At 32.5% G+C, this 57,764-nt stretch overlaps 5 protein-coding genes and 1 long non-coding RNA gene across 6 annotated transcripts; 3 read left to right on the top strand and 3 right to left on the bottom strand.

The window, feature by feature from the left end:
• Positions 1–1,292: 1,292 nt before the first annotated feature.
• LOC132731295 (uncharacterized) lies at positions 1,293–3,987 on the bottom strand. The gene is made up of 4 exons (XM_060717450.1): positions 3,850–3,987; positions 3,442–3,549; positions 2,897–2,932; positions 1,293–1,829 (listed from the first exon to the last, which is right to left on the bottom strand). The coding sequence occupies exons 2-4, from the start codon at positions 3,470–3,472 to the stop codon at positions 1,579–1,581; spliced, it is 318 nt and encodes a 105-aa protein (XP_060573433.1). The 5' UTR covers positions 3,473–3,549; positions 3,850–3,987; the 3' UTR covers positions 1,293–1,578.
• LOC132731297 (hepatocyte growth factor-like) lies at positions 3,484–11,369 on the bottom strand. Its single transcript, XM_060717451.1, has 5 exons — positions 11,128–11,369; positions 10,502–10,726; positions 5,183–5,215; positions 4,552–4,781; positions 3,484–3,549 (listed from the first exon to the last, which is right to left on the bottom strand). Exons 1-5 carry the CDS (start codon positions 11,270–11,272, stop codon positions 3,484–3,486), a joined length of 699 nt encoding a protein of 232 aa, XP_060573434.1. The 5' UTR covers positions 11,273–11,369.
• Positions 11,370–12,567: 1,198 nt separating this feature from the next.
• LOC132731299 (uncharacterized) lies at positions 12,568–34,146 on the top strand. Its single transcript, XM_060717453.1, has 5 exons — positions 12,568–12,877; positions 13,188–13,269; positions 32,297–32,419; positions 33,616–33,791; positions 34,012–34,146. The coding sequence occupies exons 1-5, from the start codon at positions 12,581–12,583 to the stop codon at positions 34,096–34,098; spliced, it is 765 nt and encodes a 254-aa protein (XP_060573436.1). The 5' UTR covers positions 12,568–12,580; the 3' UTR covers positions 34,099–34,146.
• On the top strand, positions 16,173–27,669 carry LOC132731296 (uncharacterized). Its single transcript, XR_009625862.1, has 2 exons — positions 16,173–16,330; positions 23,888–27,669. It is a non-coding gene; the product is annotated as an uncharacterized LOC132731296 (long non-coding RNA).
• A 4,983-nt stretch (positions 34,147–39,129) lies between the features above and the next one.
• LOC132731294 (uncharacterized) lies at positions 39,130–44,717 on the top strand. Its single transcript, XM_060717449.1, has 3 exons — positions 39,130–39,860; positions 42,575–42,730; positions 43,724–44,717. The coding sequence occupies exons 1-3, from the start codon at positions 39,593–39,595 to the stop codon at positions 43,951–43,953; spliced, it is 654 nt and encodes a 217-aa protein (XP_060573432.1). The 5' UTR covers positions 39,130–39,592; the 3' UTR covers positions 43,954–44,717.
• A 5,458-nt stretch (positions 44,718–50,175) lies between these two features.
• Positions 50,176–57,535, bottom strand: LOC132731293 (nuclear valosin-containing protein-like; the record flags this gene model as incomplete). The annotated part of the gene is made up of 11 exons (XM_060717448.1): positions 50,176–51,503; positions 52,080–52,236; positions 52,671–52,747; positions 53,512–53,618; positions 54,272–54,371; positions 54,545–54,667; positions 55,133–55,195; positions 55,715–55,819; positions 56,151–56,273; positions 56,524–56,603; positions 56,844–57,535. Coding segments are annotated over 11 exons (1,678 nt in total), but the record flags the coding sequence as incomplete, so codon positions are not given.
• Positions 57,536–57,764: the final 229 nt, after the last annotated feature.

Raw genomic sequence — 57,764 nt, 5'->3', positions numbered from 1 at the left:
GCTGTACCGATAAATTCTCAATTACGCAAATTTTCTGTTTGATACTTTGAACCCTTAACCTGTCTGATGAAAAATCGTGATCAGCCTTTATCACCAGTATAGGGCCAGACTAGCCTGTAAATCCGTGCAGTTTTACCAGTTGACGGACTATTTCCAATTCAGATTAGGACAAACACATAAAATACGTAGATTTAGCAGGTTTAGAGTTATTACTGACGGCATGTGGGATAATCTACTGACAGGCATTGCTGCAGATATATTTTTAGAATTACAATTATCTTTCAGATAATTAATTATATTTAAAGCTGATTCTTCATTAAGCGTTTCTTGATGTTCCGTTCAGGGGCCCTTGAAATCATGTTTGAATTAATTATGCAGGTAGTCACACCGCTAGGTCCTTTTGCATAAAAAACATGGAGTCATCATAACCTCACTGTGTCTTAAAACCAAACTTCCTAAAATAAATGAGTATGAATAATTCAATAATCATCGCTGTTGAGTATGTATGTACATGTATATAGTACTCTTAAATTATCTATAATACCATGTGTATTTGTGTTGTTTTAGTTTTTAAGATTTAAGTCCCTCCAACATAACATATAATCTAATTAGTAGATAAGTACACTAATTCTCCTCTCTGTATCCATCCAGCCAAGAGTGTGAACCCCAGCCAGATATACCGTATCATTATATGAGCCGCGTCACGACAAAACCAGCATAGTGCGTTTGCGACCAGCATGGATCCAGACAAGCCTGCGCATCCGCGCAAGTCTGATCAGGATCCATGCTGTTCGCAAACCCATTATGTTGGTTTTGTCGTGACGCGGATCATATTACTTGAAGTCAACGTTATTACTTATACGGCCACGGATTACATCTTATCTGTTTCATAAAGAATCTTAGGGTGTAGGCGTCATTTTCTAATTCCATGTCCCCAGAAAAAAAAAATTATTAATTTGATGGTGTTGAAAATTGGTTATATTTCTTTGTCTATGTAATTCTTTGTATTTTATAATTATGTAGATAATGAACAAAATTGCTGTTTAAACACGCCAAACTGAGATTCCGTGGCTTTGTATCTATCTGTGACTTTTCAAAAAGAGGTTGATTTTTTCTGATTATCATCTGCTACAAAAATAGTGATGACTAAGTGAGAGAAATGTAAACACATCACTGAAACTCAAGCATTTTTAAGAGATAAAAACTAGCGTTATTTTGATACAATTTTCGCTAGTATATGAATTCATTAGTCATGAAAGAAAAATGCACGGTTCCCTTTTCTATTGAAAAACAACATTTAAAAAGTTTTTTTTTATACAGCAAGCGATATTTATTTTATAAGTATTATTGTTATTGATACGAGTTTACAATCAAGTATAACACATTTTAATATCTAGATGAACTTGTAATAATTTAGTAGATATATAGGAGATTGCAATTATAAGAGTTTGTGGCTTTCTGCCCAGTCCTTACTTGTACTCATGCAATGTATTTTTTAAGGAAGTATGTTTAAACTAAGCATTACATAACTTGAATTACGGAAAAAAGGAGCACCAACGGCTCAAATGTGTTGATATTTTATAACCATGTCAAGTGTTCTTTCAGATAGCATTTAACTGTACTACAGTCAACGTTCTCTAAAACTGTACGATTTTCCTTGTACAAGTTACAGATGCCGCTTGAGTTGCTATAGATCACCATTACACATGATGGACGCTGGTCACACAGGTGGCAGCATGAAGTTGCCGTTCTTATGGACCGGATCGAGTCGAGGAAGTCTAAGCCACTTGTACTTTTATTCAGCAGTTTGTATCGCACACCTCTTATCTCTAGAACGTAAAATAACGTAATGGTTTATAATACAGTGGTAACACCAGCGATATTACACGAGAAAATTCAATAAAGATATGCAATATTTGAGCTAGATGCCCCAACGATATTCAAATGAATTGCTATTTTCCTAATAAATAGTTTTATATATCCGAGTGTTATAGCATTGCTTGTTCTGAAAATGATATGTTATAAACATTTTTACACATATACAAACAAGTCATTTGATACAGAATCGCAGATGAACCCAAATTTAAGTGACTTTTTAAGAATAATAGGTTTACTGTATGCAGGTTTTTTCTACAAGTAAAGTCCGTAACCCCTCATGAGATAGATTAATCATTTTTATCTAAATTACAGTCTCAATAGAAGAAATAGAATATTTTCCATAATCTTCATTGTAGACCGCAATACATCGGAGTGTCACTTTGTTCACAATTTACAGTTTACTTAAAGGCCCATTATGCCCCAGAAATGCTTCTATTTTTATTTCTCAAAAACATTTTATTTCTGGTGTCCTGTTATGTACAGTTTCCTAAAAGTTACTCTCTGGCAAATTACCTTAACCATCTTTACTTGTGCTGCGATTGGCAATAAGTACATTTATACAGAATTAGTGTTTTGAATGAAAGTCAAAATACTACTTTATTTACTGTTTACTACTTTTATGACAAACAAAATTACATTCAGCTCTACTTTCGTCAGTTGGTCAGCATCTAGCATGCCCAAAAGTCATTATTGAAACATTATCAAACTATTGTTTGGCCTTGGTAAAGAATGAAGTTTATTTATTTCTAAGGCATAATGTGCCAGTTTGAAAATATAGGGGATTAGAGCTACTGCATAAAATGTCTGTTTAATTTCACTTAAGTGTGGTATACAACCTTAATTACAACATACAGGACCTTTAAAATCACTGTGAAGAATTCATTATAAGGCACTATTTATTATCGTTCAATTTTGAATGTCGAGTTGATAATTTTACCAGCCCATGCACACATCAACAATATCTGATTAATGCAACACGAGACTTTTCAAAATTTGAATCAAGTCCGTTTATACTTACTTGGAGGTTCGCACTTTCCAAAATTTAGTGGCAGTGCTATAGAAGAAAAAGAAAATTTGATAATTTGAGTAACAAATCTATACTCATTAAATCATGATTACAGTCTAACCTGTTTCTAGTGTTCAGATAAGGGACTTCATTAAAATGACCGTTTTATACAGATGCCCACTATATCCAAATCACAATAGATATCATACACATACTTTAAAAATGATCATGCTTATTCATGAAAAATATCAATTAGTCAACATCACACATGCATTCTTGCCGTGTGTTCATGGTCAGCACATTCGCTATTAGATCATTACATATATTTCAAAGTTGTTGCTCACGTGTTAAATAGTTTTGTAGAGATTGAGAAATAGACAGTCTATTTAATTAAGATATTAAGCGGGTTTAGGGTTGAGCCCCATTTTTTGAGTAGGAAGACCTCAGATAAGCCTTCGTGATTTATTTCATACGTTATACATAGATTGCTGTAGTTTTATATAAAAGATATATAAATACATAAATATTTTATAAATAGTTTGAAAAAGATTCGTTACTTGAACATTCCGGGATTTCACAATACTCCATGGTCGTTTCGTTTATAAAACACCACGGCTGACCTTCTGTACCATTCGGGTCTCTACAGTATGTGCCAGCCTCGTGAACTGAAATATTCAAAATACAAACGCAGCATTTTAATACATATAAATGTATATATTATGTTTACAATGGCAAACAGTAAAATATACGCAGTTATTCTTTGCTTATAATTATGATTAGATTAAGAATTTTTGCATGAAAGATGACTACTCAGTACTCATGTTTTAAATCGAATAAATGATCAACAAGCTGTGTACATGTATTAGTATGTTGTGACTAGTAAATTTTTAAAAAAAGCTATAAAGTTTTCATGATGATAGACAACCAAACTATTTCAATTCATCATATAGAATACAAAAGCATACTATCAGTGTCCGGGAAGTCAGATGAGGTGAAGTTGTGCGCTTGTGTAGAAAGGGTGTTCCAAGGTAGACAGGCTTGTCCACTGGCACTGCATGTCCTTTTACCAGTTTAATACATAGAGTGTCCCGCATCATAGCATTCATTCACTAGTTTATAAAGTAATTTCACACAACAATATTACAGCCACGATTTTGAAGTATAACATACTGTTATATAAACACGTTTTGAGGCCTTAATTGGTTCGATAACATAACTTAATAAATAAACAACATTTAACTATTGACGAAAAACATTAAAAAGAAATACTTTAGATTTGATTTAGAATAAAAATAATTTCTTAAAAAATATTCATTACGACGAATATATTACATTGCCTTTTGCAAAATAATATATATGGGTCGTCCGTTGCCGAGTGGTTAAGGCCCTTCACGTTGTGGGTTCAAATCCCGCCAGGGACTTTAGATTCTTCCATGTAAAAAAAGCAATTTATGCTAGCTTATGAATCTTTGGTGGTTCTACTCAGGTGCATGTTCGTGCCTGTAATAATGTACGGGGGTTGGGGCATCTGAGGTCTTCCTCCACCAATGAAGCTAGAAAGTAATCATATGACCTTTACATTGTTAGTGTAACGCAAAACCTCTTACATCTGCTTTCACTGTGTTTAAGTTTTGGTTATTTTAAACTTGAGAAAATAAAGAAACTACATGTTCATGTATATACGTACTTCCGCAGGAAAGTGACACAGAATTCCAGAATAAGCTCTCTTGGCAAGTCCTTACCGGACAATAACTGCCCGATGAGTAGAAGCCATTTAACAGCACCTTGCAGACGTACTTTATGATAGAATCGATGTTTCTAAGGTAATCACCGGCGACCTTGGTTTGGCTACACACATTGTCTGTGGTAAGAACTGGTGATGGATCTCCACAGTAATCTATTTTAGTGTCAAACAATATTGTTTTATATTCTTGTGTATCATATGTATCATTAATAACTTCGTAAAACCTCGGACATATTATTGTTATGTACCAGTTGGTCATGTATATAATTGTTCCTGGGACCTAATGGATATCGATAAATACACAATGCACGTTTTAACGTGTTCACTTTTAGATATATATATATATATATATATATATTTCGTGTGTTTATTAACATTGAAGTTTATTGTTAATTAAGTATTCGAATAACTAAACTCGTTGAATAAATCATTTACTAAAATAACATTTATAAAAGTTTGACTGTATATTGAGATAATTCCGTGTTATCAAAATTTTGCTTAAAATGAAGATTTTATTAAGGTTTTCAATAAATACCATATAAGGGAATACTCACCGTCTGGACAAATGCCTTGGTTAACAGTTACATCTGTAATAAACATTTTTTAAACCTTTGAAACACTTACATTTCAATTTTTTAGATTTATTGTTGTATTTATATATTTTGTAATTACTATGAAATCTGGTTCATAAAGTTTAACTGAATGGATATAACGTTTTGTAAAAACAAGTCACTTTTTTAAAATGGTCGAACGTAATGAGCATTTAAACAATGAAATTCAAAACGGCTAACAATCGCAACCTTCCGGTCCTTTCCGTAGATAACACATTGTCGACTATTCCTTCCTGAATTATAGTCAATGTACTAAGTTCGCTTCATTACTGATTATAATTCCATATTGAACAGAACAGAACATACATTTTATTAGACTTACACATAAGTATATCAACTTTATACATAAACACCAATGTTAAACATGTCACATATCTAGAACATATTACAAAAGTTGAATCATATGCACTTTAACATATATTTACATATAATGCATACATGTATAACAAAGACAGTAAGGTAATAAGTATAACAATAAAAACGCATCAGGTATAACAAATGCCTCTTTCATATACATTTGCATAATTTAACAATATCATTTTTATTTGAAGAAGTCAGCAAATCATGAAATTTAAAAACAGATGGATTGACAAAATAAAAAGGTTTTATATATTTCTTTCTTATTTGAGAATAGCAATTACATAAACAAATAAAGTGGACCACCATCATCATCAGTCACCATCATCATCATCATCGTCATCACCATCTGGATAAATTATTACCACTCTTATCTTCACTTTGAAACGAGAATATACTGTATTTATATTTTCTCAAACTCTTCCAGTTTTTGCTTAGTGATACAGTGTAGCGTATCTTAAATAATAAGAGCACGTTATATATTATCAATCCTTTATTTATTATCTTTGTCTTTTCTAAAATATCTGTGAAATAAAAGTCATATCACACTGTTTTAAACTGAGTGAGATATAGATTTTGACCACGACGGAGACGATGATGACAACAAAGTCGCTGGTTATAGTCATAATGTTGATAATGGGTTAATTGTGAATATGATGATGAAAGCGATGTCGCCTACAAGATGTATGTTGTAAACACTATAGTAAGTGTTTAAAGTTAGAAAGAAGAAAAAACACCTTTAGATTCCCTTTCCGATCACAATGACAAAGAGTCAGAAAGTGATTATTGAGTGTCCAAAATTATCAAAATTGACTAAGATATTAATAAAAACCGTAAATTTAATAGAAGCGGAGAATCAGTTTCTGTGACAAAAGAAAGGTGATGATGTTATTCTTTAGTGACCAGTATTGAGTTTGTAAAAGAAGTGGCAACACTAACCTCAAATAATGTTAGTTGCCGTCGGCAACCAATATTGTTATAAACATTTTTATTTACACATCTTTATTCGTCGAGGCAAAACCGATGCATGTTGTTAACCAATAAATTTAAGCTTCCAGTTGTGTCTAATTTGTTTGTACTAAGTGGAGAGCTCCCCGGAGAGCTTTATGTGCGGCCAGACAATGTTTATAAAACGCATATTCCGAATAAAAAAAGTCGTCTGAATGATGAAAGGAGTATATATAGAATGAAAGATCAAAGTACTAATTCAGATGAACTTGCTATCTATCACTTTAAGGTTAACATAAAAAAACAACATTTTTTGTCTTTAAAATTTTATTGTAAATCTGATGAATATAGTAAATTCCTTAATATTTGAAAAAATATTTTGAAGTTTGCATAAATATGGTCATTTAAATGAGTAGTTGATAATTACAGTTAAGTATTCTATTTACAAATTCACGGGAAATTAACGGAACTTGGATGCGCTCACTTCTATTTGTAGTAGACTCTATGACATCATTTGAAATATTTGATCTTAATTGCAATAACATATTTATGCCGGTAAGAACGGCAATTTGTTTACTTCTGATCTAAAATGCTTTAACAGTTAAGGAGAAAAAAACATACATATTGTATATTGTATTGTATATTAGTGCGATTCCATTAAACCACGTAATAACGGACATGGGGGTCAGTGCAACAATATTGTGTTGTTTTTATCTGTAAAAACAATTAAACGTCGACAATAAGTTGAGGTCAACAGCGCGAACATGATCAAATTCACGAAAATCATTCCTTTACCGTTATACATATTGCAAGCGGACAAATTCACAGAATCTTAGTTAAATTATAAAATACTGGTCTAAAATTGTTCGTACATGTAACTCGACTGGTTTACAGATAAATTTGCGCAGTAAGTGTCATAATAAAGGAGACTTTGATCAGTACAGAATTTTAGGCGTTGGTTAGAAAGGCTAAGAAAAAATTCTGTAATAATGCCATTGAAGAGAATAAGGACTCAAAGACAAAGTATGCATGGAAAAAACTTGAAAGAAGCTTCTAACATCAATCATACTAAAGGAATAATAATAGAAAAAATAATGATGGAATAATTGAAAATGAATTATATAATGAACTAAATAAACATTTTATTAATATTTTAACTGTTATTACCAAAACTACTTTTTCTGAAAACAATTTTTTCACTTTAAAAGAAAAAATGGATTCATTGCTAGGCTCTCGCGTATTTGATATTCCTTTTAAAAAAATGGTATTTCAAAAGTTAACACATGCCTTTATGGTATTGGACCCGCATTTTAAAAAGTTCTGGGGAAACTAAAATATTATTCCGTGCATAACATCTATTATAAATAATAGCATTCATATGGGTATTTTCCTGATAAACTTAAGGAAGCTCGTGTCTTGCCTGTGTTTAATCTTTTCTGAAAATGATCGCCCAATTTCAATTCTACCTACCATCTCAAAAATATTTGAACGACTATAGCGTCACATCTTCGGGCATTTTTGTTTTCAAAATACAAAAGTTATACATGACAGACAATCAGGGTCTGGCAAAAAATCACTCTTGTAATACAGCATTACTTACATAAATTGATGCCTGGATCAAAGATATTGATAATGGTAAAATGATAGGTGCTATTTTCCTTGATTCAAGAAAAGCGTTTGATCTTGTCGATCATGAAATTTTGATGCACAAATTAAAATTATATCATTTTTCTGAAAGAGCATTTTTTTCGCTCCTATTTATCAAACTGAAAACAGACATATCAAGTAGGTAATTTAAAATCTGACATTTTAGTGGTTGAATCAGGAGTTCCTCAAGGATCCATTCTTGGGCCCTTACTATTTTTGATTTATATCAATGGTACATCTATACTCCGTAATGATCTTAATATAGACTTGTATGCAGATAACTTTACACTTAACCAATCCGGTGACTGTTTACTAGAAATACAAGATAATTTACAAAAAAAGATTTAACTTATATACAATGTAAATGGTGGTGGTGTTGGTAGTTTTCACTCCGGATCACGACAGTAAGCCACATTGAATTCACCAGAGCACAGTTCAACCACCGCATCGTTCCTGGACAGGCTGTCAAGCAGTTTACCAGTACTAGTTGCCTTCACTTTCGCAAGGAACTGAAACTTCTGTGCATGCCAGAGCAGAGGTACAGTGCGAATGACCGTAGAAACGATTTCATGATCAATCACAACGAAAGTGATCTGCGCCGTGCGGGAATCGAATACAATGTAAATGATTGGTGTATCCTTAATAATATGTCATTGCACCCAATAAAAACATAATGCATGACAATTGGTTCTTCAAAAAGGGGAAGAAATGTAATCCTCTCCTACTGAAAATAAATTAAACAACTCTAGGAAATGTTACAGTTCAAAAGTTATTGGGCATTTATGCAGATAAAACATTAAACTTGCATTATCAAATAGACTCTGTTTGAAAAAAAAAAAACAAAAAAAAAAACAAGTAAATACAAAAATTTCCCTCTTCAAACATATGATTTCTTTTACCTTACTGACGAAGTAAAATGATATATTACAATGCGTACATCCTTTCTGTGCTTGATTATTGTTGTACGGTATGGGGAAAGGACACAAACTCATACATCAATAAAGTAAATTCAATCCAAAAAAGAGCTGCCAAAATTATACTTAACAGACCGATACGTTCACCAACATTAGATCTTTTTAACACAGCACACAGTAATTATGGTGTGGAAATCTTTAAACAATCTGTCACCGTTGTATATGAGGGAAATACAATGAATTACATAATTAACGCTCAATCGTTCATAAGGATCTTGTTCTGAAAAGTAAACCTCAAGGATTCTTTTTCTTATTTCAGTATTGACGTTTGGAACAAATTACTCATTACTATCAAACAATGTTCGACTTTACAATCGTTCAAAAACAACTGTATCATTTATTTTCTAAGTTTACAGTTAGATACATGATGAAAATTGACTACTTAATTTTGTAACTGTTGTGAATGCTGATATTATCATTTTTTAATCATTACGAGTTTATCTATAATTACTATAATTACTGAGTGTCAGTTGGATGAATGATGAAATATCTAACCTTTAAATTCAAGAGTATATTTCCGTCTTTTTTTGTACATTTTTTTTTTAAATTTTGTATAGATCTACATTTTTTCTTTGATATTGTTAAATCAGAAGGCCGTCCTGAAAATAAGTATACTTCTTACTGTGTAAACTTTGTATAAAGAGTTGATTATCATTTTTATTGCAGATCTTATTAAACACATTAAAACCTTTGTAGTTATTGGAAAGAACTTGTCGCAAAAGAAAATGTGCGGGATTTTTCTGTAGGTTAAACATACAAAATGATTTATATTAAACGTTTACATTCTGCTAAAAGAAAGTATTCTAACACATTGGTTACAATTCATGTTAGATTGTTTCTAAGTAAAAATATTATATGGATTCTGTTTAAATGACAACAATTTCTAGGTAATTCATGTAAATAATGTAACTCAAATGTAAGTTTTCAGTATGGAATATAACAAATTATAAAGAAGACAAACTTATTGTATTTTATTTTGTCATTGAAGCAAATGAAAAGTGGTGATTGTAGCTCTTGTGCACAAAATCTATTCACATCATATATAATTCCATTACAAGAAGTGTGACTCCTCATTTATTTGCCATATTACCCGTGTGGCATTAAACGGCTATACTACAGAATTCCTGAAAGATGGACCACAAAAATCACAAAAATCGCTTGAAATTGGACAAGAAGCTTCAAATTGGTAAGTTAAAATGCGGAAAGGTAGTATGAATATTGTAAATTGTTGTAAACGAAGGGAAGAACACGATTTGGAAAATATGGTTATAACTATAATCAGGCTATCTGATGATCGCCAACACAAAAAAATTGTAAGAAAAGTGTTAAATGATACCTGTGCAATCCGGTATGCCACAAAATTCCCATTCTGTGCTGTTGTTTTCTGTGTAGCACCAAGGAGTGCCCCTAGATCCCTTTGGATCTCGGCAGTAATTATGCGCCTTATTCATATCATATTCTTGGAACAAGGAGTTATCCCATCGTTGACATATTTTGCCGGAAAAAGTGCATATTCTTTTTCCTATATAATCCTCTGATGAATCTTTGATGCATTCAGAAACTGTAAAGCAAAATGGTCGTGGACCAAGTCGTAAGAATATGTGCAAAATTATGTAAATTCGAAAGATTCATAAACACGTTCCTATACAAGTTACAATATTTGTAAGAATGATCGTTACCTACAATAAACCACAGTCTACTTTTCATGAATTTACTGTTTTATACTGTCTCAGAGACAAGATCAGGGTGTCGTACGAGATAAATATTCTAGTTGGACTTATTTAAAACTACCAAAAGTAAATAAGGTGTTTTCACAATATTTATAAGTTCATTAGAAGAATCTAATTAAAATGCAGTTGTTTGTAAAGAGATAAAGTTGAACCAATTATAAACGTAAAGCTGCACATTAGACATCTAAAATTTGGCAGGAAAAAGGGAAGAAAATGATTAGAAATGACTTACCCCCACATGACAATGTTGCTTCTCTCCATATACCACTTGCTTGACAAAGTTGTACAGGACAATATTCAGTATGAGTTGTTGTATGTATCAACAAGCTTTTGCAGGGATATGTTATGGTGGTTCCTTCTACTGTTATGTTCGGCATCACGATGGCGTCATAATCAACGTCAGTACAGGCATTATCTGTCGTCACGTTTACTGATGTGACGTCACATTCTGTAGGATGAACACGATCAATTTATACAATTAAAATCACCAATTAACGACTTGATTGACACGTGACTGAATCCTAGCAACAATTTAAACTAAATATTATTTACATGTATGTATTTGAGACCTAGTTTTACAAATAAGATAAAAGTCATACACCAATTTGTTCTTATTTTAAATCTCTACTTATATTAACCAGAGATCTGAAGTATTTTGATAAACCCTTCTTTAAAAAAGCTAATTAATATTCTTCAATATTTGAATCCAACAGTATCGCATTAAAATTGTGAGGAAGAACACTTTTTAAAATCAAAATTAGAGAGAAAAAAATGTCGAAAACAAACATTACCTGCAGAGAAAACGTCCTGTAAATTAACAAGAGTGAAAATTGCAAATATTATCACTAAATTTAATTTTGTCATAGTATGATGTTTTTTCACTCCAAAGTTTATACTGCGAGTGTTATTTGTAAGAATTGTTCACAAACAATGTTGAAGATTTTAAGTTTCTTTTCGATTTTATGATTTCTGAATTATTCATAACATTTTCAATGCCACATCAAATGTTGTACTAATTAACATGTTTAATCATAGACAGAATTATAATTGTTATTGATAGATCTTATATTAAAGACTGGTTATGATGTTATAACTGAGAAATGAAAGAGATCATTGCGTCACTCCAATATGACGTTGAAAACCACACTTGCATAGTATTGTCTAATGTTTTAAATTAATTAATACTTGGGATGGTGTTTCAAACTTCCACTCAATGTATATGATAGATATACGTATAATGTAATTTTCTTAGTGTTTTGTTTTCAAATATCTGCCGAAAGACATGTACCTATTTCAGATTTGTTTATCATCGTTCGATACATTTATTTCAATTCGTTCCTTCGTTCGTTCCTTTCTTCCTTTGGTTATTTCTTCCTTATTTCATTACATCCTTCGTTCGCTCGTACGTTCGTTTGTCCGTTCGATTTATACATTTTTTCAGATATGTATGAACCTTGAATGTTATATATGTCACATTACCTAAAAAATGACCCGACTTGTTATCAATTATTATCAATATGGATATAGGGTTAAAGTATCATTCACCCCTTATAATAAAGTATGACACGCATTAAACGTCATAAGTAGATCGATAGTATTATTTATATTACGTATAAAATATCTAATATCAATCAGTAAATCGTTGGGGTTTTTTTTCAAGAAAAAAAAAACGAACCAGTAGAAGAATGAGAATATACATTATATTGATATGTCTAAAAGTGATCACATGCTTTAGTGTAAAACCGAACCCGATATGTTGCTTCCCGAACCAGTTTGAGACGTTTATGTTCATGTCACAGGGTATTGTTGACATCGGAACTGGTGACGTGGGGTACGGATATGGATACGCTAACGGAACAATTAAAACAGCGTTTGATGGCGTTAATCAGCTGACGTACGTGCACGAACATTCTCAGAGCTTTATGTCAGTGTGGCCAATTCCTGTTATACTGGATTCCATTGATATTTTAGACTACATAAACGTGAGTATGTTTTAATTGATAAGAATCTATACTTAGCAGGTACACACCCTTTATGCTATATTATTTATATACGGTGGTATCATTTCTACATCTGGTGATATGATTGATTTAAAATAATTAAATTTATACATTGTATTAATGATGAAGAATATGTTATTCAAAACACAAGTGCAATGGTATCCAACAACATAGATTTCTTGTCTTACATATATAAAAGAAGATGTGAGCGTTGTAACAAATTTATTTATTATTACTTTTGTGATTGTATATTTTCTCTAAAATCATTCTTTCATTTTTCTGCAATTTTTAGAATAAACAATGGCGTGTGTATGCAGATGGGTCGTGTGATAAACTTGACGTAGGATTGCCGTTATATCAGGAATGTATACCCGGTTAGCTAAATATATATTTATATCTGACAATGCCATATCATTTTATTTCATAATTTCACAATTCTTATATCTCACTAATTTACTATTTAAATATTCAATAATTAAATGAACAAAGGTTTTCTAAGTGTAATGAAAGCGTTCAGAGTATTCACAGTGGTACTAAATTACTATTGGTAACTTAAAGTATCATATGGGCCGCGTCATGACAAATACCAACGTAATGTGTTTGCGACCAGCATATATCCAGACCAGCCTGTGCATCGGCGCAGTCTGATCAGGATCCATGCTGTTCGCTATCAGTTTCTCTACTTGTAATAGAGTTGGTAAGCGAACAGCATGATCCTGATCAGACTGCGCGGATGCGCAGGCTGATCTGAATCCATGCTGGTCGCAAACGCACAATGTTGGTTTTGTCGTGACGCGGCTCATATATTGGTACCACTGGTTGAAAATTTACTCCGGACGGATTTTTAATTGTAATTGACAATATAATAAACATTGCTGCCAAAGGTGAACCTATTGCAACAATGCCACCTGACCTTGATAATAATTTGGTCCTAAGTACGGTCCAGTTTTTATTGTAATCTGTAAATGTGTAATATTATTTCAGCCTTATATGATCAATTAATTTTCATACATGAATGACGTCATAAGTAAGACTTGCAGAATTAGCCCGTCTGCAAATCAATCTACAAAAGGCAAATTTTGTCCGTAAACAATTGTACCATTGATGTGCTTATGGTAAATAAACCTACCAATGGTAGCCAATGGATTTACTATGAACGCACCCATTATGACAATGACTAGGCGCTGTATCTTCCATCTGTAATGCTTTTTGAAGTCAGTATTCAATCGATCGTTAGATGTTTTGCACCTTTTAACGTCACAAGCTCATTAGCTAGGTGTTTATATTAGACAATTTATCTCATCTTTGTAGCAAATATTTCAACAGTTTTTTTGTTAATCATAGCATAACATAGTTTTATTGGCAAGTGCACCTCCGTGCAATGTATCAGGCACGCGCGGGCACCTGTGTAAAACCACTGATGTTCTGTAAGCTGGCTGGATAGCTTCCTTACAAGAAAAGGAACAAAGTCCCTGGTTGAGGTGAGGAGAAGCGGTTCGAAGTCGCATATTGATTAAACAATAATAGTTTACATTTGCATGCATACAAAGTATGTGATGAAAGCATCATGTAAAAAGTATGTAATGAGAGCATACACATAGTATGTCATGAGAGCATAAAAGTATATAATGACAGGATATACAAAGTATGGAAAAAGAGCATTGTAACACCGCACTTTGGGGTCAAACGCACTTTGGGGTCCGACCCCAGAGTGCGTTACGCAATGTGGGGTCCAATTTCGACCCCAAAGTGCGTTAAACAGGTACATATGCATTTTTTAACATCAGGCAAACGACCGCACTTTGGGGTCAGAGAAAATTAATGTTCAATATGTTTTAAATAATATATTGTAGTCAACGCCAATGGTAAACAAAATTCAAGGTATTAAATAGACGCAAAACATGTGCCCCGAATTATAGTAGAATCAGTAGGGATTTAAATGGTCATGATTAGTAAGTGAAGAACTTTCACCAAATAAATCACCAAATAAAGATTTTGTATCAATTATTCAGCTTTAAATATTTTTTTCTCAAATTTTCCTTTTATTTTAAAAGAATGTACACCTTTCATTAACTCCATTGTTTTTAGCTAAATGCATCATTTTCCCTTTTTTTATTTACACATTTTATAGAAATATGAAAGTCTTGGCATAGACAAGGGTATAAATTCTGGGTAATCTTAGTAAGACATTTCAGTAAAAATGTGCCCGATAATATGTTGAAATAGCCATTTATTTAGCTAAATACATAAGAAACTTGACAAGGTGTAGATGCGGCTTTAAGTAGTAGTCCGTACAGGCAGTACTTAAAATATCAACTAATGAAGTAGTCGCACATTTAGAGCGGAGCTTCAGAATAATGTAAAATTCTCACTGGGGGTATAGAGGAGATTGTGGGGTATCGATCCCCAAGGGTTAAAAATAACGTTTTAAAGGCCTATTATGCTTTTATTTGTTTTTCTTAAAAGCTTTTTTTATTTTAGTGTTCTTCTATATTATCCAAAAAATACACATTGGCCAATTACCTGAACCATCTTTTTCATCTGTTGCTTTTTGGCAATGCTGAGTACAGTTATAGTGAATTAGTATTTTATATGGAAATCAAATACTACATTGTTTTGACTACTTTTTTGACAAATAATTTCACATTTAACGCTATTTTATTCAGGTAACAAGCATCTTACATTTCTCTGATACCATTATTTTAACATTTTAAAATTCATGTTTGCTCAGTCTAAAGGAGTATGTAAGATTTCCCATTAAAAAGCCTCTAGCGAACGGTTGTTACGGAGCTTACAAAAACCTTAAGCTTGTGTTGATAAGCTTAATAATGTATTTGTAAAAATCACTATTTATAGTCCGATCGAAAAACTTGATGTTTCACCAGAACATTGAAATAGAGTATATTTATAGTTCTTCGGGAAAAAATATTAACTGCATTTTATTTCATTCCCAACACATTTAAAATGGGGCTCAATATGGCACCAAAAGTTATCAAGTAAATGACTAACAGTACGGGATATTTTTCGCAGCATCTTTTAATTTTAGGAATACACAATTTCTGTACTAGAGTATTTCGAACGATGGCATAAAAGTGACATTTGCAATCAATTTTTTTGATACTTTTTTTTTCGTACATATTTTTTGTTTTGTTTTTTGTTTGTCGTACATATTTTTGAATACATACTTATTTTTTTAGTTTTGCATACATATTTTTTTAGTTTTGCATGCATATTTATTTTAGTTTTTTTTTGTACATATTTGTACATGATCATTTGTATGGAAGCCTTGGAGGGTCACTTTTGAGTTTCGACTTACGGATATTTTACTTTTGACTTTCGACTTTTGACTTTTGATTTGTGACTTACGTCTTATGACTTTTGGCTAACCCATTTTACACGTTTTTTAGAAGCTGAAAGCAGCAACTTTGGTTTCAGGTATGTTTTTTAAACGTTTTAAATAATTTCATTGAGATTTGTCATGGAGGAGATGATGTGTTAAGGAGTGAATTAATGTTATTTGATATAATCCCATAGTGGTTATATATCAGACTTTAATTCTACAAGTGTGACTGTGTGTTTTGTACAATCTGATTTGTTCTAAATATGTTCATTATATTAGTGCTTACACATTTTTTGTCCTCATCACAAAATCTGTCCATGAGTAACAAACAAAGAACTGTTTTACAAGTAGACAGGGAATACAAGTTTTACGTCTTAAAATGGCATGGTGCACAGTATCGCAATTCAACATTTTATTTAGCTAACACAGAATCAGTATTTCTTTGAAGTACTTAGATAGTGTTAACCAATTTCATAATGAACAGCAAGTGCTATGTTCATACACACAAGTACAAAGTTATAATTGTGATCGAGGCACATTTGCATTTAGCATCAATGTCTAATTTTGTTGTATATTTTAACAATTGAGAAAAAAACACTTAATAGACAGGACTGATTTTGAAAATTTGGCTCTCTATAAGATGCTAGAGGCATTTTGTAGTACAAGCGGTATCTTGATGTATTTGACCTATTTAAGGTATGCTTAATCCGATAAAGTTGGATACCTAATTGAAAAACTTGATCTTGACCATTGAAATGTCCATTTAAAATGACCACTAAAATGGCCGCCAAATTTCTTTATCATAAATGGATGATATATCAAATAAATTTTTAAGGAAAGGAAAAATCTGAAATTTGTCACAAAGTATGTTTAGGTAAAAACAAATTAGACACCAAAACATAATTTAAAAAAAAAAATCCAAGTAGCAGGCGCAGGCTGATCTGAATCCATGCTGGTCGCAAACGCACTATGTTGGTTTTGTCGTGACGCGGCTCATATATTGGTACCACTGGTTGAAAATTTACTCCGGACGGATTTTTAATTGTAATTGACAATATAATAAACATTGCTGCCAAAGGTGAACCTATTGCAACAATGACACCTGACCTTGATAATAATTTGGTCCTATTTAAGTACGGTCCAGTTTTTATTGTAATCTGAATTGTTATAAATGAATTTTATCCAAAAAAAAAGATAAATAACTTGTTAATTTGCAAATCTGCACTTTTTTACATTTTGTAAATGTGTAATATTATTTCAGCCTTATATGATCAATTAATTTTCATACATGAATGACGTCATAAGTAAGACTTGCAGAATTAGTCCGTCTGCAAATCAATCTACAAAAGGCAAATTTTGTCCGTAAACATTTGTACCATTGATGTGCTAATGGTAAATAAACCTACCAATGGTAGCCAATGGATTTACTATGAACGCACTCATTATGACAATGACTAGGCGCTGTATCTTCCATCTGTAATGCTTTTTGAAGTCAGTAATCAATCGATCGTTAGATGTTTTGCACCTTTTAACGTCACAAGCTCATTAGCTAGGTGTTTATATTAGACGATTTATCTCATCTTTGTAGCAAATATTTCAACAGTTTTTTGTTAATCATAGCATAACATAGTTTTATTGGCAAGTGCACCTCCGTGCAATGTATCAGGCACGCGCGGGCACTTGTGTAAAACCACTGATGTTCTGTAAGCTGGCTGGATAGCTTCCTCACAAGAAAAGGAACAAAGTCCCTGGTTGGAGTGAGGAGAAGCGGTTCAAAGTCGCATATTGATTAAACAATAATAGTTTACATTTGCATGCATACAAAGTATGTGATGAAAGCATCATGTAAAAAGTATGTAATGAGAGCATATACATAGTATGTCATGAGAGCATAAAAGTATATAATGACAGGATATATAAAGTATGGAAAAAGAGCATTGTAACACCGCACTTTGGGGTCAAACGCACTTTGGGGTCCGACCCCAGAGTGCGTTACGCAATGTGGGGTCCAATTTCGACCCCAAAGTGCGTTAAACAGGTACATATGCATTTTTTAACATCAGGCAAACGACCGCACTTTGGGGTCAGAGAAAATTAATGTTCATTATGTTTTAAATAATATATTGTAGTCAACGCCAATGGTAAACAAAATTCAAGGTATTAAATAGACGCAAAACATGTGCCCCGAATTATAGTAGAATCAGTAGGATTTAAAATGGTCATGTTTAGTAAGTGAAGAACTTTCACCAAATAAATCACCAAATAAAGATTTTGTATCAATTATTCAGACTTTAAATATTTTTTTCTCAAATTTTCCTTTTATTTTAAAAGAATGTACACCTTTCATTAACTCCATTGTTTTTTAGTTAAATGCATCATTTCCCTTTTTTATTTACACATTTTATAGAAATATGAAAGTCTTAGCATATACAAGGGTATAAATTCTGGGTAATCTTAGTAAGACATTTCAGTAAAAATGTGCCCGATAATATGTTTGAAATAGCCATTTATTTAGCTAAATACATAAGAAACTTGACTAGGTGTAGATGCGGCTTTAAGTAGTTAGTCCGTACAGGCAGTACTTAAAATATCAACTAATGAAGTAGTCGCACATTTAGAGCGGAGCTTCAGAATAATGTAAAATTCTCACTGGGGTATAGAGGAGATTGTGGGTATCGATCCCCAAGGGTTAAAAATAACGTTTTAAAGGCCTATTATGCTTTTATTTGTTTTTCTTAAAAGCTTTTTTTATTTTAGTGTTCTTCTATATTATCCAAAAAATACACATTGGCCAATTACCTGAACCATCTTTTTCATCTGTTGCTTTTTGGCAATGCTGAGTACAGTTATAGTGAATTAGTATTTTATATGGAAATCAAATACTACATTGTTTTGACTACTTTTTTGACAAATAATTTCACATTTAACGCTATTTTATTCAGGTAACAAGCATCTTACATTTCTCTGATACCATTATTTTAACATTTTAAAATTCATGTTTGCTCAGTCTAAAGGAGTATGTAAGATTTCCCATTAAAAGCCTCTAGCGAACGGTTGTTACGGAGCTTACAAAAACCTTAAGCTTGTGTTGATAAGCTTAATAATGTATTTGTAAAAATCACTATTTAAAGTCCGATCGAAAAACTTGATGTTTCACCAGAACATTGAAATAGAGTATATTTATAGTTCTTCGGGAAAAAATATTAACTGCATTTTATTTCATTCCCAACATATTTAAAATGGGGCTCAATATGGCACCAAAAGTTATCAAGTAAATGACTAACAGTACGGGATATTTTTCGCAGCATCTTTTAATTTTAGGAATACACAATTTCTGTACTAGAGTATTTCGAACGATGGCATAAAAGTGACATTTGCAATCAATTTTTTTGATACTTTTTTTTTCGTACATATTTTTGTTTTGTTTTTTGTTTGTCGTACATATTTTTGAATACATACTTATTTTTTTAGTTTTGCATACATATTTTTTTAGTTTTGCATGCATATTTATTTTAGTTTTTTTGTACATATTTGTACATGATCATTTGTATGGAAGCCTTGGAGGGTCACTTTTGAGTTTCGACTTACGGATATTTTACTTTTGACTTTCGACTTTTGACTCTTGATTTGTGACTTACGTCTTATGACTTTTGGCTAACCCATTTTACACGTTTTTTAGAAGATGAAAGCAGCAACTTTGGTTTCAGGTATGTTTTTTAAACGTTTTAAATAATTTCATTGAGAGTTGTCATGGAGGAGATGATGTGTTAAGGAGGGAATTAATGTTATTTGATATAATACCATAGTGGTAATATATCAGACTTTAATTCTACAAGTGTGACTGTGTGTTTTGTACAAGCTTCTATGTTCTAAATATGTTCATTATATTAGTGCTTACACATTTTTGTCCTCATCACAAAATCTGTCCATGAGTAACAAACAAATAACTGTTTTACAAGTAGATAGGGAATACAAGTTTTACGTCTTAAAATGGCATGGTTCACAGTATTAAACATGTATCGCAATTCAGAATTTTATTTAGCTAACACAGAATCAGTATTTCTTTGAAGTACTAAGATAGTGCTAACCAATTTCATAATGAACAGCAAGTGCTATGTTCATACACACAAGTACAAAGTTATAATTGTGATCGAGGCACATTTGCATTTAGCATCAATGACTAATTTTGTTGTATATTTTAACAATTGAGAAAAAAACACTTAATAGACAGGACTGATTTTGAAAATTTGGCTCTCTATAAGATGCTAGAGGCATTTTGTAGTACAAGCGGTATCTTGATGTATTTGACCTATTTAAGGTATGCTTAATCCGATAAAGTTGGATACCTAATTGAAAAACTTGATCTTGACCATTGAAATGTCCATTTAAAATGACCACTAAAATGGCCGCCAAATTTCTTTATCATAAATGGATAATTTTTCAAATAAATTTTTAAGGAAAGGAAAAGTCTGAAATTTGTCACAAAGTATGTTTAGGTAAAAACAAATTAGACACCAAAACATAATTTAAAAAAAAATCCAATATGGGCGAAAAATCCAAGATGGCAGACATTTTTCTATAGGCTAATATAATAGTAATATAGAAGTAATATTAAAGATAGTACTGAAAATTTAATTTAAACATATTTACGCAGCGAACACTACACTCTTTCCTGTCCTATCTGCTAGATTTTATCTGACACTCTATGCAAGCATTAGAGTGGCTACTCAGATGCCTACTTATTTTGCACAGCGTAATTATGTATGAGGAGGTTAAAACGTGTGCATGCAAAATATACATTATAAACCCACTCTTGGGTTTTGGTGTTCGTTTTTCTGATCGGTCGTCGTCTTCGTTCTTCTGTTATCGGTTCTCGTCGCAGTTCTCTTATTGTCAGATCTTCTGTTATTGGTCGTGACTTTCGTTTTTCTGTTATTAGTCCTCGTCGCATTTCTCTGCTGTCAGATCTTCTGTTATTGGTCGTGACTTTTATTCTTGTGTCGCATTTCTCTGCTGTCAGTTCTTCTGTTATTGGTCGTGACTTTCGTTTTTCTGTTATTAGTCCTCGTCGCAGTTCTTCTGTTATCGGTCGTCTACGCAGTTCTCTTGTTGTCAGTTCTTCTGTTATCGGTCGTCGTCTTCGTTCTTCTGTTATCGGTCCTCTTCGCAGTTCTCCTGTTGTCAGTTCTTCTGTTATTGGTCGTGATCTTCGTTCTTCATAAGTCTCAGTTCTCAGTTCTCGTCTGTATTGATTTGTTATCAATCCTCGTCTGTGTTATCACTCCCTGTCCTGTTTTGTAATCGGTTTCCGTCTCTGTTATCGATCCCTGTCCCTGCTCTTCTGTCATCAGTCCTCGTCTCTGTTCGCTTGTTGTCAGTTCTTCTGTTATCGGTCCCTGTCTCTGTTCTTCTGTTATCAATCCTCGTCTCTGTTCGCTTGTTGTCAGTTCTTCTGTTATTGGTCTCTGTCTCTCTTCTTCTGTTAGCGGTCCTTGTCTCTGTTCTTCCTTCTGTTATCGGTCGTCGTCTTCGGTCTTGTATTTTCGGTACTTGTTTCCTGTTCCGTTAAGGTCTTCTCTTTTTTCTATCGTTGCCGTCATTCTGTTTCTATGTTCTGGTTTTGTCAGTCTTGCAGTCATTTATTCGTTCAGTGGAGTAGCGGGGGATCGAACTCACGACCCCTTGATTTGTAGGCAGACAGTGTTACCACTGCACCATAGCGCCCGCTCTGAATAATAACCATTTTTGAAAATCCTTTATACATAAAATACTATTTCAATGGCTAACAAAGGGTGTATTTCAATTATATTTTAACACCTCTACTATGTAGCCAACCCACGTGACTATTATATGGTCAAAGAAAATATTACTCGATTTATAACAAATAATATTTTATAGATAACTATGCTGTTACTTTAAGAAATCCTGGATTTATTGGAGGGTACTCGGAATGCTAATGTATATCAAATGATGAGATAATCTTCTTGTAGAATTTTTTCAAAACCGTGACTGAATTCCAAAATTTTCGAGAGCTGCTATGGTATACCAAGTACACGTAGCAATCTCCCACTTTCAGACATTTTATGACTCCATTAAAATATGGTGTTGTTATTGTTGTTGTTGTTTTTTACTCTAACTTTAAATAGTCACTTATTTTTAAACAAGATGGTAAACTTAAATATGCCCAAATGTCATCAAGAGCAGTTCTGCATGTGGAAGGAATGTATTTTTCAGATTGTAAAAATGAAACAAAAAAAATTAAGAGACGATATTTATGGTGATTGGTAATTTAGATGAATAGAAGTAAGTTTTCTTCTTTTTATTACTTTTGGCATTTAAGTTATTTATCAATTTCAGCTTTGCTTCTCTCGAAACAGCCTGACATTGTCAGAATTGTCAGCAAAAATAAAATTGAGGTACCACATGGGGAAAATCTTAAGAAAGTAGTTTCGTCATTGAAAAGTGTGAAATTATATTTTGATAATTTTCACTGTGAAATTATCAAATATAATTTTCACGAATAAATCAGTAATCCACTGAAAAGCATAAAATAAAAAAAACTATGAAACTAATGTTAGTAAAAGTCATACCTGTTAAAATTGTAAACGTCATCGTAACTTCCGCAGTAGCACAGCCAGTTAAGTGATTGACTGATGTGTGAGAGGTCTATGGTTCGATTCCTACTGTTGCCATTTTTTAAGACCTGTTGTTTTTTGTTTTGTTTTGTTTTTTGTGGGGGCGCAGTATATTTTTAAAACACTTTTTGTCTCGGTTTGTGTTGTGTTTATGGCATTGAAATGACACTTTTTAACATTTCAAAATAATTTTAAATACTCATTTTAAACCATAAATACCATAATTAGTGCAAAATATATGAAAACAAAATAAACAACTTAAAAAAATCATAGCTACAAATAATGTTGAAAATTACGGAACACATGAAGTGACATTTTCCACACTTTCTCCCGGAATTGATTCGTTATTACGAAATATTAATTTGTTATTACGAAATATTAATTTGTTATTACGAGATATTTATTCTTTGGTAATATTTATAAACTAAGTTTATTGTTCGATAAACATGTCAAGTTAACAAAAAATTTAAAGTGATTTTTTTCAATCTTAGTCTTATACCTTAACGTGCTAGTAAAACAGTACTGTATATACTGTTAATTGAGCCATTAGGCTTATAATCGCTATATATGGTTGCCAATCTCATTAAAATCTGATCATATTGAATAACCATTTGATTTTGACAAGAATAATTAATTGCATCATATTGTATCATAGTTTTAATGACCTATTTTAGTATTTTTAAGCGGCCATTTTGAATTGCCCTTAAGAAGGTCAAGGTCAATTTTATTTTCTTGGTATCCACCCTCATCGTCTTCAGCATACCCATATTAGGTTAAAACACTCAATATATTACTTGTACTAAAAATGCATCTAGCATTAATATTTTCTTAAAATCACTCCTGTCTATAAGAACAAACATAGATACAGGACAAGTTAGAACAAAATATCCTACTAGCATTTTAAATGTTATATTTTTTCGTACCTTTCAATCTTTAAAAGACGGAGCTAGAAGATTTACCCATTTTATATACTATGAATGTATAAAGATTTAAATAAAAGATATACTCTTATTTCAGACACAACTACTAGACAAAAGGTAACGAGGATGAAAACCTTGATGTTGATCTGTGTCTTCATCATTATACTGTTCGGCATTACCAAAGCTACCGTGCCAAGATACCTACCCTCAACATTTATAAGAAACAAAACTCTGCTGATAATAGAGTACTTTCTGGTACGGCATGGCATTACGACGTCATTAAGTACAGTGAATAGAATTTTTAAACGCTTAAATTTAAAACGGCGTAATGGAATATATACTCCATTTGAGACTGTGTCTGATGTTATAAACAGAGAAATACAAACAAGTGGACAATGCATAGGATACCGCACAATGTGGCGTAGGTTAATGCTGGATTACCACATGTACCTCAAGGGGGACGGCGTCATGGAAATAATGAGAGCGCTTGATCCAGTTGATATTGAGGTGCGGAAAGCTTATCGCTTATGCCGACGCGTATACTACGCCAAAGGACCAGTTTTATATGACATATGGACAGCCATAATATTGCTGTGAATAGGTATAGTAGAAAAAATAATATGGTTAGAGGTTTCGGATTCAAATAACGACCCACGCCTTATTTCAAGATACTTTTCGACACCTTTAATGAACAATACCAAGTCCCCCCACCCAATACTACGTTGTGATGTTGGTAGGGAAAACTGCATTGCTTTACTATTGCAGGAATACTTCAGACACGATTCTACAGATCCGATTGCTGGTACTCAAAGCGTTGTAGTTGGAAAAAGCACATCTAACCAACGCATTGAGAAGTGGTGGTGTACATTACGACAAAATGAAATCCATTGGTGGATTAATTTTTTTCAAAGACTTACGCGATACATGTGCATTTAATGATCTAGACCCGATACAATGTGAGAACTTAAAATTTTGCTTTATGGACCTCATACAAACCGAGTTAGACCGGATTGCACATGAAATAAGGCAACAAACCTTCTGTTATTTATGGTAAACCTGATACACTGTTTTTTGTACCAGGTCTGTATGAAACTCACGACTTCGGCAATGCAGTTAACTTGAGAGACGTATATATTTGCAAAGAACATGTATTCACGCCCAAAAAGACAATGTGAGGAATTCGTAGAATTAGCACCCCTTCTGAAGCCAGATCTACAGATGCCATTGGACGCCTAACAGCACTACAACTGTGTACCGAGTTGAACGATTTAATTTTGAGAGTAGATTTAATATAAATACGCTTTGAAACGGCTAATTTTTATTGTGTGTTATTTATATATTCTAGATTACTATAGGTTAAGTTTCAAAAAAAGATGTTTTAAAATCATAAAGACGATAGTCTACGATTTCACTTCATTTTATGGTTGTTTTAAGATATTGGTTTGTAAATATTTAGCAAATTACAATATATTTGTAAATTATCATTTAAGTTATAACCACTCTAATTTGCACTATAAGGGATTGTATATAAAATTGACAACATTGTTAAGTGGTATACCTAAAGGACACCTGTATGCAAAATTTACCGTACGGATTACGAGTTGTAGGCATTATTATGAGTCAGAACATATACATCAAAAAGGCTTTTAAAAAGAAATACATGTATTGAAAGTCTTAAAAATATCTTCTTGTTTAACATGTTTTGCAAGTGTTGTTTGTTTAGATGCAAAAAATAACATTCTAGTAATGAACTATGTATGTTAAATGCATCACTTTTCTCGACACGATAGAAATATGCATGGAAATGTTTCTCTACCCCACCCATTTGAACAATTTCTATCATATCATTCTAAATTTAGAAAATCACTAAAATTACATTTGTCAAAGGGCTTGTTTCAAAGTTTGCTAAAATCTTTCTAGAAGTATATTGATTCATTCTGAGAAATATGGAAGGCTTTTACCGGCTTGTTTGTAATATGTAAAGCATTTGAAATGTTATATGTCGTATTTGCTCTTATATTTAGCATTGATTAGGCAATGAATATCTGTAAAAAATGATAATAATAGAAAACGAGCATATTTTTCCATCTAAATATAGTTAGAAAAATACAAAAATACTGTTAAAAGAAAAAACGAAGAAAAAAAAAGTTTTCTCCTATGGGTTTCAAACCCACAACCTGTATCTGTTCTATATCAAGCCCTGGTTACAAAAAGGCTGCCCGGCTAGGAATAGAACCTCGGTCTCCCGCGTGACTGGCAGGGACACTTTCCACTATACCAAATGCCACAGGGGGAGAAAGATATGCAGCTATACCGGGATTCGAACCCGCAACCCCCTTACAGGGCTAGTTCTGTCCCGACCGAGAGTGCACTTCATCTACTGAATAGATTCGTACCGTGACATATAAGTGATACGTGTAATTTCAAGTATGTGTAATTAGATTTAAACGTCTTATTCATTCGCAACAAATAGCAACCATACTTTATAGAATGTATTATGGTAACTATATGTAAAAGGAATATATATGATTGTTATTTCAAAAATAATAGTTGATCTTTGTAATAAATTTTCTCGTTTTTTATTAAATTTTGCCTTGTGACTATTCACTTATAATTTATCACTTTTTACCTATGACTTTTATCTTTTGACTTTTGACTTATAACTTTTGTCATTTGCTGTTACTCTTTACCTTGGTATAAACATTAGTTTTACTTGATTTTAGATTAGTGCAAAATAAGCAAATTTGTGACACAGTCACCAAATGCAAGGGAGCACATAAGCCGAGAGTGGTGTTGAAGTCATATAATGTTTACAAGTACATTTAGCCACTAGCCTCATTTTTGCATTATAATTATTGCATTCATATGATTTTATCATATGATAGTTGATCTTTTTTACGTGAAGAATCAACATCAATTGTTTTTGTAAAATCATATGTATAGAAGGTTTAATTCGGGACATTCATTCATAAATACCGTCTGCAGCATTAAGTATTAAAGTAAATAAACTGTTATTGATAAATAAGAATTTTTTATTCAGATTAAACAGTTCTGAGCTATTTTCTAGATGTGTAGTCTTATTACAATTTTTCATTACCATTTTACAGCTTGAAATAGATTATTTAATTTTTTGTTGAATTTAGTCACGGTTGACTGGTGCGCTATTTTTCCGTGTTCACTATTAAAGAGGGAACAAGCATTAGGCATTATAATACATGTACATTAAATTAAAGGAGATATAAACGGAATATTATGTAGTAGTAGCTTTTTAAGGCTTTGTATATTGCTACGAGCAGCGGTGGAAAAATGATATCTCGCGAGACCGAAGGTCGAGTGAGATATCAATTTTCCAATGTTGTAAGTAGAAAAATGCATATTTAATCTGGTCCTGAATGATAAAAATACATTGTCCTCATTTGTTGACAATTTATTATTGTGTTATTGTAACTTTGTTATAACCAAAATAAACTTGCAATTTACTATCGGAATAAACAGTATTTAAATGTTACAGAGAATTTATTTATCTATGTAGAGATAATGTTCCATTAAAATTATATGTAAGATGTTACAATGAGCAAAGTAGAAATAGAATATCAATCACTATAGAAGTAAACTGCCAACTCCCTCAACAGACTACCTAAATATACATCTACCGAGAGACCACGCTACCAAAGGTTTTTACCTCACGGTCTAGACCGTGACAGGTTGGCAGAGCTATCAATAAATTTTTGGAATAAATGCGTTTAAACAGATAACAACAAACATTTCTAATTCTACAACCGTGCTTTATTTTGTTTAACAAAATTGTTGTCTTATAAGAAAACAAATGTATTAGATATGCAAAACAAACTGCATTTGAGCTTCATTATATTTAATTTTTTTTTTTAAAAGAGATAAGAAATACAGAGGCTAGCATTATTTTCTAAAATAGCACATATGCCTTACTTAAAAGCTAACACTAAGGAACAGCTAAAATTGAACACTGCCATCAACAAAAATTTCAAGTATTTACATATATGTAAATATATATATATATATATGTACGTCACAGAAGACATATATCTTGCAATGTTTCTACAAAACAACACATTGTGATACGTTTCTGATGAAAAACTAAGAAAATCATGAGTGTTTTTACAAAGCTTTTGAAAACATAAGATAAATTAGGTGAATTAGCAACGCTAGAGTGTTTGTATTATTATTATTATTGAAGTCAAGATTTTTAAAATCATTGTCAGAGCGTTATTTCCTCATTTCTAAATGTTCAAAAGAAAGAAAAAACAAACACAGTATCTTGCCAAAGATTTCCTAGTTAACCTAGTTAACGTCCACACGTTTTTTTGTTTTGTTTTTTAAGTATGACCAATTTTATATGTAATGGAAATTTCATGGTCTTTCGTAATGAGCATACCCCCAACCCACGGCATGTCCATGTCGAAAAAGGGAATTTTTAACTTAGGAGAACGATTTAATGTTATAATCAAAAGTTTTGTTAACAACACAATGCACTCTGTCTGGCCGAGATATATCTGCCAGTAAATTCTAGTTGATGCCTTCAACAGTTTTTGAGATAAAAAAACAATAAAAAACAAGACTTTCTAAAATTTATGATAGCTAAGAAGTATGTTTCTTACTGCCTCGCCGAGCTATATGAACAAACAAAGTTTGATTTCGATACCTTTCATATAAGTTTTTTTTAATTTACAATGGGCAAATACTGAAAATTATGAAAGCCAGAATTGTGAATTCATGATTTTTCACACCTTTCTTTGTCTCACGATGACCTGTCTATCGATACAAGTTTTATACCATATTGGAGATATGGACAGTATAAAATAAACGTGGCGATACGTGACATTGTGTGTTTCCAATAAGCGTCCACAATAAATGGTGGGGTTGTCGAGCGTCTGAAACAAGTGTGAAAAGGATAACCCTCGTATTCCGAAAATGTCTGAATATTTCCATAGACAATAACGAAGAAAACCAAATCACCAGTGTTTGGACATTTTGCATTTTCTAAACTGTACTACTTTCCACTCGGAACGAACGCTGTTTTGCAATGAAACCTCTTAGTCTTCTAAACTGGCTCCGAAAACTTGACAAATATGTATTGCTGATGCTCTTGCAACTGCTTTGTGGTTGAAAGCATTCGACATCACGTCATTAATCCCTACATGTAGCTTTACTAGAATTTAAATTGAAAGCATTAAAAGTATGTGTTATATCAATTGAAATGAAATAAATATATATACAAAATGAAATACAAAAAATCCCTTAATACATAATTGTATTCAAAAGTTTATAATTATACAAATAACATGTACTTTGTACTTGGTAGGTGTCCTAAGTTATTGATATTGAACAAGTGAATAATAAAGTTTCAATATTATATCATAACTTGTTTATGGGACCATATTTCATAAACCTTCTGACAAAACATTTAAGCTTTAAAAATGGGCATAAGTATGTCAAATTGTGAGCCACTCATACGAAACTTGATCATTGACCTTAGATGTCACAATTAATATGTGTTTTAAGTTTCAAAGGAATCGCTAAAATAGTTTTTTCGAAACCATTTTTCATGAAAATTCTAAACAACAAATTCAAAGTCGAAAAAGAGGCATACTTTGATAACAATGCAATTCAGACTGACAGAGGTTTCTTACTTAAGTGTCTGAAGTGTGTGAAGTTTCAAAGCTGTTTTTGAAATACCATGTTTCATGAAACTTCTTAATTACAAATTTCTTTGTCAAAATAGGGCCTATAATTTGGTCCATAATCAATATAAGATGGACGAAGAATGAACTACGGGTGGAAACCGATTGAAACTGCAGCAAACAACAATGCGATACTGATTTGGATTTAAAACTGGAACCTATATAAAAAAATAAAGCGTTTGATTCATACGCTGTATGTCAATTTGAGATTATATATCCCTGTTCCGGAAATCAAAATAAAGAATGGATACCAAATGCAATGCAATGCAAGCAAAATATTTTCTTTAAAATTTCTTAATCAATTAAAAAGGCTTATATAAGAATAACATCTGTCCTTGCATATGTACCCACATATTTTGTTTTTAAATAAGTCTCCAAGAAACTTAGGTAAATGAACTTACCTCGTCTGAATCGTTGTCATATTCTGCCATATTTTCCTTGGAAATAATGAGACAAGCACGTGGGACAGTAACAAAACCCATAAGTCAAAAATCAAAAGTCATAAATCAAAAGTCATAAATCAAAAGTCATAAGAAAATAGTAAAATAAATATATAAGTCGAAACTCAAAAGTGACCCTCCAAGGCTTCCATACATTTGCTAAGTAGAGGTTTGGATAATTACGCCATTTGTAAAACACCATTTTCAAACACTTTGCCATCTGTAAATTACAGTACCCCATTTGCCATTTGCAAATACCAACATTTTCATTTTTGGAGTAATCAAAAAAATAACAACACTTTCTAGTGTATATATACAGGGAGGTCACTCTCAGCAGGTGACAAAACTATGCAAACGCGGTGTTGTGATACGTTATTGCTCTGACAAAATATGTCACAATAAATATTACGATCGGAAAATCCGATTTTGAAACGATTGCAATTGTTATTCATTTCGTTTTTAAACGACAATTATTTGTGACCAATGACCATGAAAATTATTTGTTTGTTTGCTTGTACACATCTAACCTACTCGCTAATTACACAGGTGAGAATGCCCGCAGGGACGATTGTTTGTCACGGCCGTTTAATAGATACTTTAACAGTTAATTTTGTACATTTGGGCCGACATTCAGTGGCCGCTGGCCGCGATATAAAATAGTCGTTTAATGGAATTAAATTAAATAGTAAAAATCATCGGGAGGGATTTTATGCGGCCGCTTAATAAAAAAGTCGCTTAATAAAGGTGGCCGCAAGTACGATGCCGACTGTATATATATATAGTCCGCGGTAACCCAAAGAAAGGTTCTGCATATGATCTTGATGTGGTTAACATTTGACACAAGGTGCATGAAAATCCTTCATTGGGTTTAGGAGATAAGGAGCGGACATGAAACTCAAAGTCTTAATCCTTTGACCTATAGGTGTGACCCCGACCTTGAGCCGGCACACCTGGCATATAAGTTCTGCCAATTATCTGGATGTGCTAATCCTTCAAACCTTTAAGCATTTTTTCTAAATCAATGGAATATAAGGACCTAGTTAGATCTTTTATTGTGCATTATTGTAATACACCAGTCATTTGTAACCACCTTTCTCGCCCCCAGGGGAGTGGGGGTTAAAAAAATAACCGTGTTTTGATGTTTGCGCTGTTCCGGGGCATAAGGCAGGAATGTTATTATCTGAGTATCCTCCGTAGGGCTAAGATTTTACCAGTGGTCGGCTTGGTTTAAAGTCAATGCCCCTCTCCCCGTTATTCTCAGGGGGTGGGGTTGAGTGGTGCATATTCATGGAATAATAACTGATCACCAATCAACAGCCCTTTCCAAATAGACACTAATATAATAGTATATAATAATAAAAAAACAATAATTATATAAAATACATATAATTTAAAAAATGGGCCGAAAAGGGTCGGCCGAAACCAGACTTGCCCGGCCGAAAACGACTGGGCCGATTCCAAAAATGGGCCGAAATGTGACCAAACCACTGTGCTAGTTTTATACTCAACTATGGGCTGTTATGAGATGTGAAGGCTGTTTTGATTGGCTAAAATATGTACGAAAAACAAAAATAAAATATGTACGAAAAACTAAAATAAAATATGAATGCAAAACTAAAAATGCAAAACTCAAAAAAAATATGTATGCAAAACTAAAAAAAAAATGCAAATGTCACTTTTATGCCACCGTAATTTTGTTATATGAACACAATTTTTAGATATTTCAAGTGGTAAAATTAATGAAACTTTTATCACTTAAGCATCATCAAAGTATTGACCGCCATCTTGAACTCCACCTCAAATATTTCAATGTCGCAGATCGAAAATAAGTCAGTACTCAGTATTTAAGCAGAACTCAGATGACACCTTTAGACCTCTGGAACCCAAAGTGCGTTGATATGTAGCATATTAACGCACTTTGGGGTCAATTTCTCGATTTTGACCCCAAAGTGCGTTGGACCCCAAAGTGCGGTGCGAAGTTTAACGCACTTTGGGGTTTGACCCCAAAGTGCGGTGTTACAGAGCATAAACAAAGTATATAATGAGAGCATATACAAATGTACAAGAATAATGTAATGATGATAATTTATTATTGATAACATACATAATTATACAGTAAAATTGACAGATTCTAATTACAATGTTACATTATGATTATGAAAATGTGACACATCAGAATGATCCGACAAGTGTACATTTATTTACACATTTTGAGCAGAAAAAGTCCAGTTTGGCGCACTCGAATCATGGCAAAATTTGTTACCCTTTAAAATTTCTATACAGTGTACAGTATTTATTGTAAGCTACCTGTAGAATCGTTCTATGATTGTTTTGATGAACTCATTTCAGGTAATGCTACATTAATCAGTGAAGGAATGTTTGCACAAACCGGACAGGCCATGAAGACATTCATGTTCCATGACCGTATTTACCTGGACCCATATGAAATAACTGTGACAGTCATCATGTCAGGTACAAAATTTTATTGTAAATAGGTAAATTTAATACAACCACTGCTTTGAGAAACAAACGCTTTGATTGTCACGGCGAGGTGCTGCTTTAGGTAAACTTTATTGTGAAGTCTTAAGTTGAGAAAAAATTATCAAGATGTGATGAATATTGCTCTACAGAATGTCGCTTTTCAAAATTTGCACTTTAGGCACATGTGTTTTTATCTTGAATTTTACACTTTTAACATTACTTTTCTCGACGACACTCACATAATAATGATGACGTCATTTTAAGTCCATTTTATACCCCTGAAAGATACTTAGTACATGTACCATGATATGGCGCTTGTCTGTCCGTCTGTCTGTTGGTAGTTACAACGATATCCGTTGAACACCTTAAAACCTTTTTGGTGTGTTGTCTTCATACTTAGGAGAGAGACTGGTCATTGCCTTGCCAGTAGATGACCCTTATTGATTTTAGTTCGTTAGGTCAAAGTTCTTGGTCACAGTAAAACCTGGCCCATAGCATCAAAGGTCAATGTCACAGGGATACTTAATGTAATGTAAAATCATTGTCCGCACAATAGCACTTTGTCTTTGGAAAGAATTGACCTAAATTTGTTAATTAAGATAAAGTTCAAGGTCACAGTGGCACTGAGTAAAATCCTTGACGACCAATACCTTGAGACGGAATATAAAGTTTGTGAAACATTCTAAGATATATTATCTTTGGCCAGCAGATTAACTTGATATCAATATTGAAGTCAAAAGATCAAAGGTCACACTGACACAATCCTTACCATATCAACAACTTGAGATGAAATAAGCCTAGGTTGTTTAACTTGGTAGGACAACAGCCATAGCAATTGATAACCCCTATGGTTTTGAGGTCACAATGTTAAGGGCACACTGACACTAAGTGTAAAATCTTTTTTATTTTACATTTTTCCCATCGTGTCCTCTCTCATTTTAATACTGCTCATCTTACGACACCACATACTTCGGGCATTAAATGCTCCGACATGCGAATCTCTAGTTTAGTATTAACATGAAATAAATTTTTGTCTTAAATTTCAATATATCAGTTTAAACAAAATTATAGTTGCAATATAATATATAATATAAGGTATATTTCGTGTTTGTTACGGCTCCATTGAAGATGTTTGCCGAGTTATCACACTTGTTTAAATATCAAAATGTCAACATCTCCTTCTCTAGATAATGATAACGGTGAATGTACCCCAGTTAGAATGTCAGTGTCCGACTCGTACGTGTTTGACAGCAACAAGAATGTCGACATAACTGTGGCAGATATATATGACTTTACCACTGGAATAAAAGATAGATCAGTGTTCACACCGCCATCTTCTTGCGATAAAGGGGAAAAGATTGAGGTATATATATACAAATTGTCTCAGTTGACGAGATCAAATTCATTTTATTATTTCTTTGTATCCTTGCAAGGAAACTATTGTCTTTGTAGAAAATATAACTTTCACAAAATATTATAATAATATTTAAGGTACGCATTTCTACTACATATATTAATTAGGAGAAAAACAATTATGCATGCATAACACAAATAAAAGGAGCAAAAATAACATAATTTTTCAGGAGGCAAAATCTACAAAGCACTCTGGGAGAATCAGAGATATTCTCAGGAATTTTGCAAACAAACAGAAAACCGCAGTTACGAACTAAAACAACACCATCAACAACAACAACAAAAAGAGTGTATACGTTAACGTGTAACTATATATGTGCATGTAGTTTGATAAAATTAAAGTCGGTTTCAAGTTTTGACCCCGATAAAAATTACCCTCATTTGTCATTTTATTAAGATTGAGAAATAACGAAACCACGATGATGGAAAGTCGAAAGTACGATGGTGAAAAAACGAAATAACGAAACCACGATGGTGAAAACTTGATATAATTTCGTGTTTTCACCATCGTACTTTCGAGTTTTCACCATTTAAACTTTTTATCATCGTTATTTCATGTGTTCGTTGTTTCGAGTCATATGTTTGTTACGATGGACGGCCCTAACGGGGAACCGTACAGATATATATAAGTCACATATCATAAACATACTTTATTTCCTAATTCGCTACGCGCAAACGTAAATAAATCATTAATATTAATAATAACGGCAATCGAAGGAAGAAAGAACAACAAATGTACACATAAATTCACCTTTTAGATTTGTTATCTGCATTGCCGTATATCTACATTACTAATATAATTATATATCTTAGAAACAGCATACATGACAATAATATCTCAACGTTTCATAAATCGGTGTAAATCTAAAATGTCTTTCTTGACAATAATCTCATATCTTTATAACGTACATCAACATGGAATACACAGTTATATGAACGTACTTTCCCTGTCAGTATGCTGCGAGACGGCTGGCAACCCTACTCCATCGTTGGAGGGGGACGCAGTAGGATCCGTAAGTGTTCTGACATAATTTAGTGAGAAGACCCATAAAAATAAGCCACTTAAATATGTATAATGTAATTAAAAGCCGAATGTGTACGCTCAATAACTGCACGCCTTCCACGAACAAGTTCAGAACATTTTACAAAAACGTGTAAAATTATAAGTCTCTTCTTATATATGTACAGAATATAAAAAAGCACAGAAGGCGCTGAATTTGTTTGGGTCTCAGATTGTCAGAAAGGTGAAGGTTGTGTGATTATAAACCAATTTGTTTTTGTATAGTGCCACCAATGCTTTCCAGTGTTTTAACTGTAGTAAATTGGCTATAAGACTACTTGCAACATTGATATTCAATTCAATGTTTATTTGACTTAAACAATTTAAAAAAGAAATGAATTATCCTTAACTGAACTCCAGACCTCTCGATTCCTAAGCGAGCGTGCAAACCCCTCGGCCACGGTGAAGTTATATGTAAACGGCCTGAAGAAAACTATGGGTTTGTAACTACAAAAAATTCTGGAAAAAATGTCCAACATGGACGTAATGGATCTTGAAACTGTTTTGTCAATAAATATCAGAAAGTTATTTTTTTCATTTGCATCCATTTAGATTATTGGAGCGTATTTTTTCAACATTTTTATAAAAATGAAGTTGAAAAACAATCCAACCGAATAAAAAAGATGTCATTTATAAATTTTGACTTTTATATAATGCTGACTGTCTTAAAAGACCGTTTCATTAAGCGACCGTTTTGGGTGCTTCCCTTGCCCGGTCGCTTAATACACGTTTGACTGTATTTCGACGCTAAACCTCTTGTTTAACACAGATGTAAATAAGCATGGAGCTTACTATAAGCATGTATATCTGTAAAGAATGAAACAATATTAGAAATCTTCGACCATTCGGGAACTATTTTGCTTGAAAATTAATGCGCCTGTCATTTGACAATCTTTACGCAGTGATCTCCCCTGAATTTTTCGGCGTTAGTGAACATATAAAGGGAAGTAACCGCTTCAAAAAAGCGGACTACTTTCGGCATTTGCAATTAACAGCATCAGAGTCTGAAATTTCGCTACCATTATTTGTTTAGTCGGACGACCCAAACAAATAATCAAAGCACAGAAGGCGCTGAATTTGTTTGGGTCTCAGAATGTAAGAAAGGTACAGGTTGTGAGATTATATGTATAGTGCCACCAATGCTTTCAAGCGTTTTAATAGCAGTAAATTGGCTATAAGACTAATTGCAACACTGATATTCAATCCAATGTTTATTTGACTTAAACAACCATTGGCCCCTCACCGCTGTGGGTTCGAATCCCGACAGGGACTTTGGATTCTTTCATGTGAGGAAGCTATCCAGCTAGCTTACGGAACGTCGGTGGTTCTACTCAGGTGCCCGTTCGTGCCTGAAATAATGCACGGAAGGGCACCTGAGGTCTTCCTCCACCAGTAAAGCTGGAACGTCGATGTGTCGATGTGACGTAAAACCCAATATACAAAAAACAAACAAATTTGATTTAAACAATTTGAAAAAAATGAGTTGCCTTTACTGGGATTTGAACTCCAGATCTCTCGCTTCCTAAGCGAGCGCAAAAACCCCTCAGCCACGGTGAATTTATATGTGAACGGCCTGAAGAAAACCATATTATTCTAAATTAGGACTTGTAACGACTTTAACTGTTGTTTAACACAGATGTAAATAATCCTGGAGCTTACTATAAGCATGTATATTTATAAAGAATCAAAGGGTTGCAAGCTCTGTGGTATTTTCTGATCTTTGCAATCTAAATCGGTGCTGTATATCTGTATGTATCTTCCTGTATAAGTTTATTTTTATGTACTATAATTCATCTTGCAAGGCACCAGAGTTTGATACATACGGAATTTTGCATAACTAGAGTTGCATCAAAAAATCATTTATGTTCATTTTTTATGACAGCCACACTTTATCCTTGCATATCATGGCTACTTCCTTAACAAAGACACTTAAAAGAGAATTAAAAAAAAAAAGTTTCCTCGACTGGGATTCGAACTCCAGACCTCTCACTCTCTCAGCGAGCGCGTTACCCCTGCGCATACAAACAATGCCTGAATAAAATCAAGTCATTCTAAATTTAGAACTTCCATTGCATTTCGGGTTTGTACTCCTTATTAATTTCGAGGTATTTTGTTCACGATAAACCTGTTGTTTAAAATTAAAGTAGATAATTTAGCGAAAATCTTCTCGCCCAAACAGTAAAAAATAAAAATGGTCATTATATGTAGAACCAAGTAAAATCATTGTTACTATACAGATTAAATCTACTTTGTACTGTGTGCACATTTCGGGAGGATGGTGGGATAACGCAGTAAAGTACACGTGTGTAGCATTGATGATATACACGTGTGTTCGTGTGTGTGTGTGTGTGTGTGCGTGCGTGCGTGCGTGCGTGTGTGTGTGTGTGTGCGTGTTTATACTCGCCACCGGCTGCCTATATGCATAGTCCTCCAGAAGAGTATTAGTCATTTTATTTTTTGGAGGATAGTGCAATAATATACACATCTAACCGACTTTATTTCCTAATTCGCTTTCGCTCAAACGGAAATAAATCATTTATCCTTTAGTCTACAGAAACTAAGAAAATAAAACACAAACACATATGTAGAATCAGTCATTCACATTGCATTTATTCTATTTAACATTTTATATTTAAACATAAATATAATATATAGAAACATAACACATAATCGTTTGACTCTGTAAATATCCAGTACATACATCACTATAATAATTAATAAATCTGAAAAGGCTCAAAATATGAAATTCTGTAACAAATATATCTAATAACTTAATTAATTAATTTAATTCAAATTAAATATCAATCTAACTTTTTCAAAAATGTTTCTTATAAAAGCTGAAATCAATATGATCGCCTTTCGGGTGGGGGAGGGGGGATCAAACTTGTAAACGTGATTGACTTTGCAATGCAGTGTGAAGAGCTCGAATGATTAACTATAGCGATCCGCTAACTTATATATCAACACAGCACGTAAATTTCGTGCAAATAACAACGTGTAGAAACAAGGATAAATACATTTATTATATACTCGTATTACTGACGCACGTGCGTAACATATTCAATGATTTTTAATACAGTAAAACTTCGATTACGTTAACTTAGGATAAATATATGTATAGTTAAATATTAGCAAAGTAATGGTACAATGTATGTTGAATTTATAATTTTGCAAACCCAAATCATACTGAAATATTAACAAAGAAATATTTATTCGTTATTTTTCTTAACTCAACAAATTATGCAATAATAGTATTTGTCTACGTTTTAATTATATATTGATTTATATTATGTTTATTTAGTGAAGAAATATAAAGAAATATAACGTTTGTGTGCAAGTTTACATTGTCAAATGGATTGCCTCCCCTATTTCAAATGAATATATGCATATTTGGTTAATTCATTCAAATGTCTAGGAGAGTGGTTAAAGCGTAAATATATGTTCTCATGAACACCTTGATATCAAATTGAAACCAGTGACACCATGTGACAATTGTGGAAAAAATACTTTGTATTATGTGTGACACATATATTTGAAAAAACTTAATTTGAATGCCTTATTTAAAAATGACATTTACATGAAATTTAAGGGGCTCAACAGAGATTTTTGACATAACAACTTCTTTTTTCTTTTTTCGAGATTTGTGTCTGTACAAATAACGTGTGTCATTTGCTTATTTCGTTTTTTTCCCCAAAATAATCAATTTTATTTTGCAAAATGACCAAAAATGAAAAACATTTAAACGCTAAATATTAATTTTAATCAGTCAAAATATCGCTTAAAATCGATTTTAGATTTAATTCTGAGTGTAACAGTATTTCTTATTATCATTTGCATATTTTTCAATGTTAAGTAAGAATTTCAAATTTTATGTTTTTAGGCTTTTAGACCTTAGTTGAGTGGAGACGCATATATAATCATATAATATAATACAATAATGTTAAGTTTAATAAGACACGCAAGCAAATGATTCGAAATTATACCATTTCATAGAAATAAATTTATTGAAAACACATAAATGTTTTAAAATATGCAAAGTATTAGCACATTAATGTTTTAAGATATGACAAGTATTAAAGTGAACAACACAAATGACATCACAGCGAGCACGTGTCTCTGTAAAATCAAATTGAATATTCTGTGCACATCGGCATGAAAGCATCTATTCTGAACAGGGTGCGACTTGTTAGCAATACATTTTACATTTTATCGTACGATACTAAAGAATTAATAAAAAGTTAAATAAGGAAGTTTACATACTGAATCGTGTAGTAAACAACTATGTTAAACAGTTTTGTAAAAGGATAAATCAATACCCCGTAACAATAGTGGACTTGGGTTTTCCAATGTTCTCTTGTGTGTATTATATCGGTGATCAATGGATCAACGTTCATACATAAACTGTATGGTACGACTGGTTACATGACGCTACAAACAAACATCCAGTATATAGGAATTATACTGGAGCTTGAAACGTTAACGGATGGACGATAAAAAGCGGTCAAATATGCGGGTAGAAAAAATAACATACAATTGAATGGTTGAGATGTTCCAGTGTCGTTTAAAATATACATATACAGTTTACAACATGGATACAAAATTGTGAAAAAGCGAAATGCCGGAGAAACTATTTAAGAAGTAAATAGGGTAAATAATTAATGCATACATTGGTTGACTGAATTATTCTAAATATGCCTCTAACACGACAACGTTCTAGAGTAGACGGACATTTCTGGTACAGAACTATTCTGATTACTTCAGTTTCAACTAGTGGCCTAGCATTATTATTGCAATTTATCGGATTTGTGACTCCAGGGTGGATTGTTCTGTCGCAACCGTCGGGGTTTACAGTGAGTGCCGGGGTCTGGTATATCCAGGTGTGCAATAACTCTCCACAATGCCGCACGGCATCTATGACGAGGGTCGTGAATCCATTCAACGTTGCCGGTGATACGAAAAGTAAGTTTTATTTTGTTAAATATATAAAACATACCAACTTTAATTACATGACGAAGAGTGACCCTGCAGTGAACTTGAAATTTTATCCATTTGGAGGGTCATCGAATGATAAAGCATACTTAAATACTGTTGTTTAAATTACAACCATTGACGATATACATTGAGATATTTGGGTCGACTTTGGGTTTTGTTTTCATTGTATTACTTCAAACGCATTGAATTACAAAATATTATGGAAGGCCTTGACTGTCTTATGATTATAAAAAAAGAACGTTGTTATGTCACTATGTGCACTCATGAATATATTATGTGGAAAGATCCATATTTGAATTCAACTGAACAATATAATTATGATGTCAATGTGTCTTTATATGATGTCGACCTATTATTTATACGATGTGGATTTATGAATACTTTATGAATATATATTATGTGGTAGCCTCAATAGTGTCAACTTAATCAATATCTTATGTCAATCTTTCAATCTATTCTTAAATACGATGTGCATTTATGAATATATGTGATGGTGGTGGTGGTAGTTTTCACTCCGGATCACAACAGTAAGCCACATTGAATTCGCCAGAGCACAGATCAAACATCGCATCGTTCCTGGGCAGGCTGACAAGCAGTTTATGAGTACTAGTTGCCTTGTACATGCCAGAGCAGAGGTACGGTGCGAATGACCGTAGAAAGGATTTCAATTACAACGAAAGTGACCTGCGCCGTCCGGGAATCGAACCCGGGTTCATAATTCACAGTCCAACGCTCTACCTATTGAGCTAACCGGACGGCTTGTTTATGAATATATCACGTGGGAGCATTATTATATAGTGTCAACTTATCAATATATTATGTCAATCTTTCATTATACCATGCGGACTTATAAATGTTTTTTTGGAAACATCTTTATATGTATTTAATTTAACAATATAATCGGCCAATATATATGATGTCAATCTATCATGATATGATTTTGCATTTTTAACGACAGATTGACATAATATATAATAATTATTACTATTCTGACTCCATTTAAGGAAGGATCCATATAATATATTCATAAATGCACATCGTATAATGAAAGATTGACATCATACAAGGACACATTGACATCATATATTGTTAAGTAAATAAAGACAATTCTACATAATTAATGTTATTCTAACTCTATATATAAGAATGGTCCCACATTATATATTCGTAAATGCACATCATATAATGAAAAACTCTCATCATATAAGGACATACTGACATAATATACTGTTATTATGACTCTATATAATCAACACTATGATCAACATTATATATTCATAAATGCACATCATATAATGAAGGATTGACATCATATAAGGTCACATTGACATCATATATTGTTATGTTGACCCTATATAAGAATGTCCGACATAGTATATTTATAAATGCACATCATACAATGAAAGATTTACATCATAATTATAAGGACACATTTACATCATAATTATATTGTTAAGTTGACTCTTCATAAGAATGGTTCGACATGGTATGTTTATAAATGCACATGTATAATGAAAGATTGGCATCATATAGTAACATATTGACATCATACATTGTTATGTTGACTCTATTTAAGGATGATTCGGCACAATATACTGGTACATTGTATTTTAACTCTATATAAGGATGGTTTAACATAATATACTGAAAAAAGCACATCGTATAATGATAGATTGATATAATATAAGGAGACATTGACATCATATATTATTGACTCTATACGAGTATAAGAATTATTTCATATAATATATTCATAACTTCACATCATATAATAACAGACTGACATCATATAAGGACAGATTGACATAATATATTGTTATATTGATCTTATATAAGGATGGTTCCACATAATATATTCAAAAATGCACATCGTATCATGATAGATTGACATCATATAAAGACACATTGACATCATATTTAGTTGAATTCATGAACGGATGCTTCCACATAATATATTCATGAGTGCACATTGTATAAAGAAATGTTGACTCAATATTCTGCTATTTGAACATAACAACGTTCGGTTTTATAATTATAAGACAGCCTAGGCTTTCATGAGATACGATGAGTCGATAGGCAAATAAAAATTTAAAATAGTAACTAATGTGAGCTGGAGAGAAAAGAGAGATAAAACGTGACGTATGTAGATTTGACTTATTTGCCTTATATATCAGATAAAGATTATCCCTCTAAGCCTTTGTCGATGTAAAATCACTAAAATCGATTAATATATTCAATCATTTCATATGAACGCAGCCTTATTCATTATAGTAATTCAATGCTTTCATAACGTATTTGAAGATATCTTCAATACGGGTGTTTATATGCACATCACTCATTGCATACAAATTTGCCAAGTGTCTTACTTATTAAGTCTGTATTATGCAAGTATTTACATATAATTATGTAAACGACTTTTTTTAGTTTATTTTAATGCTTAATGACTATGTTATGGTTACATTGAGACTTCCCCAGCTATACTGGTCGAGGAAAACCTCAGGTGACTCTCCGTGCATTATTTCAGTCACAAGCGGACCACCGATATACCGTAAGCTAGCTGGATAGTTTCTTTTCCTGAAATATTCAAAGGTCCTTGGCGGGACTCGAACGCACAGCGTTGAGGGGCGAGTCAGGCACTGACACGGTTATGCAAACATTTCATTTGTTCTGTTCATTTTCAGTTGATTTTACAAACTGGGTAGAGTTACAAGTTGAGGTAACGCTGGCATTTGTTTTGTGTATTGCTGGTGTTTTACTGACGGTGAATGGGTTCATACACATGTCACACAGTCCGAAATCTTACCTTGGCTGGGCAGCTCTCGCATCAGTCATTTCCGGTAAGTTAATGATTAGAAAATAGGTTTATTTGACGATCATTATGTATGGTTTATAAACAACGTAGTTTTAAAAACGCATGGTGTTTATGCTAAATATTTACACTTTTATTTAATACAACGTTTTTTCTGATGTTATATACATCGTTATTATTATCATTTATGTTACTGTTATCTGCTGAAAATTTGGAGGCGTGTACCTTTAACTTTTGTAAATAAAATTAAGGGTTATGTGTTATGTTCTAGGTCACACTTTAAATAAGATCCTATCAGATCATTGTCACAAAGATAATTGTTTGACTTTACTTTTAGTATGATGTTATGTAGGTAATTTACAAGTATTAACGTTGTAAGTTTGTTGAACTATTGAGATAATCTGAAACTAATCAGCTTAAAGTCAACGATCTCTTTAAAAAATGTAAATGTTACAAATTAAGTGATCATGCACTGAACAAGATTTAGTATTTTATGTCGAGTCAGCAGGGGGTTTATTTACATTGGAGATATCATGATGACCAGTTTTTCCCCATCTGACTCTGCTGAGTTTACATAATGGATTTGCGCAACTCTATATTTGGAGTAAATCGGTCAAAATTGGAGGCATGCCATATAAAAATTGAGCTTCCAACAGTATAGAGGCTGGTCAGACTGCATGTATTGGTGCAGACCGCTGGTGGATTTTTTTAAAATAAGGTTTTATAGCTGGTAAAATACTAACATTACTCCAGTAGTTATTTATAAAGCGATATATGATCCAAATGATTAAATTCCTGATAATTTATAGGTGTTTTTCAACGTCCTTTCAAAAATTCATGTTTTTATGAAAATATATTGAGTTGATATTCATATATCATTCTAAGGTCCGAGTTATTGTTGTATGAAAGCGTTGTCGTTTTACCAAAAACACGAACTGTTTACTATTTTTACAAATGGGTGGCTGAAACATATTGATTGATCGAATGATTGATTGATTGATCAGTTATTTTCTATTTACAGCTGCACTGTTAATGATTCCAATAGGACGTTTATTGGACATACTACGGCAATGGGATAGTTATATAGTGTATTCGACGCCATATTCGCTGGTGGCCAGCTGCCTTGGTTGTGTATGTGCACTTATATCAGCTCTTTTCAGCCTAAGTGCAATGTGTATGATTCTGTATGACAGGAAAAAAGAACGATTGAACTCTGACGAACGTGATGATTTAACTTTAAATCCAACTTGAACAAAATACAAATACATTGTTGTCAGTGTTGTTGCAAAGTGTTATATTAATGTTCATTATGATCTGTAGAACGTAATCAGTGTGGCATCAGTGATGCACAGTTCTTCACGGTGCGCTGAATCAAGTGTGACATCATAGTATGACGTCATATTACGTTAAGATTGGATACATACAACGTTATGGAAGTCATCTTTATTATTCATGCGCGGCTGCAACTGACCATTCAACACGAATTTGGTTAAAATGATGCGCTTATAAAGACTATGTATTGTTAGATTGAACTTTTTACCTCAAAGTTTACATTTTTTAAGTTTTGACACAGCGTGGCGATTTAAATATCTATAAAATAGATACAAAGGCCTAATGTTTATCATCTTCACAGGGTAAATGGTCATCTTCCGCGGTACCAGTTCGTACAACTGTCGAGTGAAATTTAAGAATTTAACAAATCCAAAATAAACATGTCAGATTTTCGTCTGCGTGTTATAATAGTGACTAAATAAATGCAAAGATGTTCAACTGTCGAATTCAAACAGTTTAAGATCAAGTGAAATCTGTCAAGATATATGACCATGTATGTAAATACTTATATGTAACCACATCATGTATTTTCGATCGTTTTGAGATATAAATTTAGTATGTTTTATACAATACATTCTTTACAAAATGTACAATCAAAACTGTTTATCATATTAAACATTTAGTGATATTGTTGTTAAAGTTTAAACAGTTCTGTATGCAATAAAAGAATTATTTTGAAAAAATCTTTGTCATTATTAAGTCAGGGACGCTCAATATTTGTATTTTAAATAATAGTCAATTACTTACACTCATTCTTGTCGTCTTTCCTAACAAAACATTGAAAATGCATTCACTCTTAAGATGGAAAAAAAGTAGAAATCATTGGAACAAGAGGACTGTATTGATTTTTTATGGTTCACCTGGTTAAAGTTTATAACTATACCTACATGTCAATGGCATAGTCCATTTTCACCCAAAAAGTCATGCCGTGAAAAGAATGACCCACAAAGCCATGCTACACGCATTAATGTCTACATGTACATGCTGTAATGTGTCTCAGGGGCTTTTGTGGGGTTGTTGTTTGATGTTTTACAAACAGGAGATTATTTCTCCTTTGTTAGGTCTGTATGAAATTACATGGTTTCATAGTTTCACCTTTATCAGTTTATAAGCTATTGTAAAATGACAGTGCATTTTTCTTCCAAACATATGGCACCCTGGAAGGAATCAATTATGACACCCTTGGAGGAAAGACCTCAGTGTCATGATATACAGGTTTACAGTGAATGACATGATAAATTGTTAAGCTCTAAGACTATTCAGGAAAGAAGATATTTGCAAACAAGAATCCTTAGTCCCCAAAGTCTTAAGTTGAACACGCTAAGTACAAGTGAGAGAGGCTCGGAAGGAAATGTTACAGCATACTATATCTGAACTATATACATGTACCTAACTGTCTTTCAGGAGATTATCATGCACTTCTGCATGATGCTTAATTATTTGAACAAGCATAAAAGTGTTTGATGCCATGAATTCATATAATTGGCCAAGTGGCACATTAGAACATTAGTTATCACCTACTCAGTTTTACCGCTCACACTTTGTTCTAGGTGAGCTAAAATACAGAACACGCTATAAATACATGTATAGCACCAGAATTAATAATAATAATACATGGATAATAATAATTCGGAAATCTGCCATTAAATGATTTCATTGTCGTCTGCTCAAGAGATTATTAATAAAGTTACCATCCACACACTCTTAAGAGCTGCCACAACATTCAAAAGAAAATATTGGCTAAAATAGCAGATAGTATATCCTGAATGGTTTCACTTTAAAAGCACATTATGCCTCAAAAAATCATACCTTTCAATTCTTTAGAAATATCAAACATGTGTTTAATAATGTTTAGATAATAAATTTAAAGCATGTTAGCCTTGAGCATCTAGTAATGTATTTTAAAGGTAGCAAAATGTAAACAAAGTAGTATTTTGACTTCCATACAAAATACTTACTATAATTAAACCACTTGCCAACAGAGAAACAGCTGATAAGGTTTTTTAAGTGTAGAATCTATAACAAGATACCAAACATAAAGAGGTTTTGAGAAATAAAATTGGTAGCATTTCTGAGGCATAATGGGCCTTTAAGTTTGTCGTCAGACATAATAGACCACAACGATAATTTACAAAAATACTAGTGCATGAAAACAATATATACAATTTGGGGGTTTATTTCCGTACTTCTTTTAAAAATACACACATTACGACGTATACGACGAATATATATATATATATATATATATATCAGATTACTAATTACATATGTACAGTGCAGCGTAATTAGGCACTAGTTTAACTAGTCACAGAGTAACTTATTCAATAATAAGCAATCTTGAGACAAACCATGAAATCAATATACTATAACCCTCCAATAACGAACAATCTTATTGTTTTTGGTTAATAGACTGGTATAACATGGGGTCTTGATTTCAATTTTACTAGGTTACCAGGTCGTGACAACTCCTGTTATTTGGTCGACTTTTTTGTCAAAATATTAAATCACTTCGTATTAGAAGAATTTGCCCTTGTATTTTAAAGTTCGTCACGTGACTAAGATATCTTGACACATCTCTCGGACTCATGCTTTTAACTTTATTTAGAAATCGGAATTCTAGAATTTTTTTTATAAGTTTTTACATCTATTGCTCGACAAACTCATTTTAAATAATGCATTAAAACTACTTTTGTGAAAGCTTCTACAATGAATATTTTAACATGTAAAACACTAAAATAACATTCTGTAAAAGTATGCATTCATGTGTATGACCATGCAAGCACTCCGCTACATACGTAACTAATAGATCGATTGCTACTCCGTAAGGATTAACTTAAATAAATAACAAATGAGCCGCGCCATGACAAAACCAACATAATGGGTTTGCGACCAGCATGGATCCAGACCAGCCTGCGCGTCCGCGCAGACTGATCAGGATCCATGCGGTTCGCTTACAAACCCTATATAACAAGTAGAGAAACTGATAGCGAACAGCATGGATCCTGATCAGACTGCCCGGATGCGCAGGCTGGTCTGGATCCATGCTGGTCGCAAACCCATTATGTTGGTTTTGTCATGGCGCGGCTCAAATATTTGTATCAATTATTTATACATACAACAGTGTCTGGTCTCGAATAAACTGACATAAATCTTGAAAACAATTAATATTACACCAAAGATTATCGGAAATTTCATGTTACGACTGAAATATCTAAAGCTCGATTTAAAAATGTAACTACATGTATTTGCATTTTTGCGTAAGAATTAGTATAGTTTATTCACTCGAAATATCTAACACGGAAAATTTAACAGAAAAAAAAAACGTTTTAATTTTTTATTTAAAAAATCAAAAATTGTGCAAACCGGCACACGTCAAAATTTTGACGATTATTGTCGACATCGCATTCTGTTTTCAACGAACAATCCATATTGACAAATCTCGTACATTTTGTAGGCCAGCCAATCAAATGTCGCGGACAGATTCGTGATAACTTGCCTCTACATCGGACAGGATCATGGTAACATGTCAAGTACAAATGTCTGTTACAAAATGCCATAAAGAGCAATAAAAAGAAAACTCGATATATAGGAAAATATTCTGGGAATAAAGGCATTGTAATGTAAGGGTAGACAATTAGGGTGTGTAACTTTCTTTCTGTTTGATGATTATTATCGCCAAGTTGATGGCTAGACATCGCATTAAGTTTTGATTCCTTAACTAAGACACAAATAACCCGATCATATCATAAAGCTTACATGTCCTGAAATATTTTCTGAACTTTGTATTTGACATTAACTCAAGATCATGTCGGACGTCATTTTATGTCGCAGGTCATTCAGAAGGCAAAGAAGTTTGCCGTTATGTTATTATGGCAGGCAAGTATACGTTTACTACCTAATTAGATTTCAACATATTGTCATATTTCAGAAAAGAATCCTTAAAAAAAGCTAAAATAAAGCCCGACAAAAGGCCGTTTCATCGTAACGACAGTAAAGCTCAAAACAACAGAATATACTAACATCATGCTCCCATTCTAGTAGATGATTGGTGTTACAGTCAGACAGTGTGGTTTTACTGGCAGTTCCGATCAATGTGATGACTTTTAAGAAATTGTGTTTCTTAAAGAAACTATCACTGAAGATAATGTATACCCCCACCCTAACTACTTGAAAATTACGCGGTTTGAAGTCAAATTTGAACTGGGCCTATATTGTATGATAATTCAAATGTGTACCAATAATAATTACAATTAGCTGCCTTGCTAAAAAGAGTATAATCATCTGCTAACCTTTTTTTCGTTGAAAAAGATGGGAGATAATTAATGAAAAGAAAAATTAGTCTTTTGAAGCCTATTTGAATAAAGGACTAAATTATGTCAAAGTACCTATTAGAGTAATCAAACTTAAAACATATAGTGCATTCTGATATTGCATAATTTTATTATTTATTGTATTTCAAGTGAATTTATCTGCCGGTTCCTGAGATCGATTTGGAAGGTATAATAATAAAGTTGTAGTCAGTTACATCAAAAATTTTGAAACAAGAATGTCGAACGACACATATACCCCCCTTTCTAGCCATTGACTCACATAATTGGTAATTTTATTACAGAAACTTGCCAAAAATGGGTACATGGAAGTGTTCAATTATGGAAAAATCAACAGAAACCATTTTGACATTTAAGGCCCATGTGACATTGACCTAATGACCCCTAAATCAATAGGAGTCATCTACTACTTATCACCAATAACTAAGTGAAATATGAAGACTTTGTGATGAATACTTTTCAAGATAATCAGCGGAAACCCTTTTGACATTTAAGGCCCCTGTGACCTTGACCTTTGACCTAGTGACCCCAAAATCAATAGGGGTCATCTACTAGTTATGGCAAATCACTATGTGAAATATGAAGACTTTGTGATGAATACTTTTCAAGATAATCAGCGGAAACCATTTTGACATTCAAGGCCCCTGTGACCTTGACCTTTGACCTAGTGACCCCAAAATCAATAGGGGTCATCTACTAGTTATGACCAATCACTATGCGAAATATCAAGACTTTGTGATACATACTTTTCAAGATAATCAGCGGAAACCATTTTGACATTTTAAGGTCCCTGTGACCTTGACCTTTGACCTAGTGACCCCAAAATCAATAGGGGACATCTAGTAGTTATGACCAATCAATGTGTGAAATATGAAGACTTTGTGATACACACTTTTCAAGATAATCAGCGGAAACCATTTTGACATTTAAGGCTCCTATGACCTTGACCTTTGACCTAGTGACCCCAAAATCAATAGGGGTCATCTACTAGTTATGACCAATCACTATGTGAAATATGAAGACTTTGTGATAAATACTTTTCAAGATAATCAGCGGAAACCATTTTGACATTTTAAGGTCCCTGTGATCTTGACCTTTGACCTAGTGACCCCAAAATCAATAGGGGTCATCTACTAGTGATGATCAATCACTATGTGAAATATGAAGACTTTGAGATACATACTTTTCAAGATAATCAGCGGAAACCATTTTGACATTTAAGGCCCCTGTGACCTTGACCTTTGACCTAGTGACCCCAAAATCAATAGGGGTCATCTACTAGTTATGACAAATCACTGTGTGAAATATGAAGACTTTTTGATACATACTTTTCAAGATAATCAGCGGAAACCATTTTGATATTTAAGGTCCCTGTGACCTTGACCTTTGACCTAGTGACCCCAAAATCAATAGGGGTCATCTACTAGTTATGACCAATCACTATGTGAAATATGAAGACTTTGTGAAAAACACTTTTCAAGATAATCAGCGGAAACCATGTGGTCTACCGACGGACAGACCGACAGACAGACAGACCGACATTAGCAAAACAATATACCCCCTCTTCTTCGAAGGGGGGCATAAAAAATATCAATAACTGGACCTGGCAAGTAAAGGTCATTTATGAATAAAGATCAATGTTAGTCTCATCAACTTGAAGGTGTATCCCCATGGATTGTGTTCATGTATGAGGACAATTCTTTCATAAATAACAAAGCTATAGCCACTTTGTAAACTTCACTAACAGGATTTAAATATACTCTATACCATCATCCAAGGGGCTCTACTCTCTGAAGCAACAAACAACAAAACATCTCCTAATATCTTTTATTGTTTCATAAAATAATAAATTAAACAATGACTTGGTCAATAATTGTACAAGCTAGTTTGTTGAAAGTTTGTTTTTGTTTTAAAATCTTTAAAGTCTTGAATTAGAGTATCTAAGTTGGCATTTTACAAAAAACATGATGTGGTTTCTAAAAAATAATTAAGATGTCTTTATCACGAGTTTCAAGTAATTCCCTTGTAGACTATTATTAGACAATGCACCTTCCCTCTTAACTATATATTTACATACATTAAGTTTCAAGTCAATGCCTTGTAGACTATTATTAGACAATGCACCTTCCCTCTTAACTATATATTTACATACATTAAGTTTCAAGTCAATGCCTTGTAGACTATTATTAGACAATGCACCTTCCCTCTTAACTATATATTTACATACATTTAGTTTCAAGTCAATGCCTTGGACATTTTTTTTAAAGTACAGTTAAAATTCTTTGACACTGCACTTCTCCTATTTACTTCCTATTAACAAGTAAATCTCTCATATTTTAACTGACCTATACTCTACAAAAAAATGAAAAGATATTTAAAAAAAAAGGTCCAGCTAGAGTTACAGATCTTGAGCTGTATAGTTGTTGTCTATCTAAAGTATTTTAAAGTCAATTTATTGATCTACTGGACTATTCTCTGTTCATTATAGCAGTATAATATAATATTTCTGAATAGTTGTCAGTCAAAATAGGGGCATAACTATAACAAAAATATGAGTTATATACTCTTGCCTAGTAACTGTGTAAGAATATTCCATGTTTTAAGTAAATTAGTCCATTAACTAAGATGTGTAATATCATAAATAATTATGTTGATAGTATTTAGAACCAAACATGAAAAAATGTTCATACTTAATCACTCAGAACCTTATCAACATGTATACTGTAGAGAATTATTTTATAAGAAGATCCAATGATACATTTCTATCAATATTTGAAATACTTATGGAAAAAGTTCCTATTGTAGATCAATCCCCTTTAAAAGCAGTATCTGTACGTGACCAGTGACAATGTGGGTAGGTATAAAGAACTTCACTTTTGTATATACAATATAGTAAATGATACAGTCTCTTGTCAATGAAAGTCCTTGTTTGCCTCTCTCTTGGTTTGAAACAAACTACATAGTGATCATTAATGCACATTTACAGTTGTTGGTGGTTATCACAATTATCACAGTTGGTATTCTGTCACACTTAACTTGCTAGAGTTTATATTTCAAGCCAAATTCATTATGATTGCAAGCTTGATGCCTTCAACTTCCTATAGCAAGTTTATTCCTCATAGAGTCATACTTCTCTTGATCCTGAAGTTAAACATAAAAATACAATAGATCTAGGTTATTTCTATAGTATATAAGAAAAATAGGGATTCTGCTATATGAGTGTTCGCTGAACTGTTCTATATTTCATTTTCTTCAAAATTTAATGTACACTATTGCCTGCTGGAACTGAAAATAATTAGCCTTTAATATCACCAGTACAGAGCCAAGGTCATCTGTACAGTCTGCCCTGGCACTATATAGTTGGTTACTCAATTTTTGTATTCCTTAAAGTTTGATTGGACTGTTCCAAACCGATTCAAATTCAAAACTTGAAAATCCATGCCACAAATACAACAGTTTAAAGGTATAACAAACTGTCTTCAAAGAGAAAACATGTATTACAGTTCAAGCTCAAAACTGACATGGCAAATCCAATGTTTATAGACATTATGTTCCTTATATAAAGCTAACCTTGACCTTCATACTGCTAAAATGATAACTATTATTTGTAAGGGTAACTTTTTTATTTATTTAATTTATTTTATTTTGTGTTTTGTTAAAAGGCATTTCCACAAATTCAGCAACAAAATGCTACTTTTTTGTACAAAGATTTATTACCTTTAATGTAACTGATGGTTTGACTTTCATGAAAGCACAATCAAAGTGCCCTCTATTAACTACAATAACATCATTAGGTTGTCTCTCTTTGTCTAAAATGGCTTCTTTTAGTGCTGAAATTGAAGCCTCCCTTACAAGAGCTGCTAAATCTGCTCCACTGTGAAAATACGAATAAAAAACATGTAATATTATTTACTTTAATAGTAAAACATTTACAACATGGCATACAAATGTGTACAAAAGTTCCCAAATGATATATTTTTTTGTTGGTTTTAAGTCACACTCACTCTTTTAAAGGTTATAATTATGTGAACTTTGTAACTTTAATGGGGATACAGGAAGACATTTTGTGTCCCTTAAATATCAGAGGAGCTCCTACATACATTATTTAAGACTAAAGAATGAATCTCTACAGTAGACCTAACATTAAAATACCTTATTATCTTCCTAATAAAAACTTCCAAATAGACAATTAGTGACTTTAGCATTTCCAAGTCATTAAGCTATTTAGCCGTCAAGGTCACTTCCTGTGTACTTAATCAGATATCTGACATTCTTTTAACATATAAAAATTGGGAAAACACTACTTACGTGTAACAATCACATCTTATATCCTCGGCAATACTGGTTAAATTTACATCATCTGATAAACATGGTTTTGTGCTATTCTGAAATTTTAAAAATTAATTAATATAAATAGCCAGCATCTTCAATACAACAGTAATTTTGAATACCACTGTTATTACTGTATAAATAACAAATGGATTCAGATGCCATTTGATATACAGTACATCATAATTAATACATTTATTACAATCTAACAAACCAGTCTGATGAAATAGGTCTGGACAGAAATACAAACAACCAACATTTGTTTATTGGTAGAGTTAGAAAAATGATATTTCATGACCGATTTCAACTTACAGATGAAATTTAAGTATAAATTTTACTTTTTATCATAAAACAGTTGTTAATAGCACATTTCTTGTGCAAAATATAAGGAAATCAACCGAGGTCAAAAAGCCTATAAAAATAAAATTTGAAATTCTGACATATGAAGTGAAGTGAAGCACTTAAAATGGAAAAATCTGTCTTAAATAAATAATTAAATAATATGCTCAGAATTAAACTAAAAACCTTTTTTTTCTGCAATTCTGAGCCCAATTTTTCATTTTGGGTCATTTTGCACATTGAAAATGAAGATTTGTGCAAAAACTGGATGAGGGAATTATCTGAAATTTTGCACACAAGTTCGGACCTTCACCAAATGGTACACAATTCTCGGAAAAATATTTTCAGTCTTGTCATGTGAAAAACCTCAGTAGTCTCTTTAAAATTCCCCTTTTAAATTTTTTTACTGTTACAAAATAAACAAATTCATGTATATAGAAAATTGTGTTAAACATCAGCACTATATTATATATAAACAGACCTTTGTGATACACTTCAGTATATCTAGCCTATCTGAAGCTGTAGGTAGTCCAACATACAGGGTCTTGTCGAGTCTTCCTGGTCTCAAAACAGCTGGGTCAATTATATCTACAAGTCACAAACAACATAAAGTTAGATTACTTATTACAGTGTCATTTAAAGCAATTTATGACTAACAAGGCTATCAATACATGACTTAAGCATGTAATCTGATTAGATTCATTATGTAACAAGTTTATACAACTCATCTGTATCAATGTCCAATAATGATTGCTGGAAGGAATTAGAGTATTGGTGTAAATATGAAGAAACATTTTATACATTATAAAGTTCAATATACGCTTGAACACTTAGCCAACTACTATACAATCTAGGCAAATTAAATATAAACTACACAATAAGAAAGATATAAAAAATAATTTTCTAGCTATTAAACAACTGTAAATCAGTAGGTTGATTTATCCTATGTGACAATATATATATATATATATATATAGATAAATACATCACTCAGTAGAAATGACACATGGGATGTTCAGAAATTTCTATTTTATTATTTTCACTGCTTTGTTATAGCTGCTTCAACAACATTATATTGAGTATATCTACTACAAACTCTGTATTCAACACATCTTTCCAACATTCTTATATATCTACAGACATATAATTAGCATTCTGTAGAGTCTAGCTTCCCTGAAATTTTATATCACATAGCTTACTAGTATTTGTTTAAAATCATAATGTTAATTTGAAGACATTACCTGGTCTGTTAGTGGCAGCCATTATAAATACTTGTTTCCTTTCCTCTAGACCATCCATCTCTGTCAGTAACTGATTTACAACTCTAGCACTTGAGTTACCCTAGTAAATAAATAACAAATATTAGATATTGACAGTTCACAGAACTAATACAACACAAATTTCACCCTTACATGCTTAATTTAAAGTTTCAGGGATTTCATTATCAAAATATGTAAAATTATCAACTCTATAACATACATGTACTAAATATATACATCAGTATATATACTTACTTCAGAATGGCCGGACCTTCTTGGACACAAAGCATCCAGTTCATCAAAGAAAATGACACATGGCGAGGAATTACGTGCTCTTTGAAATACTGTACGTACCGCTCTCTCACTCTCACCTACATACTGAAACATATATTAACATTCTTAATATAAGAAAAAGTAATGGTTTGTTTTCAAATGCATTCATGCCCTTTGACAGAAATCATCTTTAAACAATTTTTTGGAATCAGAAGTTTTTGCTTCTTCATGACTGAATTAAAACAGTACGCTAACATTTAAAAAGAAAGAGCTATTAATATCAATAAAATTATATAACATTTAACAATATATTGCATTATATAATATTTTATAATATAATATTGTCCTGTACTTATTAAATCAGAAGATGTACCTTACATGGAGGTTTGATGGTAAGGTGAGTAAAACCAGAATTGAAGCTACATTGGTTGGACTGACGGGGCTCAGCATTAAACTGATAGTTTCAGAACTAATCAGTTTAGTGTCAGTTTGTGGAGAGCATGTTATGTTAATGATTACATGATATTGTATGTGCTCTAAGTTTACAGTAGACCATTAAAAAACACTCACCATGTTGAGAAGTTCTGGTCCCTTCACAGATATAAAGTTGATTCCAGATTCATTAGCTACAGCCTAAAATTATTACACACAAAAAACATTCAAACAGCATAACTACCTAGCAGCCTTGTCTGATTTTCTTTTTAAATGAGCATTTTTTCTGTTTTATTTGTTAATATATAAATTGAAAGTTCATATGTAATTGTATTTCTGATTAAACAGTCTTTACTAAATAAGTTTTAAATTCCACCTACACTGTTTAAAATAGTGAACATTGGGAACACTAAAGTCTGACTACTGCAGCAAAATTGACAATGTTGCAGGTTCAGGTCTATGGATGGCAGAGGTAAATTCAAGCTACCACCGATGTTTTCAGGCAACAATTAAACATTTAAACATGATTAACATCTTAAGATGTGTTCACATCAGTGTTGATCATCGCACATTCAATTTGACACATAAAAAAAGAAAAATTTCCATTATTCAAAGAACGTGTTTAATTCATACGGTGATTTTCAACCTTTACAATAAGATCGATGTAATGTACTCAATCTTTGCAACATGATAGTAAAAGTAAATTTCAAGCGTAGCTACCTTAGCAAGAAGTGTTTTACCACAACCTGGTGGTCCAGCTAGCAATATACCCTGTGCTCTAGTCAATCCTAAACTCTTGAAATGTTCTGGGTGACGTACAGGAGCCTGAAAAATAACTTAATCTATTACATCAAACATGACCTGAACTAAGGCCTTATAGTGCAATATTCTAGCCACAAGTTGAACCAAATACAACATTAAATAATATCCAAAGACCAAAGCAAATTTTGAACTTACAGTTGGTTTGAAGTCAGTGACCTTAACCACTCAACACCTAAATACCTTTAACCATTCATTACAGAATTCAAACAATATCGTTAAAACTCACCCTTCCAAAACGGGCTTAATTTCATTTTTTTTTTCAAAAAAATGTATAATGAAGTATAGAAATTATTGCATCAGATTTTTTAAATGGAAACTGTAAAACAATAATTACCAATATAGCCAATGTAAGTTCCTCCCTGACTTCATGCAGTGCCCCTATATCATCCCATGTAACATCTGGTATTGTTGCAAAACCTTCACGTTTTGCTGATGGCTGAACATATCTCAAAGCTTCCTGTATTAATAAACAAATGATTATTGATTTTTTAACAACAGTACCTATGTTATTCAAAATTATATTTTCATTATTTTTACATATAAAAATTGGTACTGACAAAATCATAAAATCATAAGTGCAAAATATCATGCAATAATATCAATAAATAAAGAAACAACTAATTCCATTATAAAAACTGACTTTTAAAAATAAGTAACAAATAGAATTTCTAAAAATTCAATAAATTAAAAATCCAGATAAGCTTTACCTTAAAGTCATCCATAGTAATAAATAACCCAGTGAGCTGTTCTTCTGTTAAAGGAGGGTGTTCCTTCAACCATGACAGAACTGAAAATTGACAAAATTACTCACAATAACTCATTTTAAAGGCATGAAATTTGGTCAACATTTAAATTTCCCAGGACAGAATCTTTAGTGCTAGTCATGCCTCTTTAACAGTACAGACACGATAATAAACAAATAAAATAAAATGAGAAAAAAGATACAGAAATTAAATGAACGGTACTTTGAAATGTCAGAGATAACTTATGTTCTCTAGAAAACATCATACATGATCTATAAACTTACCCAATGTATACTCATTACTAACAGTTGATTTTACAACAGCTTTATTTCTAGCACTTTCCATTTTGGTTTCACCAATTTTTCCCACATCTTCTGCTTGTTCATTATCTACTTCCATTTTACTTTCACTAGTTGCCATGGTAATATTAATATCACTTAACAGAGCCTTATCTCCTTTATTATTGTTTAAGCTATTAGACACTATAATAATTTCACTATCAACACCAGCATTATTGCCTATAGTTCTTGAATCATCTTTTAATCTATTCAAGTCTCTAGTCTCCTCATTCACACTTTCATCATCACCATTTTCTTCAGTAATTTCATTACAATTTCCTCCACTAATGTTTATATCTGGTATAGATGCCATTTGCGTAACATTTTCACTTACAGAGTAAGCTGAGCCTGGCTTTTCTACACTAGAACCAGTCTGCTCAAAAATCACATTAGGTAAGGTCAAATGAACATTAGCAACAGTTTGTTCAATAACTGAGCTAGAAATTGAGACATTATTATCTAAACTGGTTCCAGGCTGTGAAGAATAAGAGCTTGGAGTCAGATCAGTGCTGGTACCAGGTTCAGTTACAACAGTATTAGTGTCCTGTTTGACATAGGTGGACGAATCAGAATCTTGAGGAATGACTGTGTTATCATTATTTTTGTTATCCACATCACACTGTAAGTCTTGGAATACCCTGGAAAACATAATAAACTCTTAGATATGTCTTTAGTTTCAAATTCCATCTCATAACATCTGTGTCATGTCTAACAAATAATGCATAATGTCATCTCTGATAAATATTTTTTTAAGTTTGACTTAATTTTGTCTTAAAGAATTTGCATACTTGCAAAATGCAAGTGAAAATTTTAATACCTTCAATCAGAAATTTTTTGGAAGGGCAGACAAAAATGTACAGCTCAATC

This window comes from Ruditapes philippinarum, unplaced genomic scaffold (assembly GCF_026571515.1).
Source record: "Ruditapes philippinarum isolate M1 unplaced genomic scaffold, ASM2657151v2 ctg5249_1_1_1_1, whole genome shotgun sequence".
Taxonomy (NCBI): domain Eukaryota; kingdom Metazoa; phylum Mollusca; class Bivalvia; order Venerida; family Veneridae; genus Ruditapes; species Ruditapes philippinarum.
This window is presented reverse-complemented; position numbering and strand designations above follow the sequence as displayed.

Bases quoted from the DNA above. Each gene is read 5' to 3' on its own strand.
- LOC132731295 (XM_060717450.1), bottom strand. From the start codon at position 3,472: ATGGAGTATTGTGAAATCCCGGAATGTTCAA. The intron at 2,933-3,441 runs GTAACGAATCTT...TTTCTTCTATAG, and splicing joins TGAAATCCCGGAATGTTCAA to CACTGCCACTAAATTTTGGA. The intron at 1,830-2,896 runs GTAAGTATAAAC...TTTACGTTCTAG, and splicing joins TGGAAAGTGCGAACCTCCAA to AGATAAGAGGTGTGCGATAC.
- LOC132731294 (XM_060717449.1), top strand. From the start codon at position 39,593: ATGCCTCTAACACGACAACGTTCTAGAGTAGACGGACATTTCTGGTAC. The intron at 39,861-42,574 runs GTAAGTTTTATT...GTTCATTTTCAG, and splicing joins CGTTGCCGGTGATACGAAAA to TTGATTTTACAAACTGGGTA. The intron at 42,731-43,723 runs GTAAGTTAATGA...TTCTATTTACAG, and splicing joins TCTCGCATCAGTCATTTCCG to CTGCACTGTTAATGATTCCA.
- LOC132731297 (XM_060717451.1), bottom strand. From the start codon at position 11,272: ATGCCGAACATAACAGTAGAAGGAACCACCATAACATATCCCTGCAAA. The intron at 10,727-11,127 runs GTAAGTCATTTC...TTTGCTTTACAG, and splicing joins AGCAACATTGTCATGTGGGG to TTTCTGAATGCATCAAAGAT. The intron at 4,782-5,182 runs GTGAGTATTCCC...ACACTAAAATAG, and splicing joins CCAAGGCATTTGTCCAGACG to ATTACTGTGGAGATCCATCA.
- LOC132731299 (XM_060717453.1), top strand. From the start codon at position 12,581: ATGAGAATATACATTATATTGATATGTCTAAAAGTGATCACATGCTTT. The intron at 12,878-13,187 runs GTGAGTATGTTT...TGCAATTTTTAG, and splicing joins ATATTTTAGACTACATAAAC to AATAAACAATGGCGTGTGTA. The intron at 32,420-33,615 runs GTACAAAATTTT...CTCCTTCTCTAG, and splicing joins TGTGACAGTCATCATGTCAG to ATAATGATAACGGTGAATGT.